The sequence below is a fragment of the Micropterus dolomieu genome, linkage group LG13 (assembly GCF_021292245.1).
Source record: "Micropterus dolomieu isolate WLL.071019.BEF.003 ecotype Adirondacks linkage group LG13, ASM2129224v1, whole genome shotgun sequence".
NCBI classification, from domain to species: Eukaryota; Metazoa; Chordata; class Actinopteri; order Centrarchiformes; family Centrarchidae; genus Micropterus; species Micropterus dolomieu.
The window spans coordinates 18,925,656-18,997,272 of NC_060162.1; the positions used below are offsets into that span (position 1 = coordinate 18,925,656).

Consider the following 71,617-nt stretch of genomic DNA (forward strand, 5'->3'; position numbering starts at 1 on the left):
CATTCGTGTCCCATTCAGTTGCCGGAATTAAAAAAAATAAATTACAATTTGAAACCATAAAATAGCGTTAATTCGTATTAGAAGTGCCTTTATTATTATATTAAAACTGATCTGATTCCTGTCCTACCCACTCCATTTATGAAGAGTGAAATTGACTCCCATCCTACGGGAATCCCATGACCCACAGGATTCCCAAAAAATGTTAGCCTCTAATCTGAGCTAGTTGTTTTACATCCCAACTATAGTATGAGACCAATCAACATCTATCGTGCAAAAGCACATTGTCAAGGATAAAAAAATAAAGTAAGGGGTGCAGTTGGCTCAGTTGGTAGAGTGTGCACCCCATGTACAAGGCTGAGTCCTTAATGCAGCAGTCCAGGTTTGAATCCAGCCTGCCGCCCTTTGCTGCGTGTCGCCCCCTTATTTCTCTCTCCCCATTTCCTCTCTCTATCCAATTTCCTATCAAATAAAGGCAAAAAATGCCCCAAATATGTATTTATATTTAAAAATCCACTTACATTTTAACTTGGCCTGGACCAAGGTGGCGATCTTCTTGGTCTCCTTGTCCAGCAACTCCAGCTCACCTTTGTTTCCCGAAAACATCATAACAAGTTCAATCCATAGAAAGAATCATTTCATTACACGGCGGGGTGCTTTTCATGCAGCAAGTTTTGGTGATCCCTTGCATCTAAAGAATGGTTGGGTTTTTATATGCAGTGTGTATTTGTCTGACTTCTAGATTAAACAAGTTTAATATTCTGATAATGGCAGCTTTGTCAATATTCCCTGTATCATTTCACCTCACAAGTTCCCAGACAAGTGTTGTGCCGAATTCTGCATGCCTGCCGGGAATTGCATGCACCTCGCGGGTGATAACGGTCATTTATGCTGAGAAAAGATGCAAATCTCGGCAGGTAGCCTACAAAATTTGTTCTGCCGAATTATCCATCAACCTTTTTAGGTCCTTTTCAGACACTTTTCTGTGCCCATTGATTCAGTAAATATATGTGGTGGTTATCACCACCACATATATTTACTGAATGTCAAGGAATGGTACTTCTATTAAGTTTATTAAACATTCATAAAATATATACTTTGAATCATTTATCACCATTGATGAACCCCACAAAGAATGTTATATCGTTTAAAAGCAGCAGGCCTATTTGGAGGTGCATGCAATTCTCGGCAGACAGGCCAAACTCTTAGCTGGAATTTTGCTTATCATCAGCCAATCAACATTTCTCAATAACATGGCATGTGGTGAGCAACCACATGTTTAAGATGGTTTTATTTTCAGCTCCAGTGGGGCTTGTTAATCATTGTTGGTCATTATCCTTGTGTAGGAGCACAAGTTCAAACATCCTCTCCTTGCATTGAATCCCTGCAAAACCAAAGTTGTTGTTGTTATTATTAGTGGATTATAAAAGTATATATTAAATTGCCTAAAAATGTGTTCACTGTGGTTCTGATTAACTTTTACAGCTTGTTTTTTTCCATGCATCACCCTACAGAATACCCCCTCCCCGCCACCACACATACACACACACAGGTGTGTTTGTCAAAGGCAGTGTCATCTTCTTGTTTATGTTGCTGTGTTTCTCTTCTCAGTGTTGTGTGGTAGGGGGTGTATCTCTGAGAGCATCAGCACAACAGTGAGGGCATCAGGTTTCTACTTTTCTATCATTGGAAAACTTGTTAGTCATCTCCAAACAGATAGCTTAAGGTAATAAGCTAATGATTACTGCATTCTATTATATTTTTATGTTGTCACCTGCCACCTGAACTATGTGCTTCCTTGGTGCAGTAAATGTCCCTAGAATGCTCAAAATCTCCTGGGAGAGGACCCCCAGACCTCTTTATCGAATATTTCATCAATAAATTTCTTTTTTCTAAAATATATTCTTGCCTTTTTGTTTTGGCCCCAATCTTGTGCAATGTTATGTTACATGGGCTAAGTGTTTCATCACACCCTTAATCTAAGCCCTTAAAGTATTATTTATAGTAGTTCTGTTGGAGCAGTTGATATTGAATATATTTGATGCATGTGAACTTGTAGTGATACTGATAAGACTGCTAACTATTGCCACAAAGTTTCTCACAGCAGCTAAAAGGCAGAACAACATAGGTGTTAGTGACAACAGTAACAGACAGACACATGGTCATAAACACACACAGTGGTAAAGAAAGCACACCATCAATGGATTCTAGTCACTGGTGGTAATGATGGGATAAACAAAATGGCGAAGATCTGGATGTGATGAGCTTAACCTGGGCCTGGATATGATGAACTGAGGTGAATGGGGTGGAGGAGGGCTGCAGCGATTTCGCATGACAGCTGATTGCAGCAAAAGAGAAAAAAAAGTGACTATGTGATTGGTTTTCAAAAGACCAAATATACATAGTTGATTAGAGAAATGGGAAGAGAGAGAGAGATGTGAATAGATATAGCTTAAAGATAATCTTCCTGGTCTGAACTTCATTAAGTAGACGTCAGCTGATGTTTAATCTTTAATAAACATCAACTCCTTCTTACTACTTTGTGGACTCTGCCTTCAACAACATTATTCGAGCTCTGCTGCAGGACACGTTCTCCCAGCTAAGCATGCCTGCGGGTTTATCACAGACTTACTGTCCAACAGGAAGCGACACATGAAGCTTGGAAAACGTGCTTCTGACTCCAGGACCGTTAGCACTGGTTACCCTCAAGGCTGTGTTCTTTCCCTCTGATCTCCTCCCTGAACACAAACAGCTGCACCTCCAGTAACCAGACCACCAAGCTCCTGAAGTGTGCAGATGACACCACCCTCACTGGGCTCATCGCTTGTGGGGATTAGTCTGCCCACAGCAATTCAGTTTACCATCAGCTTTTCAACAAAACCTTCCACATCTTTCATACATTTGTACTATTCAGATTTGTTCAAGACAGCACTTCCGTTTAGCGCAAGCCCTTCAGCAGACAGCATTCACACCGCAACTTCTTCAGGAATATCTTCTCTAATTTGTTACTGAAATAATCCAAATTATTTAAGGTTAAAAGGTTTGACTTAGTTAGACCAGTATTAACAATAGTTAATACTATTATCAATAATTTGCACATCAATCAAATTCACTTTTTTGACTGTGGCTGTGTCCACCCTGCTGTGATAAAGGGTCTGTGGAGACACAGAACGGTTAAAGTGTATTATTTATTTTATTTTTTTAATGTCTGTGATCTAATGATGTAAAGACTTTTGGCCTCAAAAATGTCTAACTGAACAGTTTATTTCTTAACTGCAGTTGGGATCCATTTGAAACTGTAACTATTTATAATTATATCTGAGGGCCTTCTTTTTAACCAGAGCTCACCATTAATAAGACATGGAACAACATATTGTGTATGCAAGCCAACTACAGTACAGTACAGCACTACAGCATGCATCTTGTTTATTTAAAGTGTGTCAGTCTATGTGCCTCATAAAAATATAAATGTATCCCTAACAAGCACTCTCCCATAATTTGTCAGAAGATGCAGACATCCATTAAGCTGCACCTGCGCAAAAAGCACTTGCCTGACATTTGCAGTTACAGTTCAGGCAACAGCAGAGTAAATATACAGTTGACTTTGATGTTTACCATATATATAAACAGTCAAAATAAGGGCTGACAGGGATCTTGCAGCTTGGTTTGGCATCGGTTCGTGCTAGGAAGTAAGGGAGAAGCGATAATTAATAGTTAAAGACTGGGGGGAGGAATACAGTTGTCAAAAAGTATTCAAAGACAATGGATCTTTACGAAAAACAGCACACAATCCCTTCAGGTTTGATATAGGTTGATTTAGTATAGCCTATTTATTTTTCAGGGATAATGTCCACTAGAGAAAAAATTAAAAATGAAGAAAAATACATGATCAGGAGTTACTGGTGTAATGTGAAGGTAGGCTATAGCAGGTGTTTACTACACTTAAAAAACACCTCAAACGCGCAATTTCAAACACAATGAATAGATGTTTCTGTTGTTGCACCTGCTCTGTGTACCTTTCCCAGGTGGCGGTTAGTTTCTTTGTTTGCTAGTTTGGACGATAACGCGCCTGCGTGCTCGCGCTTTCTTTTAAACAGGTGCGCTCAGCACACAAGAGGACACACTGCAGGTAGAGGTCGAACCTGATCGTCAATACCGAAAGTAGCAGAAAAACCGACGATGTCTTACTTTTCTTTGTTGCTGTGATAATGCGGAGCGCATGACATCTGTAGGCTAAGTATTTATTAGCAACAGTTCGGGGGACACTAAAAGACTTCGTCGCCTGAAAACATTCAGCTACGGTACGTATGGCTGCAAAGCGGATTTTTGTTTCATCGTTCAATAGCCTACTCCTCATAAATGTAGCAGGCGTTAACGTTCAAAGGACGCTTTACCTGGCGCTACAGGTGGACATTTCAAGTAGCCTAATGAATTCCCTGTTGTTTATTTTACAGCAGCATCGGGATAATGACAGCAGAGAGCACAATCAACATGGAGGATATTTTCAAAACGGTAAACTTCCCACAGGTTGTGGCTGGTTTTGTCTTGTCATGTCGCCTATGTCCAGTAGCCCAATGCAAGCGTGTGTGTGTGTGTGTGTGTGTGTGTGTGTGTGTGTGTGTGTAGGTGGAGGAGGTGAGGAGCCTCATTGAAAAAATCTCTCGTCAAGCGGAGGAGGTGGAGAGAAGACATGGCGCCATCCTTTCCACTCCAAACCAAGACAAGAGTAAGCACAGCGCGCCCTCATCGTAGTTAAACGTGGGCTATCTGTTTGGAGATGACTAACAAGTTTTCCAATGATAGAAAAGTAGAAACCTGATGCCCTCACTGTTCTGTGCTGATGCTCTGGGAGATCCATCCCCCTCTTCAGGGCACACAGCATTGAGAAGAGAAACACAGAAACATAAACAAGAAGACAACACTGCCTTTGACAAACACCTGAGTGTGTGTGTTTGTGTGGTGTGACGAGGAGGGGGGGACAGGTATTCTGTAGGGTGATTTCATGGAATAAAAACAAGCTATAGACGTTAATCAGAACCACATAATTTTAGGCAATTTAATATATACTTTTATAATGCACTTATTAATAATGACAACTTGGGTTTTGCAGGGATTCAATGTAAGGAGAGGATGTTTGAACTTGTGCTCCTACACAAGGATAAAGCCCCACTGGAGCTGAAAATAAAACCATCTCAACCATGTGGTTTCTCACCACATGCCATGTTATTGAGAAATGTTGATTGGCTGATAAGCTAAATTCCGCCTAAATGAGCCGGTGTTATGCCGAGTTTGGCCTGCCTGAGAATTGCATGCACCTCCAAATAGGCCTTCTGCTTTTAAATGCTATAACATTCTTTGTGGGGTTCATCAATGGTGATAAATTATTCGAAGTATATATTTTATGAACGTTTAATACACTTTAATAGAAGTACCATTCCTTGACATTCAGTAAATATATGTGATGGTGATAACCGCGTTTGATCAATGAGCACAGAAAAGTGTCTGAAAAGGACCTAAAAAGGTTGACGCATAATTCGGCAGAACAAATTTTGTAGGCTACCTGTCGAGATTTGCATCAACCTCTTTTCTCAGCATAAATGACCGTTATCACCCGCGAGGTGCATGCAATTCCCGGCAGGCATGCAGAATTCGGCACAACACTTGTCTGGGAACTTGTGAGGTGAAATGATACAGGGAATATTGACAAAGCTGCCATTATCAGAATATTAAACTTGTTTAATCTAGAAGTCAGACAAATACACACTGCATATAAAAACCCAACCATTCTTTAGATGCAAGGGATCACCAAAACTTGCTGCATGAAAAGCACCCCGCCGTGTAATGAAATGATTCTTTCTATGGATTGAACTTGTTATGATGTTTTCGGGAAACAAAGGTGAGCTGGAGTTGCTGGACAAGGAGACCAAGAAGATCGCCACCTTGGTCCAGGCCAAGTTAAAATGTAAGTGGATTTTTAAATATAAATACATATTTGGGGCATTTTTTTCCTTTATTTGATAGGAAATTGGATAGAGAGAGGAAATGGGGAGAGAGAAATAAGGGGGCGACACGCAGCAAAGGGCGGCAGGCTGGATTCAAACCTGGACTGCTGCATTAAGGACTCAGCCTTGTACATGGGGTGCACACTCTACCAACTGAGCCAACTGCACCCCTTACTTTATTTTTTTATCCTTGACAGTGTGCTTTTGCACGACAGATGTTGATTGGTCTCATACTATAGTTGGGATGTAAAACAACTAGCTCAGATTAGAGGCTAACATTTTTTGGGAATCCTGTGGGTCATGGGATTCCCGTAGGATGGGAGTCAATTTCACTCTTCATAAATGGAGTGGGTAGGACAGGAATCAGATCAGTTTTAATATAATAATAAAGGCACTTCTAATACGAATTAACGCTATTTTTATGGTTTTAATTATTTTTTTCTTTTAAGTTCCGGCAACTGAATGGGACAGGACAGGTGTATTTTTGTGGGAGTGGGATGGGAGAGGAGTGAAAATCCACTCTGGTGTTACCCTCTAGTGCAGATACAACAGTTTTTCATTGTGCAAAGTTATTATTTTTTTACATTTTTTATTCATTTAGCTGACGCTTTTATCCAAAGCGACTTACAATTGCAATACATCTTAGAGGTTGCACGCCTCTGGAGCAACTTAAGTGTCTTGCTCACAGTGGGAATTGAACCCAGGTTTCCCACACCAAAGGCAAGCATCTTATCTATGCGCCATCACCACCCATTAAACAAGTTTAATATCATTATATGGCTGTGTACCATTTCTGTTTGAGATGATGAGGAGGAACTGTGCAGCACTTCCTCAAACTGTGGGACTGCAAAGTGCATAACACAGGATTTGACTTGCAAATGGTTAGAAAAGGAAGGCTACTGCACTCCACTGTGGTGTTCTTCAGTAAACTCACTGTCTCAGAATAACAAAACCCAGATTGTAGGAAGATACAGAAGTCACTGAAAACAATAATTTCACCAACATCTGTTTTCTATGACTGCATGCACAGAGGTGTGAATAGTGTGTTGAGTTTTAATTGAAGTTGATATCAGTCTTGTGTGTGTTGTTTCAGCAATGCAAAAGGACCTGCCTGTGGATGAGAACCGTAAAAGTGCATCAGTAATCCAGCGTATTCAGAAGAACCAGGTCTGGTAGTATATTTATATCTGGAATGAACCAGGTGCATAAAGATAGTCAGCTCTGAGTTTTTACATCCTCGAGGGGAAAAAAACAAACGAGTTATTTCAAAGAGGCCTCAATCTTTACGCACCTGACAAAATCACTACTGACCGTGGTCTGGATACAAAATTGATGTTTAAATGATTTCCTTTTTAATTTCTGGTTCAATAATCTAATTTTAAATTCTGTTGACTACCTTTCACCAGCACTCTCACCTAACTCGGTGGTTTGCTGAAGTCATGAGGGGCTACCACAAGGCGCAAATCACTGTCCGAGAGAAATGCAAAGCACAAATTCAGAGACAGCTGGAGATTGGTGAGTTGCCAAAAACAAATGGAACCAAAACACATTAACTCTTGTTCCTTCCATCACTTTGCTCAGTGTTGCGTTAATGGACTTCATCCTATGAATAGATGCCCAAAAGTATCTTGGTTAGGAGAAAGTGGCATAGCAGTAGGGAGTTGTAGAGGTGTAATTACTCTATCTTGCGGTGAACATCCAAAAATACATGTTAATTCTTGCTCTATAACAGGGGTGACCCTGAATAGTCGAAGATCCAATGCTTCAATAGAAGGAGCCTGATTGGACTGCCAGTCTCACAGTCGAATCTTCGCAACGGCATTATGATGCAAGGATCATGCCATTTTGGCTGTATGAGGGTGCTCAACATCTGATTTTACATACATGTTAATATACAGCCTATTATGAAATAAATAGTAACATATTATGCTGTAAATAAAAATGTGAAAAGAAAAAAGCTTTTAATAAATCTTTTTAAAGTGTGTGAATAAATCCAAAATTGTAACCCTAACCCTTAAGGTGGATGCCGTGAGTGCTCATGTGTGGCGTAGCATGTATGGCAGAAGAGGACGAAAGACCGTACCAGCTGCGCCAGTGTTATGCTGAGTTATGCTTGTGGGACATTTGAATAATCTATCACCATTGATGAATCACACAAAGAAAATTCTATCACAGTACAGAATAGACCTGTGAAGAACCACAGAGTGCATGCAGTTCTTGGCGAGTCGGCGGGCATGCACAACTCTGCACAAGGCCGGTGAATGGCAGCCGAGCAGAGAGAAAAGGCTCAACAATAAGCCTCAGTTTAGCTGTAAATGTACAGTGTAAGTTACAGTGACTAATGAATACAGACTGCAGCTCTGCAGTTTCTTAAGATTAAAGCTGTAAACTGCATTTGACTGTTTGATGGAGGCATACAACCGCGTGGTGTGGTAATTCTTTGTTTTTGTTTTCTTATTAAATTGTCTATTTTGCGATGGGTAATCTGTCACAAATGCCTGTGGACATCCATTTGGTATGTTTCTGATATGACAGACCTACCTGTACGTCCTGCGAATTGCCTGAAAATGTCTGTTTTGTCTCTGTTTCAGTGGATAAAGTGACTACAGATGAAGAGTTGGAGGAGATGCTGCACCGTGACAATCTATCAATCTTCATATCTGATGTTGGTGGGATTTCCTTCAGTTAATTTAGTTAAACCTACTGTAGCTTTGTTTTTGTTGTTGATCACCGAGGCTTAGTTCAGACTGCAGATGAATAAGATTTTTCTCAAATAAGCTCTTTAAGGCGTGAAGCCATTTAAATGATCATTATAAAAACAACGAGCAATCTTTTCCTTTCAAAGGTCAACCCTTACGCTCGGATTTCAAGCCAGGCTCTGAGTGAGATTGAATCTCGTCATCAGGATATCATTTGCCTCGAGTCCAGCATCAGAGAGATGCACGAGATATTTGCTGACACTGCCATGCTGTTGGAGAGTCAGGTAAGATGGCCTCCTCGTTTGGAAATGTTATAGATATAAAGGGATATACTGATGTCAGTCAACGCAAAACCTAACTGGTGTTAATTATGTTTTTCATCTATCAGGGGGAGTTGATCAACAACATAGAAAAGAATGTGATGAGTGCTGCCGAGTATGTAGACACGTCGAAAGCAGAAACCAATAAAGCAGTCGCATACAAGAAAAATCCATACAAGATAGCGTCTCTCCCCAACTTCTTCAAGAGGAATAGCGCTTCTGAAAGTGCTACAGATCAAACCCCTCAGACTTAAAATATGACTGAGCTCCTGAACTCGTTTGAACACAGACTGCACCAAACATCCCGATCAACATCAAAGCCTGAGCTCGATGGAACACACTTTTCTTGATTTTATGGTACAGTGGCTGTCTGCCCCCTCAAATGCTTTTTCCCAGCTAAAGGATAATGAGGAAGCTTTTATTTTTGGCTTGAATAAGGAATTTAAACTGCTTTGATATTGACCCGTCAGATGAAAGTGACATGATGTTGTGGTCAAGCCTAAAAGGACTGTCAAAAGGTAAATTGCTGCAACCCCAGACATGGTTTCAGACATGGCATAATTGCTCCATTTCCATTACGATAAATACATTGGTAAAAACAGTTGTTGTAACACATCAACCACAGCCACATCTTTATATGCAGAACACATTCTGGTTTGATTTGTTTATTAGTTCACTCACTCAGCTGATATTCCCTTAGTGGCCAATAGATGGCATGACAGCGTTAGGTGCAACTCTGAACCAGGATCTTTTACCTTCCTTCCTCTCTGCTGTCCAGCTGAACTTCTGATACTGTCTTTTACTAATGAAATATAATGTGGTGTCATGTTGTCTAAACCTCAGAAAGTAATGTTTAAGGATAAACTAAGGCCATGCCAATCCTAAAATAAACTGATTTGGTGAATGCTACTGGACATAATGTGTTACTTGTGCTTCATTGTAACGTGATTGAAAGAGGGGAAATAATTGATCTGAGTGCACATACACAAATCAATTATGTGTACAGAAATATAGTCAGATATTTAAAAGCCCCCTAGCTGTGCCATAAAAATGTTATGCTCGTCACAAGTAAACTCATAAGGGTGTATAACAGTGTCAGTCCACCACTTTGGTCCAGACTGAAATGTCTTCAACAACTGATACATGAATTGAAACTGAAATGTTGTACATTCACGCTCTCCTCGGATGAATTCTAAAAACTGGTTAAGAGTTAATGTTGGCATGCTAACATGCTAAAGTAAAAGGGTGAACATTGTGAACATCAACATCCTAGCATTGTCATTGTGAGTTAGCATACTGACATTAACATCACTGTGCCTAAGTACAGCACACTAGCGTTTCACCTCACACAAACAATACAGTAGTGAAAGGTTTTTCACGATGTTTATGCAGATGGGTGACTAATTAAAGGAAAAACAACATGAAGAATCGTTAATTTGGTCACCACAAGCCAAAAGAATGGCTTCAGTTCGCCATGCCATAGATTTGTCAAGTCTCTGGAATGCTATTTGAGGGAAAAATATTTCCTCATTCATTGTTTTGATGGTGTTGGTGGTTGAGAGTGGCCACGTAACATCTGCCTATAATTCTCATACAAGATCCTTTGTGTCCTGTACATGGTGGCATTATATGCTCCTGAAACAGACCACTCCTAAAAGCATGTGTAGGCTATTAGTAATGATCCTTCACTCGCTTATTCAGGGTTTTCCTTTGATTTGTCACCTGTCAGTTGGTCCAACAGGACATGACTTGGCTGTGACCAAAACCCTTGTATTTGAAAGGTAATTGCACAAAACTATTGTCTTTGCACTTCTTAGTTTGATCTGACTGTAGGGGATGACAGGCAAAAGCTCTTTCCTGCATTATGGGAATGCTGCCAAGGTGAACTCACTGACTTGTCTCAGACTGTGTTTCTCTCTCTTTTCCCCCCTCCTCCTCCTCTCTACATCCTGGATTGGATTTCACAGCACCTTCGACACTTTGCTGAAACCACTGATTTCCAAGTGTGAAACTGAAGAAGAATAAGTGTTATAGATAGGGATGACAATGTAATTTGAAGAAAGTAAAAGGGGGAAAGAGACATGAGAAGATGAGGAGAAAAATTAAACAGACACAGGCCTACATAAAAACATGGTTTCTTTATTGGTTGGGCCAGGGTGGTGAGACCCTCAACATTTTTAAGGGCTGAGTGACGTGTGGCTGCCAAAAATGTCTGTCTGCTTGAACTGACAGGTCAGACCTCTGTCTGTCATTTAAAGAAAAAGCTGAAAATGTGCTGAAAATGGTGGCTCGCCTCCAAAAGAATCATTTCCCCATTTGGAATGGACAAATGGATAACAGGAGATGTTGAAGGACAATGGGGGTAACCAGTCTCTTTTTCTGCCTCCTCACGGAACTTCCAGAGCAGGCTTACTTCTTGGCTTTGCCCTGGGCAGCCACAGCCTCCATCGCCTTCTTTACGGTTTCCTCATCACCGAGGAAAGACATGGGCTTAACAGGCTTCAGGTTTGCGTCCAGCTCATACACAATTGGGATTCCTGTGGGCAGGTTCAGCTCCATGATGGCTGCATCAGACATATCTGGAAAGACAGGCAGATCAGCAGACAAAATAGAGTAAATGAAAGAGACCAAAAGGCTGTCTGGGGCCCAGCTATGAGGACAGGAAGGAAAGAGGTCTTACATATTAAAAGTAGGCAGGTTTTCGTTATATTTAGTTTGTATTTTAAGTTATTTTCACTACAGCAATGTGTAACTTATAAAGAAGAAACTTTATCTACTTCTTTCCCTCATACCTCACCCTGACACCTACAATTCCTATCTGACATTTACTAAAGCCATTGAGGCTTTCTGGCTATATAACTCCCTTATCCATGTCTGGCTACTTCTTGACAAAGTACAACCTTTCTACATAAAGGTCGTGACTGTAATGGGAACCAAGCTCATGACCCTCTCCCCTGTCTCTGAGCTCTGGAGTCCCTGCATGCTATTTTTATGCACTGTAATGAACAACTATGTCTGCCTGTGATCATTTAGGTCTTGGCCTTGAATGAAATCTATTTTCAAACCAAAATCTGTGGTTAATTTGCTATCTGCCATTTTGTGGTGTCGTGATTTCATAATGTCCACATTCACTTCTCCTTTTCACTGCAGAACTTCCTTCTTCATCTGCTGGTTTTTTTAAGCTTTGTCCACCTACAAGCTGTAATGCTCACCCTCCAAGTGCTTGACGATGCCACGGAGGCTGTTGCCGTGGGCAGCAATGATAACATTCTTTCCCGCCTTGATTTCTGGGGCGATGACGTCGTTCCAGAAGGGCAGGGCACGGGCGATGGTGTCTTTCAGTGACTCACACGTGGGCAGTTCACCGGGCTTCAGATTCTTGTAGCGCCGTGACTGGAGGTAGTAAGAACAGTAGAATGTAGTTTACTCCCACAACAATAAACAGTTACTGACTGATAAGAATGTTGAGCAAACATTGTATGCCAGTTTTATGATATTGGTTGAAGCAGATCTTTAAGGACACTTTAATTAGTGAGAAAAATCATATAAATGTATTGGTTTTTCTAAATTAGTCAACAACTCTTCTCCCTTAGTTTCCATTATCTCACCTCACTGATGATTTTGTTGTAAGGGTGGTCCTTGTCCATGGGTGGAGGTGGGATGTCAAAGGAACGACGCCAGATCTTCACCTGCTCCTCGCCGTGCTTTTCAGCCGTCTCGGCCTTGTTGAGACCGGTGAGGCCTCCGTAGTGGCGCTCATTCAGACGCCAGGTACGAATCACAGGCAGCCACATCTGGTCTGTGCCTTCCATGATGGTCCACAGAGTCTTGACAGCACGTTTCAGCACGGAGGTGTAGCACACATCAAACTTGAGGCCCGCATCCTTGATAGCCTGGGCTCCACGCTTGGCCTCCTCCAAACCCTTCTCACTGAGGTCAGCATCGAACCAGCCGCAGAAGCGGTTCTCTTGGTTCCAGGAGCTCTCACCGTGGCGGACAATAACCAAAAGATGGACGGCAGCCATGCTTACAGTGTGTCTGATATTACCTTAAACCAAAACACGGTGCCCTCAGCCCTTCTAAGTTCTAAGCACACACACTGGTTGACCAACAGTGAGCCCAAGTCAGCATACCACAGTCTTTTTATAGCAGCCTAAACAGTGACAGTGCATAGCAGACAGGCCTCCTTTGCTTTCCACCTGTGAGAGGCATTCATACTCTGATGGACATACAAGGCTAGCCAATAGAACCAGACATCTGCTGGGCTGGTAGGACATGCAGTGACTGGGAAGGCCATAGGTCAGATATTGAGCCAAAATAGCAACATGACTTTTACACTGAGGTCTGTGGAACAAAAGTGAAAGATCAGAGTTGGCTGCAGAGAGGCACCTCAATCTGAGATGAACACTGAGAGAGAAATGGCATGTCATTACACAGTATTGAGTTCTAATGTTACGTAAATATTTGGGCATTTGTTGCAAGTTTAACAATGACAATGAGGCTCATACAGATCCACTCAGTTTCAACACTGTGGTAGGGGACAAGCCATGGGCAACATGTTGCCAAAACACATCTGAATTAACAGCTGCATACAGTATGCACTCATGCTTTCTCCTACTGTACATGTAGCTGTCAATGACAGCAACACAAATGATGCAACTAACTGACTACCACAGCTGCAGATACTTCTGCTACTACTCTCACTACTATGTATAATAATTATTGATAATTAAGGTAAAAAGAATAAGCTAAATACATAAAAGGGGTATACAAAAGTACAGGGTGTTTTTATTAAATATTTTATAATTTTTTTAAATAAATCCTCCCCAAAGATCTTGAACTACATCCTGACTCATAAAGGCTGGGCATCATAAAGTCTCTATGTTAAATCTTAAACAGGCAGAGGACTTTATGAAGTGTTATTTTTATACATCACCTCTAGGAGTTGCTCTAGGATCAGTTACGCAAATGCTTTTTTTTGCATGCACCATGCAACATTTCACACTGCATCAAGTAAGGCTGATGAAGCCTGGCATTTTATTTTAGTAAGAATCTGTTAGATGTACATATAAATACCATGATTTTGGTCTTAGTAATTGTATTTGTTGTACAAGCATGACTGTACAGCAAAAGATCAATCGGCTGCCCTGCCATAGGAAATTGCTCTGTCTCAGGATCACCACAACATACTGTTATTATACTTACTGATTCAAGTTATTCTGAACCTTGGGTTGAGAAATGCCTAGTGTTCCACCCTATAGGAAACATAATATGCCATTGAGACAAATTATCGAAGACAAATATGCTGCAGTATCCTTCATGAAATGTAATGTTGGGAAGCAGAGATGCACTCAGATTTACAGGATAAAGATAAAAGTGCTGATGAAACTAAGCCGCAGAGCCAAAGCTGTCAGGCAAAGTCATTGTCTCCCGGCGCTCCCAATCAAATCATGATCCAAAAAAAGAGAGATACAATAGTCCCAAAATATAATCTTAATGGAATTCCAGGCGCAACGCCACCCAGCATCATGTGATCATGAAAAGAGGTTAGATTACTGCATTGTACAAAGCATGAACTATAAGAATGATACTGAATGGGAACAAACACTGGATGTCCCTTTTTGTGGCTGGGTGACTCTGGATCTATGGTGAAGTGACCATTTGTATGAAAACTAGTTTATGGCACACTTGATTTGTTCAGTCTCACCACTCTCATCAACCCCCGTAGGCAAGCATTTTCAATTGTATGCTTTATTTATACCTTTGGACCTGCATACCTTTGTAAGATTAGCAACAGAATACATTTGTATTGTTTGTTTTGTTGTCTGGCTAAATGTTATTATAATTGTAAAGCAAATTTTATTCCATGTCTGATAAATGAAATAGCAGCCAATGTTATTTATGATGGTCGCTCTGCATCCCTCAGCTTGTTTTTATGATTGTCTGCCCCCTAGTGGCCCTATTTAAGTGCCTTTAAAGTGTTCATAAAAACACTGGTGGAGTAATCTATTTGACTTCACCACTATGGCCACTAAGCATGTGCCAATCCCGGTGAATCAGTGGTCCTCTACATCACAAATTTTAGATAAACATTGTACCTGCCACCACTTCAATGTAAAATGGCATTTAGTGTTGTGTTGTTCTGTGGGTAGCATGGGATTTGATGCTAAGAGCATGAATTAATTAATTAACAAGCACCAACATAGAAATTAGCTCTGTAAGTGAGTTAATTAGCTTGGGAAGAGAAGTTAATGGTCTACTTTCTCTCTTTCATTTTCCCATGTCCTGTAAGCATCTTGTCTACCAGAAATGGCCCTGGTGCAGGTTGTCGGATTGCTGTTAAGGTGGGAAAGAGTGTACACAGGGGAGTTTGCGTGATCGCATCTGTAATGATGACTCAGCCTGCAGCAGAGTGCATGCAGCTCCCTCTGAAGTCCACCTCTCACTGCCTGCCTTACTTCTGTATGGGCACAGCGCTGTCTGTAGGTACTGGGGGGGGGGCTTTGCTGCATAGGCAAATTACTGGATTGTGCACATTGTGGATCATGCACATACACACACACACACACAAAGACACGCATGCACAACTTGCACACAAACACACACAGATATTGCTGCAAAGCACTGCAATACACTTCATTTATGCATGGAGCTCAAAAAGAAGGTGAATTTCCTAACATAAGCTTTCAGGGAGCCACTGCACAGACACACACAGCAGTCACACAAAAAAGAAAATGCATGTCAGCAGCTAGGTGTAATTGACCTGTCAGGGTATCTGTGCTGCAGATGAGGGACTGTTTGTCTTTATATAATTGAAAGAACAACCTGACAGAGGGCAAAAGGGACTTTCCTTGCACTGACAAAAACCTTTCTTTCAAAATTTAAGAATATCTTCTTTTTTTTTGTAACAATAGGTACAGTATGAGTAATGACGGTTGCTTTCTCCCATGTCAAATCATCAGGACAACATTATGTCTTATTTATTAAACACTGTAAATGTATTGTGGTACTGGCACAGACAATATGCTGTTCCCATTGTGTTTACAGTTTTAATTTAAGCACAAAACAATGTATCACACTAAATTACTGCCATATTCAAGACATGTACAGGCCAGCAACTTTTGTTTCTGCCTGTGTTGGTGAACTCAGATAATCCACGCTGTTCATTTTCCATAAGGTCCTTTTGAGTGAGAAAAAAATACAGAACAAAAGCTAAGACTTTATACTGAATACAATTAACATAAAGAGATTATATATACATACATACATTTTTTGTATGTATGTTTGTTTTTTTTTAATTGTTACTATTTAATCTTTATTCATATATTTTCGTTGTAGGTCTTTAGGTCTTTTGAGGTCATGGCTGTGGTTCTGCTCTCCACCAGAAGGAGAGATGCTGTGTCACAAGATTGTCCCCCTGCAGTGAGGACAGTATGGCAAGTACGTTTAAGGCATGTTTTTGCTCTACATAAAATATGGAACTCCTAACAAAGTGCATCACAGTTATTTGCAGTATTGCTGTGATCAAAGTCCAGGTTTCGGTTCTATGTTAAATGTGGCGTTGTGTTCTGTTTCTTGTTTTGTTTGCATATGTGTATTCTCTATCTTTCACCCTCAGTCATTTCCCTCCTACGTTCATTCCCATAGTTCCTGCCCATCTCATTTCTTGCTGTTGCAGTGTAAGCCTATCGAGTCTGCATTGTCAGAGTTTGGGGAAAGCGCTTGCGTCAGAGCTCACTGTCCTGCTATAAAAGCTCAGCCTGCTGCAGCAGCAAGCAGTCGAGGCTTAATCCTCAGCCCTGCACACACCTCCACACAGGCACATACACAAAGAGGAGAGGGAGAGCAGCCGGTCCTCCCACCACTCAGCCATGAGTAGCATTGGATATGACCCCTACTACTCCACGTCATACAAACGCTGGTATGTCGAGGCACCCCCTCGTGTTGTGACCAGAGGGAGGACCCACTCCGTCTACTCCTCCCATGCTTCCCCGCTGTCCTCCTCCCGTCTGCAGTACTCCTCTCCTGGCCGGGTGCTGCTCTCCTCCTCCTCGCAAGCCTCTTCCCTGGAGCTGGAGCTCAGCCAGGCAGCCCAGATCAGCTCTGACTTCCGCACCATACGCACCCAAGAGCGCAGCCAGCTGCAGGACCTCAACGACCGCTTTGCTGGCTTCATTGAGAGAGTGCGTGAGCTGGAGCAACAGAACCGCGCTTTGGAGGCAGAGCTGCTGCTGCTGAGGCAGAGGTACCATGAGCCGTCCCGCCTGAGGGCGCTGTACGAGCAAGAGGCCCGGTCCCTCAGAGCAGCTGTGGATCAAGCCAGGGCAGAACAGCAGGCTGTCCTTGGACAAAGAGAGCGGCTTGAACAAACCCTGAGCGCCCTGCAGGGTCGATATGAGGAGGAAGTGCTGGCTCGTGAAGAGGCCGAGGGCAGGCTGATGGAGGCCCGTCGTGAGTCCGACCAGGCCAACTTAGCTAAGGCTGAGCTGGAGAAGAGCATCGAAACTCTCCTGGAGGAGCTTGCCTTCCTCAAGAGGATTCATGAAGGTGAGGTGGCCGAGCTTCAGGCCCAGGTCCAGCTCGGCGTCCAGGTGGCGGTAGAGTCTGAGGCCGCAACTCCAGACCTCTCTGGGGCTCTCAGGGACATCCGGTCCCAGTATGAAAGGCTGGCAGCAAGAAACATGCAGGCAGCAGAGGATTGGTTCAGAGGGAAGGTGGGCTCCATGACTGAAACTGTGGCCCAGCACAGTGACGCCATGAGAAGCTCCAAGGACGAAGCAGGAGAGTACCGACGCCAGCTCCAGGCCCGCCTACTGGAGATCGATGCATGCAGAGGCCTCAATGAGTCCCTAGAGAAGCAGCTACATGAGATGGAGGAGAAGCAGAGTGCTGAGATAGCTGCCATGCAGGTCTGTAGTGATCGCAGCTGTATTCTATTATGTTGTGTTATCAGTTATTTAGATCTTTTGATTTTTGGATATTAATCTATTATTAATGAAGGTTTTCATTTCATGTTTATATGTCCTTGTGTCCTTGTGACTTATAAAAGACTTGACTTTGTCTTATTCTATTCTGTTTTATGTAGGACACCATTGCAGAGTTGGAGGGTGAGCTGAGGGGCACCAAGCATGAAATGGCACGCTACCTGAAAGACTACCAGGACCTTCTGAATGTCAAGATGGCTCTGGACATCGAGATTGCTGCGTACAGGTGAGAAACAATAATAATGAAATAATAATGAATGAAAATAATCCGCGACATCAAAGAGATAAATTTTATTGTTAGTGCTGATGCATCCTGTCACAATGTCATGTAAGGTGAAAATATTTCTTAACATTTAAGTTAAGCTATCGTATTTCTCATGTTCTTTTTATGTGGAAAGGTCTGCAAAACTGATGGCAAAACAAAATGCATGATTAATTTGCTGATGTCTTGGCGAGAAAGGTCAAAAAGGGCAGGCCACTTTTATTTTGGTAAACACATTCTGGGTAAATAAACATGCTTCATCTTCATCACTACATATTAGACACCGTAGTGTTGAGTGTTAACAAATGGCCACTTGACACTTAAGTACATCACCTGTCTTTTCATCAACCTGTACAGGAAGCTGCTGGAAGGGGAGGAGTCTCGCTTCAGTGTAGGAGTGGCTGGGGGAATGTCCTCTATGTACAGCCACAGTTTGTCAGCGTCCTGCTTCGCCCGGCCCGTCCTCTCCAGCTTCAGCTCTGGCACCTCCTACCCGATGACATCACGCCTGTTCAGCTCCAGCGTCAGCACCACCGAGGGGATCATCTCTGCCAGCCACGCCCCACAAGCAGAGGCCAGCCCACCTGGTGAAGAGGAGGAGGCGGAGGAGGAGGTAAAGGAGGAAGAGGAGGAGGAGAAGGAAGAAGAGGGAGGAGAGGAGACAGAGGAGACAAAGGAGGCAGAGGAGAAGGAGGAGGAAGAAGAGGGAGGAGAGGAGGAGGGAGATAAAGAGAAAGAAGATGAAGAGGTGGCTAAGGAGGAAGATGGAGAGGCTAAGGAGGGAGAAGAGGGTTAGTGCATTGTTGTTTTTTTATATTCTGTTTTGGCTCAATTATACATCTGGTTTTAAGGTCATGATGAGAAATAATACAAAGATTCTCATCTATTCATACAGGTGGTGATGAGCAGGAGCAAAAGGAAGAGGTGACAGAGGCCACTGAAGATGAGGGGGAGAAAGAGGACAAAGGAGAAGGAGAGGAGACCGAGAGTAAAGAAGAAGCACACGAGGAAGTAAAAACAGAAGGAGGTGATGAAAAAGATGAGGATGCAAAAGAAGCAGAAGAAGAGGAAAAGGAAGAAGCAAAAGAAAGCGAAGAGAAAGAAGACAAAGCTGATGCCAAGAAAGACGATAAGGCCGATGACAAAGCTGCTCCAAAGACAGACGACAAAGCCGACGACAAAGAGGACAAAGAGGACAAAGAGGACAAAGCCGACGACAAAGAGGACAAAGCTGTTCCAAAGACAGACGACAAAGCTGACGACAAAGAGGTAAAAGCTGACGACAAAGAGGTAAAAGCTGACGACAAAGAGGTAAAAGCTGACGACAAAGAGGACAAAGCTGCGCCGAAGGCAGACGACAAAGCTGAAGCCAAAAAGGAGAAAGAGGAGGGAAAAGCAGACAAACCTGAAGCTGCCGAAGAAAAGAGCACAAAGGCTAAAAAGTAAGCCAGTAGCCTCAGCAAACTTCAGTCAAGACTTCAGCTCGATAACCAGTAGAGGCATCTACGCTATCCTCTCAAATCTGCTTGTTAACATGGTGCTCAATAAAACCGTCCAATAGCCATTTACAGCAACAAATCAAGGTTAACTGCTTGCCAATATCCAGAGTAGTCCATGACAGTCCTGCTGCACACATCCTTATGAGTGTAATATGTGTAATTGCTGAATGCCAAAGTGAGTGTGTGAGATTTTGGTGTTTAAATAAACACCTCTTAAAGCCATGTGTGTCATTGGTTTTGAGCTTGGTAAAACTTAAACAAGTCCTGATGTAACGTAACACCTGACGAAGGACAGATTTACAGCATAAGTCCCTGTAAACAATGTTGTTCTATCACCTCGTCTGTGGTTGTTGAGAAATGTGAGGATGTGTAAATTCAGTAATTCCAAAGTTTCTCTGTCAATTAGTGCGATTATAAACAGTGACCCTATCACAACCATGCCTGACACAGTGCCCCCCCCCCCCCCAAAACCAACCCTCCCCAACCATTTTGATGGGACATTCTGAGACTTAGTAATGCTATAACATGAAAAAAGTTTATATTATTTTTTGTCACTCCTGCTATTATTCTTTGTCTTACTCTGTTTGGGGATTATTCATGCTTGAGCCCTGTTTCTTTAGACAAAATATTTGTTTACATTTTAGTAATTTGGTAACATTACAAAATGTGAATTAGCTGTTTCTGTTTGCAAAGTAAATAGAGTACGACATGGGAGGTATCATGTTTGCATGTTCAGAGTTTCCTCCATAAGCTGTGTGTCACAGTTGCTGCTGCTGCTGCTCCTGCTGACCTAGCTGGTAAAGCGGCCTTACTATACCTTCCCATTGTGTTTAGCACATGGGTTACATCGGTTCCTGTCACCTCACGCACGTCTCTCCCTCCGCGCTCCCCTCCAAAAAAAAGTAGGCTACTAAATACCACCATGGCAAAATAATCCACTACGAGTAAAAATGTGTTAATACAGGCGAATGAAATAAACAAGATTCAGGTTGGTAAAATAGCCTTGCTAGCATCAGAGCACTTTTGTTTGTTTATGTCACCACATGAATCATATTCATGCAGCTGAAGTCCACATTCATAACCCCACTGAGATGGCTCTATAGCCCCCGGTTTGAGAACTAGTGATCTAAACAATGCCTCAAATCCACCATGGGCGACTTCGATTGAACGACATGTGTACTTGAAACGTTGTGCAGGTATGTTTTCTCCCGTTTAGTGGGCGTGTCGGAGGTGTTACCCAATCAGGTGTGTAAACATTGCAGTGTAAAAAAGGCAGTAAAAATCAGTGCTCTTGCTTACACAAAGGGGGTGTTCAATGTACCAACGTTTACATTGAAATAAACGTTTTACCATGTATCGTCGGCGCTGAACTCATGTTTGGAGCTTTGCTGTCTTGTCAGTAGGCCTATCTCTATTAGCTAGTCTTTTCATGCACTGACAAAATCAACCCTGTTTTCAGTTTTGCAAATTGTCTCCTCCTTAAGAAGTAGAAGAATTGTCTCCGCCCATAAAGAAACACGATCCTTCAGTTTATCAGAAAAATTCAAAACCACCTAATTTGGATCTTGTAGTTTTTCCTGGACAGTAGCCTAAGCTTGTGAAAAATTATAATATAAAAAGTAACTATAACTAAAGCTGTGACACAAGTGTTGCTTTTAATGAAAATACTCAATTCAAGGACAAGTAGGGGAGGACAGGTGTGCCGAAAAGTGATGGTCCGCTGAAAATTGATTGCCGTCCACGGGAACGCGCGCAGCATGTTAAAGCTGTATGGCCCAGTCTCTAACCATCAGTTTATGTCCGTGGTAATAGCAAAGGTATGTCTGTGTGATACTTTACCGTTTCTTTTAACATAATAATAACAATTGTGGCCAAGTGTTTGCAGTTATAGCGTGATCAGGCATGACATTTACTTGATTATAGGAAAATATAAAAGCCTGTTGATGCCGATGGAATACGTATTTGTAATTGGAAAACGGACTGTAGCCTATAATAACATGACTTACTGCTAAGTTAGACTATATATAAAATAAAGACATGATCTCTTTTGCAATTATCCTTATGACATATTATGCATTTTACCTGCTGTGTACCAACCAATCCAGCCCTTTTTACCTGTTAAAATACCTGCAATAAATTTTCGGCAGATATACCTCATTTTAAAATATAACGTTACAGACGGAAGTCATACCAGGTGTTATCTTGTTAAAATGTGGAACAACTTCAGTATAATTTCACTTTGAAGGAAAGGTGCGCATTGTTTCATTTGTCCCTACTGTGCGGGACAGGGTTTACACACAGTAACTTAAACTGCAGAGCTGCAGTCTCTATTCATTCAACTTAAGCTGTAAATTTCCAGCTAAACTGAGGATTTTTGAAGACCCTTTTCTCTCTCTCTCTCCCTCTCGCTAGTCATTCACTGGTCTTGTGTGAGTTTTGCATGCATGCAATGCTGCCGACAACTATATACACGTCGCGGTTCCTCGCGGTTCAAACACACACACACACACACACTCGCTACGCTACGCTTCGCGTACACATGCGCACTGACGACCAGGGTTAGGGTTACAATTTTGGATTTATTTATGCACTTTTAAAAACATTTATTGAAAGCATGTTTATTTACAGCATTAAACGTTGAAATGTGTATTGTAATATACTGTATATTAACTTATTGGGAGAAAACTGGTAATTCTATGTAAACCCCCATATCGCCAAAATGGCATGATCCTTGTTTCACTGCGATGCTTCGACTGTGAGATTGACAGTCGAATCAGGCTCCGCCCATCGAAGCATCATCTTCGACTATTGGGGGTCAGCCCAAAGATATACATTTAAATAGTTTGTTATTCTTGTTTTTATTTAGAAAGCTTTAAACTGCCCTTCTTTATACGTAATTGCAAACTCATTATGTACTTTTTCTTAATAAAAATAGTATAAATATAACGTACCTAGCTAACTAGAATATCTAACAGCTAATGCACATTTGGATTAGATATTGGCTGCCCTTTTTATGTACATCTGCAGCCTGTTTTCCTGGTTTACTGTGAAGACCCTGTTATTTGGCTGTGAGTATCCTGGTGGTCCAGCCTGCAGCCTATAGTGGACTCTGCCCCCCTCCCACCGTATCTAAATGAAGTTGCATGGCTACGTGTCGGGACGATTGAAACACCTTGAAACACCTGTTCGTCAATCGTCCCGACAGTGACTCCTGATGTTTAAACTTCACTAGCTTCTAAACTGTAAAACTTTGACATTTAAAACTTCAGGATGTGTTAAAGTGCTAACTAATCTGTCATGTGATCATGACCATGGCACATGGAAAAATAAACACAACTCGTCATTCAAAAAAAATGATCGTTTGAATGATTTTACTTTCCGTGATTGAAAACAGCTTCTTTTGTCTAACTCCGTGAAAGTGGGACGTATCCACCTGATTTTTCCCAGTTCAGTTAAGTACTGTGGACTGTATGTGCTGAAGTAGTTTGGCATTGGCCTATCAGAATTGTATGGGCTCCGAGAAAATCGCTGTGTTTCATTCACCCAGCTAAGCACAGTACTTGAGTTTAAGATATCAAAAAAAATCTACCGTATTTCCAGATTTGGTTCGTAGTGTGTATAGTAAGACTCTAAGTAAGTTTTTGAAAAAAAATATTAAACAAACAAATGCTTACAAATGAAAGGTTGATTCATAAGCAATAAAATCCACCATCACTCAGTTTGATACACCAAGAGGTTTAGCTGCCACAACTTTACTGTAGCTTTGTAGCTTATGATGGCTCATATTAGCTAATGCCTTTACAAATCTTCTAGTGCTAATGTTAGCCACTTGTGACCTATCCCACTTGTATCAGTAAGGTCTGCTTATGGTTATGCCTTTAAAGAAACTGAATCACGAGAATCATGAATGTAGGGAAGTGATGTGATGGAAACCAAACTGTAAATTAATGGCTACAGTGAGTGCTGTTCAGTAAACATTACATAGTCTGGCTTTAAACTTAAAGGTGAGGTAAGCAACTTTGGAGGAACCTAAAACTATGACAAAAACCATGATATAGAGAGTACTAAGTTGTTGGTTAGCAAACTGTTGCTACAATTGCTGCTGCGAAGCTAACATGCAGAGAAGACAAGACAGCAGCACATTACATTTCTTCATTTAGCTGACGCTTTTATCCAAAGCGACTTAATTGCTATATATGTCAGAGGTTGCACGCCTCTGGAGCAACTAGGGGTTTAGTGTCTTGCTCAGAGACACATTGGTGGATGTGTCCCACCAAAGGTATCACCACCAGCTCCAGACAGTACTACACATGCCTCTCCTGCCCCTGTAGCTAACATCACAACAATAGCAGACCAGAAAGCTGTGGGCAAGTAATTTCACATTACCTGACGTACAGTTCATGACTAGAATAGTGTTGTGTGGCTCAGTCTGAGCCACTTTGTTTGGCTGTGTACAAACACTGATTTTTTTTTCCAGCACACACATAAATGACAGCTAGTAAGAAGATGAATCTGAAAAAAAGACGTGTATTAGATTAGAATTGCATACCCCACCTTTAATTAGTTACCTGATATTAAAGTAAGCATATTATGTAAGGCAATTACAGGATAACAGTAAATTTAACAGTAAAAACATTGTGTAACAGTTTAGGGAAATGTCATGATGTTAATAAAGTGAGTCAGTAACATCAGTTACACTACAAACTTTATCTAAAGTTTGCTAATATTAGTTAGCATTAGCCACTACAAACTAAGATAAATGACGATGATTAGTCCAATGTGAAGGTGTCTCCTTTGTTATTATTCTATTTACATGTTAAATTAAAACAAACTGGCACCCAATGAAACTAATTTTATCTTTTAATAGAAGATGACCCATAACCTTGTTTTTGCAATTACCTAGAGACTAGTAACAGTTTATACTCTGTTTCACAAGTACAACATCTATAATCTTCCCTGCTGTGATAAACACACCAACGCACATTATCATCTAGCATCACCTAGCAGCTGCTCTCTTATTTTACTCCCTTGAGTAGACTGGTGGGTTTAAAAATGTGATTACAGAAATCTTTAGACACTGCAGTGCTGGTTCTTTGCACCCAGCCTCTCAGTGATAACATCTGTCATCACTCTGTGGGTTTACGCTGCTGTTGACAAAAAATAAAACAAAGCCACTTATTTAAAACCTCTTGGCAAACTACTTCTAAATCTGAAGAAATCTTTCAGCAATACATGAACCGAGAAGCCGAGAAATAAATCTTACCCATCCTTTCTGAATGGGCCGTCAAACCTGATCACACTGGTTTCTCCAACATTAATTATCCAGTAAAAATGTCATGAAACTGATTAATGGCGTTCGATTAAAGTCCAAGAACTTTTTAAATTACATTAGATAAGTTACATCCTTTGTAACTTTATCTTTACTAAAAACATTATTGGCAAATTTGCCAAAATTTAACAGCTGCTTTTAATGATGAAATATGTTTTGTCTGAATATTAATCATCAGTCTGGCTGTGGCCACTTCAGTGTGAAATCCAAAATGAGATATGTCATCTGGGGGAAGTGCCAGAGACAACTGTTACATGTATTATGTATTTGATGATTCACATATTAGCTTTAAATATTCATTAATAGCCGTCTTCACAGATTGGTATTATATTTTTTTGTGGTTAAGATAATATTAATGTTAGTTCAATTAGTTGACCACATTAAATCACATGGTGATATAAGATGTAATCATTTTTTTAAACTCTAAACCATTCATTTCTAAACATTTATTGTAAAGCTCTATAGCTACATTGTAATACTTTCAGCTACATACAAACTACTAAATGTAACCAGTCGAATGTAATATTTGATACCTGCAATTGCAAAGCAATAATACATTACTTAAAAATGACAACACACACTTTTTTTTTTTTACTTCATTATGACATTTATTGAGCAAATGCTGCTGGGAAATAGTTCATGATGACTAAAGTCATGGGATTGCAAACAGTAGCACCTCATTTATTTCTGTATTTAAAGTCCATCCTATGCATACAAGAATGCATGTATCTGCGCATTTACAGTGTTTTCTTTTTCATTTGCACTCAGGTAAACATAACAGACACTGATAAAAAGCATGTTTAAGGCTAGGAGTTTCTTCAGGTTCGTTAAGCTTCAACTGCTTCAGTTACTGGATGTAAATGGTCATGTGTTTATCATATCACTGCCCATCTCTTTCTCCATTGTAAGTTGTGTATTTGTTGTTAGTTTTTTTTTTTTTTGGCTCAGTTGGTCTCTTCACATGTCATTTAAGGCTTCTTCAGTAGAGCACGTGTCAGTGTGGAGGACCCTCCCACCTGCCTGTCCCCCTCCATTTTACTTAAACTCAAAAAAACTCTCGACTTTAATAATTGTACTCTCACTCTCCCACACACATTACATTTATTCCTTTTACATATTTACTCTTTTTACAGTGTATTTCTACCATACATACAGATAAGAGAGGAACATACTCCCCTCTCCTGAGCTAGCATGCAGAGACCCACCCCGCCTCCCCTCCCTCCCGTGAGCTCACCCGTGAACTGCAGAAAGAAAGAAAAAAAGGATAAAATGTCTCAGTCGCTTGCTCCTGACTGCGTCTGCAGCGAAGCCCGATTAAAGCTGTCACTCAACATGCATTTTTGAAATCTGTAGCATTTAAGTTTTGCCTTCTCTCTATGATTTGTTTCGTATGTTTGAGAGTGGTTATCTTTATTACGTCGCTCTAGCTGTATGATTTTCTTTATGTTAGTTCTGGGTTGATTGCTTGTCTTCGTGTCCTCGCCTCTGCCCGCCCACCCCCCCTCACCCTTTCCTCCGCTGGATCGGCCATCTGGAGTCTGCTCAGTCACCCTCTGTCACCTGCTTGATGGACTGGGTGGAGTGCTTCTCCGTCTTCTTGGTGGAGACCAGCTTCTCCTGCACCACCTCCTCCATCTCCTCCACCTCCTTCATTGTCTCGGTCACAGTGACAGATTTGGTGACATGCTTGGACCCGTCCTCTCCGGTGGTGATGGTCTCCACGGTTTTGGTGATCACCACTTTCTGGCTGCCATCTTCCTTGACAGGGCTCTCATCCACTCCGTTTGCGATGACGTCGGCTTCTTTCCCCTCATCCTTCTTCTGTTTCTCTTCTGGGCTGCTCTTGTCTAAATCACCATTCATGGCCGCATCCTTCTTTTCGATCTTCTTGTCTTCGGTTGAGTCACTCGTCTTCTCTGATTTCTCTTCAGCAGCCTTAGGAGCCTCAGGTTTGGCAGTCTCTGTCTTTGGGGACTCAGCTTTTGGAGATTCAGGTTTTGGGGACTCTGACTTAGGTGACTCAGCTTTTGGGGAGCTTGGTTTTGGGGATCCAGCCTTCGGTGAGCCCTCTTTGGGGGACTCAGACTTTGGAGATGCAGGCTTGGGAGATTCAGATTTAGGAGACTCAGGTTTAGGTGATTCAGACTTGGGGGATCCAGGCTTTGGGGATTCCGACTTTGGAGAATCTGTTTTGGCAGCCTCTTCCTTCTTGGCCTCAGGCTTTGCAGCTTCTGCTTTCGGAGCTTCTGTCTTGGCTACAGCATCTTCTGATTTGTCGTCCGCTTTGTCGTCTTTCACCTTCTTCTCGTCTTTTTCACTATCTTCCTTTTTGCTTTTGTCTGCGTCCTCTTTTTCCTCTTTCTCATCTCCGCTTTTGGATGCTTTGTCAATGCTGGCATCTTCATCCTGATCGCCACCCTCCTCTTCAGCGGCAGCTTCCTCCTCTCCACCGCTGCCATCTTTGTCTCCGGCCTTCTCTTTGTCAGGAGAGGCTTTAGACTCTGGAGCTTTGGAGCACAATACTGTCTCCTCAACTTCCTCCTCCTCCTCCTCTCCTCCTTCTTCTCCTTCTCCTTCATCTCCTCCCTCTGCATCATCCCCCTTTTCTCCCTCATCCTCTCCCTCACCTTCTTCTTCCTTCTCTCCTTCTTCACCGCCTTCTCCCTCCCCCTCTTCTTCCTCATCACCACCCTTTCCATCCTCCTCTTCCTCTTCCTCCTTAGTGAGTGCGCTAGCGCTAACTTTGGCTTCCGTGGCGGCTACAACTTCCTCCTCCACGCCCTCTGCCTCTCCCTCTTCCCCATCATCCTGTGCTTCCTCTCCCGCTCCTCCCTCTTCCCCCTCCTCCTCTCCCTCCTCAGCTCCCCCTCCGAGTGTGGCAGACAGCTCCTGTGCTATCTCCGCCAGGGCCTCGTCAATGTCGGCCTTGTCATCCTCCACCCTGGTCTCCTCGATGATCTCCTCCACAAACTTGTGCTGCACCTTAAGTTTGGGAGTTTCTGATTTAGACTTAGAGATCTTGGTGGAGGTGACAGTGTGGCGATAAGGGAAAGTGCTAAAGTGGGTCTCCTCGCCCTCTAGGAGTTTCCTGGGGACAACAGATGGATAAATCATACTTTTAATAGTCACTTTTGTGCAGTGAAGAGTAGGATTTGGGGAAACTGACTGTAAATGCTATTTCTAAACAATGTTTTTTTCACATGTCAAATACATATCAGTATATACCTGTATGCAGCAATCTCAATGTCCAAGGCCATCTTGACATTGAGCAGGTCCTGGTACTCGCGCAGGTGACGAGCCATCTCCCATTTGGTGCTCTTGAGCTCATTATCCAGCTGGTGAATTGTCTCCTAAGGGAAAACAGAAAAGACACAACACAAGGTTGATGTGCTTACAAAAGCTTCATTCTCTTTTGCAGATTCATTTATGCAGTACTGGATCCTTGGATTGGAATCATGGCAACATTTTTACAAAGCCTTTTTCTAATTGATCTTAATGTAATTAAACTAAATGTTAATTTAGCCCTCTTGTATCCTCCCCCCCCCCTGCACATTTTAGCAACTCTGTAGACCTCTGTAGTGCACCCAAGTGTTGCTTTAATATATTCTGACGCAATACAGTATTCTAGAGATGTTGGGTGCTCCTTTGTCAAGGGCAGCCTCCACAGTTGTCAATACACCCCCGCCCCCACCACAAAATCTGGTGTGATGCAAGGACATAGCCAATGAAGGCATGGACCCATGCCTCTGACTCAGCAAGACAGAGAGGGATAGAGAGAGTCTGCTGCAGTGTTCCCCTTTAACCATTTCCTGACACTTGGAAATCTCTTAAGCTTGGAAAGAAAGTCAGCACTGAGTGCAATGATTCCTCACAGCAATCATTACGCAGGAGAAAATGTTTAAGCACGGGCCCTCAACTGTGATAGAGAAAAGAAAATAGGATATGTTTTACTGTCATTAAGGAAGTTTGCTGTGTTTAAGAACCTCAAATAAAATATACGTTGCTTAAATATAAAGAATATGATCAATTTAATTTAATCTATTCTTCATCATGAGAGCAACTCAAATCCGGATTATTAAGTTTTAAACGCATAACAAAAAGATTTGTTAAATCTCAAAACATCAAATAAGTCCCCTATCTAATTTTTAAAAGTCTATTCAAAACAGCCTTTCTTTACAGCTCTTTACGCACGGCTCTGTTGCTGCCTCGGGCTGATTCCCTACCTGCAGGCTGGCCAGGTCGCTGTTGTGGCGGTCCTCGATGTCATTCAGCTGCCTCTCCAGTGAGTCTCTTGTCCCGCGGACGGACTCCAACTCCACCGTCTTGGACTGCAGCTGGCGGCGATAGTCGGAGATCTCATCACGGGCGGACTTTATGGCGTCTTTGTTCTGCTCCGCAGCTTCGGTGAGCTTGGCGTAGCGGCACATGAACCAGTTTTCCACCTGCTGCAGGTTCTGGTTGGAGTGGCCCTCCAGCTCGCAGCGGATCTCCCGCAGCGCCTCGGTGATGTCTGCCTTCTGATGATCCTTCCTCTCCACGGTCACCTGAGACGCCTGGATCTGGGCGATGAGGTCGCTCACCTCTTCCTCGTGGTTGTTGCGGATGAAGGCGATCTCATCCTGGAGCGACTGAACTTTCTTCTCCAACTCAGACTTCACCAACTCCGAGTCGCCCGTGTCCTTCCTCAGGACGCGGATGATGGCCTCTGTCTCCTCCCGGATGCGAGCCTCTTCGTCAAAGCGGTCCCTGAGGCGCTGGATGTCCTCCTCGATATGGTCAGTGTCGAGCTGAATTTGCGCCTTGTCGTGGTGGATTTGCTCCAGCATCGAGCGCAGCTCCTGCAGCTCCTGGTCGTAGAGGTCGCCCAGCTGGGAGCGCGACACCTGCTTCTGCCGCAGTGCCTGGATCTCATCCTCGATCTGCTTGTTCTGCTGCTCCAGGTAGTGCACCTTGTCAATGTAAACGACAAACCGGTCGTTGAGCCCTTGAAGTTGCTCTTTCTCATTAGATCGCTTGTAGTCTCCGTTCAGGATGGAGGTTTGACTATAATCAACGCTGTCGGCGGAGCTGAGCACCGTTGAGCTGTAAGCCCGGGATGCCGGCACATTCACGCTCCTCTTGTAAGACGTGGTCATGGTGGAGCCGGGGCTTGCCCGGGACCAAGACTGGGAGCGAAAGCCGCTAGAGGGGGTGCCGCTGGAGCGGCTGTAGCCGTAGCTAGTCGTCCTAGTATCCATGCTTCTCCTGAAGGGGCTCCCTATCGTGTCCACCGAGTAACTCATCCGGTCAGACCACCGTAGGGGATGTGCGCAGGAATGAAGGGGAACGGTGCAGGAGGTGGAGGCGTGTGGCGGATGTGTATGTGTGTGTGTGTTATGTGTGTGTGTGTGTGCAGGTGAGGGGTGTATGGCTCTCACAGCGACTGAGACCTCATCTGTCTGCTCCTTATATATCTGAGGCTTTACCGCTAACAAGGCAAGTCCAAGCACTTCTGTTTCGTCCATTGATGGAAGGGAGGGGAGGGCGCATCCCCGCCAGGCCGTCTGCTAATGGTCCCAGATCCCTTTCAGTCTGGACCACGTGGGCTGGAGGCGCTGCGTGGGTGTCCAATTTAGATAGATAGATAGATAGATAGATAGATAGATAGATAGATAGATAGATAGACAATGTATGTTGGAAAAACAACTTAGACCTTAAAGTTTAAAACGGTCTGAAACCTCTTCAAAGCAGAGCCTAAATTCATCATATTCATTTGATGTGACTGATCTTGTGAAACAATCACTGCCAAGTTGGTCCTGTCATTTCACCTCCACGGACAGCGACCTGCAAACACATCAGTCATGTCATGAAATGACAGAAGTTTATTTTACAAGTGATCTGTTAATGCAAGAACCTGAGCGACCACGGTGATCGTTGCTGCCACAAAGTGTAAGGGATATGAAGATTTTGCCATGGGCTGTCTTGTCACTTGGGTGCTGTGTGTGTCCTGAGACCTTTCCACTAGGCCTACATGACTGTGTGTGGTGATTGTGGTGGCAGGACTTGGCATAATTTCATATGAGTATGTGTCAATATATATTCCTTATTTACCATTTGGAAGAGAAATGCCAAGAAGTATGTCATTTGTAGTATCCTTTAGTATCAGCTATTGTTCAGAGTTTGTTTTATTGTGATTCTGCATTTATAGTTTTCACAGTTTTTCTTATGGGGCCACTGAAGCAGGGTAATACTGAACAAGCCTTCAAGAACTAATAACAATAATAATAATAATGACTGGTAGTTTACAGATCCTATTGCCGTTTAATAGAAAGATAATAGATTTGTTCCATTCAGGTCTAGAAACTGATTTATTTTAGTCCTTTATTTATTTTCAATAGCATCACTAAAAAATAAAAGGTCCAACAGCCTGTCAAAATGCTGCAAAAAATAGCAAGAATTAACAGGTAATCTTTTCAAATGTCTATAGCATATACATCTCAAAATCAGAACAATAAAGAGAGTTTGCAGAGTATTGTAATACTGAGACCTTTTGTAATATATTGTCTTGTATGGATATTCCTGCATAGCTTTACTGTATAATGTTCACATTTGTACACCACACAGACGCACATGCATGTGCTTTGTCCTTCTCGGAGGACTATCTCTACGGCTATCTGTAGGATCCTCACTATAGTAGGTACAAAGCCTTGTGGGATTTGTGGCCTATCTGTACATTCACGAGACATTTCCCCCCCGAACATTGAAGCGTATGTGTGACCTGCCATTCTGGTGGCTTGGCCTCTATGACAGGCTATTGATCTCCTCTCAATCTTGATGCTTCACTCTAATCTCAGGTCACACCGATCGTCAATCGAAATGATTACCAATTGTCGGAGGTAATGCACCAAAAACAGCTGCATTAGTGATTTTCAGGCTCCTGTACTTTATGTATTTAATCTAAAATGATCATCTCACTGCTCTACAGGTGCAGCCATACTGTAAGTCCTGCAAGACATAAACTTGTACAAATATCCTATTTCTGGTGATTATTCATTCCAGTTAAGTGGCAATTCTTGAACTCTGCACAAACGTTCTCACAAATATAAATTTAGGTAATGAACATGTCAGAACTGATGTCAAGGTATCACGTTTAAACGTCTGCTTGTTATGGGTCTAGCGTGTGAGTCGAGAGCTTTTTCTGCTTTTCAACACTGAATTAGACGTTAGCTATTAATCACCTGTCTACATTTTGTCGTCCCCCTCATTGGCTTTCCACTGCAGGCTTTAGTCAAGCAGAGCTAATGCATCAAGCAAGGACAATTTTAGATTGCTCCAGAGACAGAGAGGCAGAGACAGAGAGAGAAATAGAGAGAGAAAGCTAGACAGAGTGAGGGAGAGAGAGACGACCACAATGACTTTCTCCTCCTGTGTGTGTGTGTGCCTATTTTAAGCACTAATACATACTGTAAATGATTATGTACACCAGCAGCCGCACCCACAATCTCTTCGCTTGCTGACGTTACAGTGTCCTTGACCACTGCTCCGTGAGTATCTCTGTGTGTGCCCTCCTGCAGGCTGCAGGATTTGAGATGCATATATTTCATTGCTGGGCTGTTCACACAGAACCTTGAGGTGTTTTTGAATGCCCTACGAGGGCGGCAGTGGTGTGATGTACACGGCAGAGTGAGGGTGTGTGGGCTGGGCAAAAACAGGGGAGTCATTCAGCATCAATTCTGGGCTCCAGCGCACTGCAGAAGGGTTGGAGTGTTTTCAAATGGCACTGCAGTAGAAACAGGCTCTTGCAAGCAGACCGGCCCATCCCAGTCTGTCCCAGCCTCCGAAACACAGAGTCCAGTCCAGAACGTATAGAGACCATTCATCTTTGAATGAGGTCAAAGAACGGGCATGTTTAGGTGATATAGTGCAGGGATATGTTGTTATATATGCTGATGCAGAGAATGCAAGGACAGCATGACCTTTTATTCAGATATACTGTTGAGTCGCACATATAAGTAGCAGCATTGCAATGTTTGCTAATAGTAAAGCATTAACATGACAAATGGAGAACATATTCCAAAAGCATCCTTTGATAATAAAAGTCAGCAGTATCAGAGCTGTAGCCAGGATGTCACAGATGCCGAGGTCATGTATGTCCCTGTAAAAGAAAAGTGTAAAACAAGAATTTGGTGCGATTTTTCATTAAAATTCTGACAAAGTAAATCCAAATAAATCCCATCATGTGTAATTTTTCATTTGTAGAATGTAACTTCCCCCAGGTTTCTAAAAGCTCCAAATTCCCAGAAGAAAATACTGAGGACTAAACCTCAGTGTTCGCCATCGTAACCATGTCCCTAAATAGTATTACCTCCTATTTATAGGTGGGGTATATGTATGGGCTGATTTTTGTGGCGAATATGTCCTCATGGTCCGCTAGCTGTTTGTTCTGTGTGCACTGAAATACAAACTCTGTTGTTTGTACACAGCCATGGCTTTGTAAATGGGAAGCAAACAAAGTGGCTGTAAAATTACTTTCCCACATTCGGCTTACTTTCTAGTTTATAAAGACATGCTGTTGTTGTGATGTTAGCTATTAGCAGCAGAGTTGTGAGTTTTGCTGTCTGGAGCTGGTGTGCTGGCTCTGGGACCGACTCGTCCTGCATGTTAACTTTGCGGCAGCAACTGTAGCGACAGTTTGTTAATCCACAACTGAGCTAATGTTAGTTACATTACTTGCTGTGTTGTTGTTTGCTCTTTATCATGGTACTGGCCACAGTATTTGATTTCACCACCTTCGCATACCCATAACCTTTCTAGTAAGACTTTTGCCAACCACGATAATGGTAAGTAGTGAAGCACAAGTAGATAAGACTCATAAAGTTAATAAACTGACTTAGTGACGTAAAGTGATAACAACAATGTTAGCTAACATTAGCCTACATAAATTAGTGGTGATAACAGACAAAGTGAGGTCATAGCAGCAAAACGTTTACGTTTACTCATGTTACTTGTGTAACTAGTGTAAGCACATTTTGTGATATGCATTTGGTAAAGGTTTGATGATATTTGATAAAGGTTTGCTGTCTGAACTTTTACTTGCAACTTAAGGAAAAAATCTGAATGCTTCTTCCACAGCCGCAGTGTCATACAATAAACATGGCTGCCAGTTGTGCTTCTGGCCCTAATATATTCATGAGGAGAAACAGAGAACATCATGAGTCAGTAGAGTGGAGGAATGTCACTGAGATAGAGAGGGAAGCTTAATTAAGATTTACGTTGATGATGCTCGGCAGCTCAGCCCACCGCTGCAGCAAGAGCTCACAGACGTACAACTTCTGTGTACATACAAGCGCTGTGCACATAAGCAGTTGAACGTTGAGTTGAGTAGCAGTATATTAATGTATCTAACTACCTGAAAAACACAAAAGTATGCAGACAGAAGTGCCCAAACATGGGGGACCACATAGTGTATTTCATGAATTTAACTGTATCTCTTCAGTGTAGTTAAAAGGTTCTCTATTTGCACAAATATACTGAAGGGGTCTTTCAAAAGTATTATCCCGTTTCGATGTATAATAGTAACTGTGTGTGTGTGTGTGTGTGTGTGTGTGTGTGTGTGTGTGTGTGTGTGTGTGTGTGTTTGTGTGTGTGTGTGTGTGTGTGTGCCTGTAGCTGCAGGCAGTGTAGCTTGAGGAAGACATAGAGGACAGTTTTGGGTGAATGCAGGTGGCCAGACAGAATGACTTGACACATGCACAGCCATAAATACTGAGCCGCTCAGGACACCTGCTGGAACAGTGTCTATTCATCTCTACCACTGTTGTCTGTTGGGTTGTCTCTTTATCACTGCTGCTCTTCTTTTCTTTTTTTGCAATCTCTGTTTTAAGCCTTGATTGCTTTTCTACTTTTCACGCAAGTTGACATTTTATTTAGTTTTGTTCTGCTACGTCCTTATCTGTTTTGCCATTGAGTCCTATTCTTTCCATCTTTTCCCAGCCTCCCTCTGACTTCCTTCCACCCTCCCTCTTTCTCCCTCCCGCCTCCTCTCTGTCCCTCCCTCCGTCACTGTCTGGCTCGCACCCTCCCAATCACTACAACGGTTGTCTTCTCTTGTTCGCCATGATAACATTATTGCTTTTCCGCCCTCTACAACAGTAGCATCCATCTGTTACATCTGGCATCACTTACTTTCAGTTAACCACGAGACATTGCAATGGAGATGTCCTTTACAGGATGCAGCGCATAAACATGTTGGGTACTAAGGTTGTAGTTATGTCCTGATGTACCATTACACCCGAGCCATTGTGTGCTGTTTATTATAATGTTTTACAGAATGATGACATAATGTTGATATCAAATGTGTTACTGTTAAAGGCTTTAGTATGTAATTTAAGTCTCTGGTTAAAAAGAAAGTTAGTGAAACTTACCATCCTTCATAGGCTTGACAGTGGAAGATCCAAATTATTGCATGTTCAGCTCCCATTTGAGTTTAGTTGTATATTGATTAACATTTCTCCTGGAGGTTTTCACAGCTCTGATGGTGCACATATCAGCCAAGAAAATCTATATGCGGGTGGTCTTCTGGGTTGAAAGAAAAATGTTTAGTAAAATACATGACACTGAACCTGCAGAAAGTCCCTATGATTTTATCGTATATGTGTAAATGCTGCATGTGTATATGCAATCTAAGCATAATATACTGTGGACATTATCGGAATTCACTCCTTTCACAGTTTAAACCTCACTGACCTAATCTAAATAGTGCATTGATACATATGTGATACTGTTAGACAGACTGGAATTAACCTTAAAGCTATTTAAGGGGGGAGAGAGTGTGCAAATGTTAAATGTAATTGTTCTCAGTAGTAGAAAGTACCAAAGTACATTCATGTACTGAAGTGCTGCCTGATTACGTACAATTTAGAGAGAATAGTTTTACTTTTTACTCCACTGCATTTATCAGACAGCTATTGTTATCAGTTACTTGGAAGATTAAGTAAATGAATATACATATGAGCTCCACATTTTTGCTAATTCTCATATATATACAATTAGGTTCATATCAATTAATGATTTAATTGCACTACTAGTGTGCCTTGTCTTAGGGATTTCTTTGCCTGAAAGTGCAAAAAAAATATCACAGTTTTTTTAAAATAGCAGAGCATTTGTCAGAATCAACATGCTCGTGACAATCCTACATTTGTAATGGAGCTCAAGACTTCACACCGCAGTATTCTGCAAAGGTCAAAGCTGTGTTGGCCCTTGAGATGGATGGGTTAGAGGTGAAGAGGATCAGATGGTGAGGTAAGCAGGGTGTGACAGGCTGTAGATAGCTGTATGGGGTGATGTTAGTGGGAGGTCTGGAGGCAGTGATGATGTCATGTGCGGGGCAAAAAAGAGCAACTCGAGTGGGGCGCGGGGGGGTCTATAAAGAAAGAGAGAGAAAGGGATGGGTTACACTAGGATCTGCAGTTTATCTGCAATGCATCAGTAGCTCTCTCTCTCTCTCTCTCTCTCTCTCTCCCCCTCTCTTTCTCTCAGTGTGTGTAGATCGGGGTGGGGGCGGATCTTTTCTTGTAGGTGATCCTCAGCGGACGGCTAAGTAGCCACAGAAATAAAACTGTTCCACATTCTCCTCGCACAGGGAAAATGGCTGTCAAAACCCCAAGAAAATGTCAAACACACATCCATTATGACACACACACTAAATTAAAGAACCTATTGGACTCGTATGAAGCCTGGCAGGTTTGAAAGTAAAAAGGTAGATCTTTCAAAGTTAGTAATATTTACACTCAAGTTTAGTTAATGTGCACAAAAGAATAATGGGAATAGTTGGAAAAACAAAACTTAGAGTAAGGATGCACAAAAACACACAGCATTTGCTCACTCTGTAAAGTTTCAGTCGGTACTTCCTCAGCCGGGGAGACAAACTTTCAATAAAATCTCAATCTGTCATCTTGAAGTTATGCAACAAAATATATGGCAAACAAAGTTGGGAGCGTGATATAAATCTTTTGGCTCCCTGAGTAAATGCAAAATCAATTTAAAACACACACACCCTTCATAGTCCAGTGGACGTGTTTCCTTGTGTTCCAGCAATGAAAGGAAATATTCATTTTGTGTTGATTAACCTGTGAATTATATTGTTGTTTGCACTTTATGCAGCGTTAAGTGCTATAGACGCATGATGTAGAGTCCAGCCTGGTAATCAGACTGCTTTTTCATGCCATTTATTACGCTAATATTTGCTATGACCTCCAGTCACATCACCATCCGTTACCCTGAGAGCTTTGCACTATCACACAGCAGCTAACAGTACAGTTAACATGGCCTTGACCTTCATCTGTGAGTACCATAACTGTCTCTCTATCAATCAATCTTTATTTGTCTCCGTAGGGAAATTAGTTTGCAGCATAATCAAGTAGGCATTGCATATGGCACAGAGATACCCAATAGACATACTGATAAACATACTAATACACACACTAATACACATAATTCCCATACCCGCACCTTGCTACTAATTAAATTAGGCAGACCAGACCAGCTGAGCATCCTGCCCATTTGGCTATATATGTGCCTTACCTGTTTAAAAACTTAATTGCTTGAGGCGTATGGCAGCCTAAGTAACTACCTTTGTTCTTCTTTCTCATTGTATTAGGATTTCATTGTATTTAAGGTTAAGGCAAGTATCCCTACTATGGTCATATAAGGTTATCTATTACCCTGTGTAGTTATCACATTCATTTATTTTAAAAAATCAGCTGACCTATGGGGTTGGAAGAAGAATAGCAGTGCAGCAATCCTATAACCATGGTGTCTGCATGTATTGTGGCTGTGTAAGTTGTCAATACTACATGTCCCTGCACCAATGTCATCGAGACCAAATCGTTTACACATAGGCTATTGTACTTTGCAAATAAAGTGACCTGATGTCTGTGGGGGAAGATCCAGCACTGTTCTGCTGCGGTGGGTGCTGTTCTTCAGGGTCATTCAGAACAAAATGAAGGATCGTCAGCAGCTTTTCTCATGTGAAGGAGCAAGGGAACAATCAGTGGAAGCCAAGAAGACTTAACTGAATTACCCCACTGAGGGTGACCAGTGAGAAAACCCAGTTGAAATATTTAATATATCAGTGTTTTTTCATGTACACAAAATCAGACCCTCTTACATGTACAGGTAACATTATTTGTGTTATTTTTGACAACACAAACATCGCCACCTGACCGTTTAGCATTTTCATCAGAGAGAACAAACCATTTGCAATTGACCCTTTGCTAAGCCACGCCCCGAATACAAAGCTGACTAATCACAGTGCAGTATAGGACTCGCTCTAACTGAGGTCCGACACTTTCATGGCTGTGCTCCAGTCACTGTAATGCAAAAGGAGTCGTTTTCGAGCTTTTTTTCACTGTATTTTTCCACGATCTGGTCAAACGCAGTTCCTGGACCACTTGTAATAATTACAGTCGCTACCCAGAGAGGTTGAAAGGAGAAGTACGATTTATTCTCTTTCCAAAACCTAAAATAAATCCTGAAAAATTTCAGCTGTGGGTTGTTCCTAATTTAATGTTAGTTATAGCTAACGCTAGCTAACTTCCTACTGAATGTAACGTAATAAAGCCCTACTCATCTGCTTTTTAATGATTGTAATAATAAATAGAGTCCTACCCAGCTTTACAGGAACAGTGTTGATCCTTAATATCGTTGTCTTTTGTCTCAATCGTCAGGGCATGCAGTGGTTCACTTGTACTGTGTGATTGGTAGGCTTTAGCTTCTTTCTTTCATTTTTTTCACGTCCGTTTGAGTCAAATTGAGTCAGTTTGACAGCCTGAATACAACCTTCAAATGTATAATGCAACTGCAAAAGTGTCTGTTTCTTTGTGAGATCGCTTTTTCCAACAAATGTGACAATATTTCTCTGGGGAGGGCAGTAATAGACCGTGTCCAAGTTTGTTGGACAAGCAACAGTAACTAAGGGGGGTGGGGCTTAAGGGTCAATTAGGTTGGTGCTCTATAGGTGCCAACTGCCATATGATCCTGGAAGAGGCTACATACAGTACATGCCATCTTACCTGATGAGACAATAGTTTACACTTCTGTGTGTGAGGATGCTGAATGTAGCTCTGTGGTTTTGTTTATATGATGCTTTTCTCTTTCAATTTATTACAATAATTATCTGTCCATCTATACACATTTGTGCAGTTATCAGTAAAATAGGAAAAGCCCTTTGGTTCATTTCCAGAGTTCTATCTATCTATTTCCAATATCCTGGACCATCGTCAGTTGTCTGACATCACGTTTTTTAATCTGCAGAGTCTGTCATCACCCTCCTCCTCTGCAACCCTCCTCCCTCCTCTGCTGTCTCCGACTACACAGAAGCAGATTCAGTGTCTTTCTTTTATGTCCCCATCCTCCTCCATCATGTTTTCAGACATTTTAATGCTATGCCCTCTGTGGATCGTCTATTCAGGACTCGTGCGTCAGGAAAATGCCTCACTGCGTATTTTCTGGTGCACCAGACAAAGTGTGAAGAAACCAGACTTAAGAATTAGAATGACTTCACTGACATTTGCAACAATATGTCTGACTGACAGTTGTGCAGCCACATATCCAAATGATCACATGACTTGGAAGACAATACACACAAGCCAATTCTCTCAGGAAGTCCCAGTCTTTAATGATATACATATCATAAAAAATCCACTGCAGCCAACACTTGTCAGATGCTGAACCGTATCTTTGTAAGCACTTGGTTTATGCCATGCGTACGCTTACTGTAGTAAATGAATTGTATTGTTTTGTAGAATACTGTCAGCACAAGTTTAATAAAACCTTTGAGTGTAAACTGAATTTATTGGGTAGATATGTGGAGGAGATGAAACTATTCAGGTTATCTTACTTGGATGACTCACCTGAATTCAACTGATGAGTCATCCATTGTTCTACAATATCAGTGTGTGTTTCTACATAGCCTGTGTGCATGCGTGGGTGTGTGTGTGTGAGTGTTTGTGGGGAAATATATCTGTTTACAAAGTCACATTGTGGGGACTTGCATGTCCCCATCACGTAAATCATAAAATTTTAGGATGAGAACTTGGTTTAAAGCGAAAATTATGTATTTTCCAACCTGAGATACAGAAAGCTGGGGATAGGAGCAAAAGCCAGATATATTCACATATAACTCTGTGAATTTGGACTTTATATCGACCAAAACAGGCATGGTGATTGTTTAAATAGTGAAAAGACAAACCAAGATGGTTTTCGTGAGTTTTAATTTGTTGCTGTCAAGTTTGAATGAAGTACAATGATCTGATAGGTAAAATGACAATATTTGTCAATGGAGTCTGGTGGCTTTGGGTGTTTTGTTGTGGTGGCAGCTGAGTGTCTTGGTTTTTTCTCCTTTTTTGTCTGTAATTCTGTTTTTTCCCTGGTTTTCTCTATTCTCTGCCTGCCTCCCTGTGTCTCCTCCCGTGTGTGTGCTCTCTCTCTCTCTCTCCCTCTGCTCCTGAGCCCAGCCAACGACCCGCACCTGCATCTCGTCAACCTCCTCCTCTGCCTGCCACACCTGCCAGCAATCAACTCCACCTCTGCCAGTACTTCAACCCCGGCTCTCCACACTACCTCTGCTTGATCGTCGTTGCTCCTAACCCGGTTCACTCACCTTCATCCTCTGCCAAGTCGGCTGGGCTCGCTCACCTGCCCTCTCTCTTCGGACTTCCCCCACGGCGTCCTCCCAGTTCTCCCATGCCTCCTCTCCTCCTCGGCCCCAGTGTCCCCCCGGCTCTCTGGTCTCAGTCTCAGTTCCCCGTGCCTGTGTTTCCCCGGCATCCACCTCTCCCTCAACTCCAGTCCCTCAACCCCTTTTTTACCCAATAAAGCCAGTCTATATTGAGCGCTGCATTTGGGTCCTCTGTCCATACCGTAACATGTTTCTGGTTAAACAAAATAATAACCTTTATAAACCTTTTATCTCTGGAGGGTCCTTTCCATAATGTATAACTAGTCAGTGGTAAAAACAAACATTTTTAGTGGACCTACATTGGGGGGCACAATGACAGGAGGAATTACATTGCAGCGCTATTTCGCGGTGGCTAACTGCAGTGCTCTCTCTTAACACAGGACCACTTTTTTTTTTTTAATTGTCCCTGTTAGTCAATTATTCACAAAAACGCAAGAAAATATGCAAGTGATGACTACAAGTCAATGTAATATCCACTGAAGTGATGGAAACATGACTAGAGAGGTTTTCAAATGCAGGTCTAAGGTTTCAAAACAATATGAAAAAAATGGCAGCAATCATTTCTGAGCTTTTCGGAATGTTTGTTATTCGGTGAAAATGTAAAATGGAACCCTTGGACATGTTTATTCAAAATTAAACTCCACATCATAAATCACTCCTTTTGATATTATTTCCAAGAACACTGAGGATTTTTATGAATGACAGAAGATGCTGTTGCTGGGCTGAATAAGTCTCAAGGATGTCAACTCCAACAGATTTTATGGACCAAAACAGCTGTATGTCATCAGCATTGAAGAGAAACCTACTGTATATTGTCAAGCCAAGTGTAGTGTCAATAATTCCCATGGAGTGTTGCTGATTATGCTGTGAGAATGTCAAAAGGTGTCAAAAGGTCAAATATTCACCAGCATCTACTCCAAGAAAAAGATGATTTGTGAATAGAGGTAGTGCTCTGAACAGAATCTAAACTAGATTCAAACGGTGTGGCTCAAGGGATGGCAATGCCAGCTGGTCAGTCCATTACTTTGGTCCAGACTGAAATATTTCAACAACTCTTAGAAGGAATGCCATGACATGTTGTTGGTCCCCTGAGGATGAAACCTAATGAGTTTGGTTCTATCCTGCCTTTTTATGTGTCTCAACCAGCAGGGCAAATGTATTCATCTACTAGATGGATTGGCACAAACTTTGGTACAAACATTCATTATTCCCAGGCCATTAAACTGACCATCTGACATTTCCTCTAGCTCTGCCATGAGGTTGACATTTGTGGTTTTGAGTGAATATCTTGACAACTATCAGATTGTCTTGTTCACCTTGGGATGACTTTAGTTTTCCCTTAACTTTCCATCTAGTTATACCATCAGGTCAAGTTTTCAGTTTGTCACACACTACAGAGTTGCAAACATGGGAAACATTATACCTGCTAAACATCATCATTTAGCTCTTGTTTCATTTGCTCTGGCACATACGTCAGGTCGTCCCTCCATTCAGACAGATTTCCACTCGTCCTGGATCCGGTCGGGCCAATCAACACCATTTATCATCTAATATGGGCCGAGTTTGAAACGATGACTGATTGAAGAGCGTCACCGCTTCTGTTTTGAACACACCGGGCTCATGACACTCAGATCAAACTGTCAAACTAGGCAGTGCTAATCAAATATGAATCAAGATTCTGTATTTCCATTTTAGTGTACTGTTTGCGGTGATTGCGAAAGTTTGTGATTAGGTCGCCATTTTTTTTGTGGTGCTTGTAAACAGAACAAGCACCACCCCAACTTGCATGACTCGCTCAGCCCTACGTCACACATTTCATTGCTCTGATTGGTTGTAGGTCCATCCAAATGCATCCAGAGGCATTGATCTTGATGTGTGAATTAGCCTGGCTCTGGAAGCCTTCATTTCAGAATTCATCTTCTTAATAAAAGTTCTTGCCCTTCGTTTTTGTTTTCATGAACTCTTTTGTGCCTGCATCCTCATGAAATAGTAGAAAACTGTTTCCTTTGAGTTGTGACAAGGGTAGCTCCATAATTAGCATCAAGACTAAGAAAGACTGCATAAAAATGCAGTTTATGTGCTGCTTTAGGACATTTATGTGTCTTTTCACCAAAAACGGAACTGTTGTATGTTCGTTTGGTTTACACTTGATTTATATGCAAGGGCATATTTAAAAGCTGGAATGACAGCATCAAGAAAGAATTTGTCTTTTAGTCTGTGGTACTCACTGTAACACGGTTTGTGTGAAAGTGTGCTGGGTTGTTTGTACATATGTACCTCGAGAAGAGTGCGAGGTAAAATACACCATGCCATATGAGTACTCGTGTGTGTGTGTGTGTGTGTGTGTGTGTGTGTGTGTGTGTGTGAGAAAGAGAGAACAAGGGAGTGTGTGTGTATGCGTACTATAGGTCTGCCTGCAGTTATTTTAAGCCATTCCAGTATTTCTCTTAGACTTGTCAAGGGGCTGCAGGAGAGGCAGACTGAAGTACAGAGAGGAAAGTGGAGTCATGCTGCAGAGGTTGAGCTGCAGAATCATGATACAGCTGATTGAGGGAGGGGAGGGGAAAGAAAGGAAAAGAGAGACAGAGAGAGGGAAGGAAAGAGTGAGTGAGACCAGAGGAATTGAGGTTTAGAAAGGTGTGTGTTGGGGGGTGTGTGTGTGTGTGTGTGTGTGTGTGTGCGTTGTGGGGATGCTGACTATCCATTTGAAACCCATTACGTAACCGTATCTGTTGCTGCAGCATGAGCAGAACATTGTTGCAGTAAAGGGGATGTGTCCATTTTCTGAACTGCCACCACCATGGTTAACTTCTGGTTAATTGTAGGCAACTAAAACTATGGCAAAGTAAATCAGCAACCATTGAATGCGGGTGGAGGGATAGGGGGTAACAAAAATGGTCTTGTGAGGCTTTTTCAACATTTCTAGGTAAGCTGTAAATGTTTCAACAGCATATATTACTATATACTATACTACTAAACTATATAGTAATATTCTATTAATACTGTATGAATATATTACAGCAGGTTCTTTATACCTGCATCCTTTTTCTTGCTGATATATAATCACCTCATGAAGTTAATATGGCGAACAATAGCATTAGAATGTTAGCAAACAGTGACTTACTTACACACTAAGCAGATACAGCAACACTTTCTCACTCCCGACTCGTCACATAAAGACACTTGGTCAAAACCCCTTGGCATCGCTTTTTAAAGCCCTGGGTACCACTTTAGCATTGTTTGGACGTTGTTTTTGTAACTTATGTAAATTAAGTAACGTTACTTACATAGCTTACATAATTTGCGTAGCTTATGTAACCTATGTCACTTAACTAACAACAATAAATGTTGACTTTTTGTTTCACACGTGAAACAAACACCAGTCTCCTGGGTAAAAAATGAGGTTTCAGGCCTACCATCCACACCAACCACTTCCTTATTTGGACTTTTCTGTTCTTTATATCCCACACCTGCTTTTAGCGTTCATATGTGACTCTACAGGGGTTCCTGCAGTGCGTTGAACTATGATGCCAAGAGGCTTCCCAGTGTTATAAAAACTGACTCCAAGAGGTCTTGAATGTGCATCCATTTGTCACAACTTGAGAGTGAGAAAGGGTTGGATACAGAGCAACATTAACATTCATTTGGAGTCATTATTTGTGGACCTGATGAAGTCCAATGCCCTCTCTCCTTTTGGCTCTTTTTTGGTCTCCACCTACCAATAATATCTGGCTCTTTAGTTGCTAAATGTTCACCTGCTGTCGTTAATTTCTTTTGTCTGTCTGCCATTTGGGGCTGGGCATGTAGAGAGCAGTGGGTTTTTAGAGCTTTATGTTGAAAACAGTTGCCTGCTGTGTCTATCTGAAAGTGATGCTGATGAGAGCTGTAGGAGTGAACCAAAACAGTAAAGTTATGGACTGTAAAACCAAAACAATAAGCCCAAAGAGGGTAAAATGCTCCATACAGCCGATGGAAAATGTAGAATTGTGTAGTGCTTTGTGCTAGAAGTGACACCTTTCATATTACACCATGTCATTTAAGTTTTTAATCCTTTCATGCATGATGTCCGCATTTGTGGACAGTTATTTAAACTCCATTTTGGGTTAATATATCATGGTTATGTTTTGCAAACTATTTGAGGACAGTGTTGGTTGATTGATAGCAACATTGTAACAGTGGTTACTCTCTTGTATTCCAAATATTCATTGCTTGATGAACCTATCAATCTATGGCCGGTTGTGATGTCCATGTGCTTAATGCATCTGACATATCTGTGAAAAACTTTTCTTCAAGGAGGTCAATCGAGGTAAAAAAAAAAAAAATAGTAGTATGTACAGTAAAGTATTATTAACACAGTGGCAGTCTGGACATCTGGAATACTGGAACAATTCCCGGTGGGCCGCCTTCCTTAGGCTTTACTTTTTTACTAATTACAAAATAGTTGTCAGAAGGTTGAGCAACACGGGCCAACCCCTCCTTCTCCCCAGACCTATTGGTCTATTCCATATGAAGTCTGTGCAGCTCTTAGCCCCGCCTCTTCGGTCTCACTCACACACACCACAGTGACACTGACAGCTGGAAAATGAGCTACAACAGAAAATGGAAAAGCACAGTTTGAAAACGTTAAGGGTTGGGCTGAAAAGTTCCAAGACAAAGTAAAAAATAAACCGACTCGTTCCATAGTAGTAGTACCTGGGCCAGGATGCCAAGGCCGGGAAAAGGAAGATGCCACAGTCCTGTTCACGGGTGAAAGATTAGACAGAGAGGACAGCAAAGCCAGAGATAGTGCAGCTGGTATGGCAACGTTATGCGTCTAAATGTGTTAATACAATGTGTTATCAGAATCTATCAGTGAAATACAAATGCTGTCAGCTACTGTTTTGTAAATGTACCAGAAAGAAAGAACTGAGGTAAAGAGTAGGCTACAGTAAGTACAGTAAGTAGTTTGTGTTCAAACAGGCTGGTGGAAAAACTAAAATCATGGGTTAAAAAATAACCCATGCAGAAAAACTTTTTGCTGTAATGTGGGGATTTTGTGGGAAATAAATCACTTCAGTGTCAGTGATTTACTGTTGTGTAATTTTATTTTGCTAAAATAAGCATTTTCATGTCATTCTGATTGTTTATGTCTTGTCATTCTACATGTATAAATGTTTTAGACATTTACAAATGTTAATTAGCAAATTTTATTTAATGTCTGTTTTAATGTATTGTGATTATTGTTCATTCCCTTGATATGAAATAGTGGCGCTGCTGCTGTGTTTTTGTAGTTTTTCAAAACTTTTGCCTTTATTAGTTAATTTATATATTTTATTTATATCCAGGCTGATGATCAGTGCTGCTCTCTTAGGTTACATTCTATGTTTGGAGAGGTGTTCAACCAGTTTTTTATTATGTGTACTCCCTTGACTTAGAAGCCAACCAGCTGACCCTGAGCAGCGGTTAGACAGTTTGCTGTCTCAGAGAGGATTGTGGATATTTTAGTCTTTTTATCTTGAGGATTCATTTGGTATGAGAGAGTTCTATCATGACAATTTCATTGTGTGTTCCGCAGCCTTTTTAAAGTAGTACTGCCTTTGTGATGAATGGCTGTGATGCTGCAAGGTGGTTGTATGAAAGGTTAGATCTGTTTGTACGTGCATGCATTAGCAGGGAGGCCGTGGTGGAGTATATGGTGGACCGTTCTGGTGGGCTGGTCTGGATCAAAGTCAAGGGCCATATTTTACTCCCAGTCCGTCCCTGGATTACCATGTTTATGTTTTATAAACTAAAATTTAGAGTAAAATGTAGATTTTATGCACCAAAACAGAATTTTCAAAAAAAAAAAAAAAAAGAATAAGAATAAATTAAGTAATGTAAATGGATTTGTATTTTAGCCCACTTTTGAGTAATAAAAATAATCGTAAATCCATGAGAGACTTTTGTAGCAGACCTAAATTTTAGTTATGCAATTTAATAAATTTATGAGAATTGATACCCAATTATGAATTTGAATATTCATAAAATCAAAATTTATTCCTCGTTTCAGGGCACCACCGGAGTTGTTATAATCTCTAGTCTCCGGACCTCTAGGTAGTTTAATAATTATACAATTATTACTAGTGATCAGTTCGCTCAATTATCTTAAATCAGTCAGTCTCATATCTAAAGGGTCAATTCTCTTGGCAGGAACTAGAAATAGGCAACACACACAGCTCTTGATTATATTACAGTGAATTTATTCTCTAACTAAGGTGATAAAAAGATGGTTGGATACAGGGAACATAAACATTTGCTGAACAATGAGCCTGGAGGTTCGATTGTGGGAAGCATTTGACTCATACGGCATAGAAGAGCTACTGAAAGTAAACTAATGCTATAATTTAGGAGTTAAAATGGACATCTGATCACAGAACGTGTGTTAAGTCTTACTGCTTGTTGACAGCCTGCTTTTGGCCTGTTGCACGGGTCCCACGCTAGCTGCCTGATCCTGGCTTTTTGCTAGGGATTGGGGTTTTCCGTGTCTGATTGAAAACGTCTCCTCCGTCTGGCAATTCGGCTGTTTTCAGGTTTCCTTCGTTGTAGCTGGCGAGACCACGTGGCTTGGTCCGACCTCGGTGAAGTTGGCTCGACGAAAAAGGCTTAAAATGGAACTTGGTCGTTCCTGAATTAGTCCAGTGTAACTTAACGGACTGATAACTTTAACAAACAAAAGAAATAAAGAAAATAAAACAAACTGAGGGGCAGATTGATGTCTCGGCACTTCACGTGTGTAGCTTCAAGCGAAACAAAAGGGGCTGTTTCGCTGGCCGACTGAGGGCGTTGCCTGGCGCGGCACGCCGACGCGTGCCGAAGCGTCCAGAGAGCCGAGCAGAGAGGAAGAGAGCCAACAGCGAAGAGAAGAGCGCGAAGCAGGTCGCGTGTCGCTCTTTTGTTGCCTGGGGCGTGGTTCCCCAGGGGGCGTCTCAGGTTTCCCAAGGGACTGCCTTTCTAAACTTAATGTCTAAAAAGAAATCTATTTGCACGTCTTATAATCAAATATTTTCCACAATCGAACCTCAATGGTTGAACGGTTGTACTGTTCTAAGCATTTGGTAACAGGAAACAATTGTCACATTATTGGTTAGGATATTTATACATTTAACGGCATTTCCGACGAGGGCATGTAATACTAATAATAATTAAACTTAATTAAATGCTTTGAGTCTTTGGAGACTGCAGTCCTTAGCCATTCAAAGTTCGGCTGTCCTGGGTTGTGTCACACCTAGGTGAGACAAGGAGTCTCCCTTTGATGTGGTAATAAAACAAAGAATAAGGTCAGTTGCCACGGAAACATGTGTGGGGGGCCAGTTTTGATAGGCTGTTCAGGGAGATGCCAATGGCTGGTTCGTGTCCCTTTGTCAGTTTAACAGTCAGGCCCCGCGTTATCAGCTTCGGAATCAAAATGGTGCCAGTTTTATGGTCGGGATAGCACTTAGAGAAAGCAACTTTGACCCCTCCCCTTCTTCTCTGGGGAGGAGAAAGGAATTTAGAGTAGCTCCAGATTTATTCAATATAAAATGCACAAATCCACACCGTTCACTACACTTTTAACCTGCCAGAGTTTGGTTAAAGTTTTATGCAAATCCTGGGGATCCCAGGAATTTCTGTTCTGTACACACAAGAACTAAGAACCACATATGGTGTGTGTGCGTGTACTTGTTTCATGTAGACTGACATGTAGTCGGATTCTATTTTTCATATTGTAGTCTTACATTGACTGTTTGCTTTGTGTATTAGGGTCCTTGTAAAGGTTTGACAGACCCTCTAAGTCAGCATTTCCCAAACCTCCTTCTGGAGTTCTCCTGGAGCCAATTTAAATGATCATCTTATTATCAGGCAGCTCCAGGATTCCATAAGAAGTTGATCTTTTGAATCAGCTCAGTTAGAGCAGGGGGAGATCTAAAACGTGCAAGAGAAGGGGTACTCCAGGATAGGTTTGGGAAACGCTGCTCTAAGCTGTCAGTGCCATCAAGAGAATTTCAATGACATTTTTCAGACTTTGGGATTAAATTTGTGTAAACTGTGATTCTGGGAATGGCTGGAAATGAGGGCTCATTTATTTACAGACAGTAATAGGTTCAGTAACACAGCACCAGTGTGGGACGCCTGTAGCCAATCCTGCTAAGTACCACTTAGTATTTGGAGACAGTATGTAATCCCACAAGTCAGTGCCTTCAGAAAGATGTGTGTGTGCTTGTGTGTCAGCTCTGCCGTTGCCTATAACACACACTGCCCTAAGTAAGTCCATGTGGAAAAAGTATTTCACCAGTATTTCCCATACATCAGTGAACAGACACCATAGCTTATTTACCATAATACAACCAGTGCAATAACGTCACACTTATCTCTGTTTCTGAATACAAGTACAAATAATTATGTGTGACTGCGTGCGTCTGTGTCTGAATGCTTTGAGTTTGAGGACATTTTAGCCACTTCTTACCTCTTCAAAAGGCTGTTTGAGGTGTAAGACTTGGCTTTGGGATTAGGGTTAATGGTTAAGGTAGGGGATTTGGAATGAATTATGATGCTGGGCGTCCTCACAAGTACAGATGTACGTGTGTTTATTTCATATTGAGTGTTTTTTTAATTCCAGTAAATAACAGATTATCATGCTGACTGTGCTCAAAACGGACGCCAGAGATGAAGTCAAAGTTTCTCTTTCTTTGTCTCCATTACTCTCATTCTTTCTGTATTTTCTTTTAATGCTCTCATATTGCAAATCGATTAAGTCTCAACCCAGTGTGTATACTACTAATAGTGGCTCAGAATATTAGAAATTGACTTTTTGGGGCATTATACATACAGTGTTTTGCAAAGAAAAAAAACCCATAGCTCTGCTGAGTAACTTCCTGAGGTCTGCTCTTGAAGCTATACGTATGTGACACTACATTATACATGAAATTATTTTTGCTTGTTAATGCAGGATTTCCTACAGCTACTCAGTGTGCTCACCCTCAGTCTAAGAAAGACTATCATGATATTCAGAGTGGACACGCATTAAGGGAAAGAAGGGATGGTGGATAGATGGAGGGAGGGTGCTTCCCTAATGGGGATGACTCATGGTTGTTGGAGCCTTACATCAGCTTTGTGCCTCAGCTTTAGCTTGGAGTTAGTGCGTTAGTGCTTCCTTTTTTTTTCAAAACAACTCCTGCAGTTGCCCCCCCCCAACACATCTTTCCCCTCTCCTTCTATTGTGTGATTCCATGGTGCGATTTGTATATTTAAATTCTGATTATCATAATGAATACTGCTCTGTGTTGCTTGTTGGTAGCAAAATTTCCGTTCAGCGACAACAAAGTCTAAATATGGTTAGAAACACTGTAGTCCTTTATAAGCCAAGCTTCTTAACTATGATTGTAATTTGTTAAACAGGGCTGATCAGTATCGCTTGATTTGGGAAAAATAATGGGAAGAAGTTTTTTTGTGCTAATCTTACCTCACAGGCAGATTGTTGTCACTTGTTTTTTCACAAAGACTTTTAGATTCTTTACTTTCATGTCTTGTTAATGAATTGTTAGGTTGCAGAAAGTTTCAATATACAGTGCGGCTATTAAAGGTCCAGTGTGTAATATTTAGGAGGACCTATTGACAGAAATGTAATGTAATATACATAACTATGTTTTCAGTGGTGTATAAAGACCTTACATAATGTAAGAATGTAAGATGTAAGACTTAGAATAAGTCATTTCTATCTACATACAACGTGGGTCCCCTAACATGGACGTCACTATGTTCCACCGCCATGTTTCTACAGTAGCCCAAACAGAGAACCTGCTCAGAGCATGTTTAGTCACTTCGATGAATACGTACGAAGAAGAGGGAAGAAGATGAAGTTGTTGGAGTTCTATCCGTCGGTTTACTAGATATTAAGAAGAGAGGGGAAATTTGGACAAATGGGGGACCAACAGAGTGTGTCAGCCACCATAGCTTCTCCTGCGCGTTTGGAAAGCCAGGGGTGACTTAGCCATTGGTTGCAATTTGCCAACCCTCACCACTAGATGCCACTAAAACACACTGAACGGTTAAGTATTTGGACTTTTCCTCAGATCTGTCACGGTATGGCCGTGCTTCTGGGTAAGTCTGTGTTATTATTTTTTGAGGGGGGGGGTTCTAACAGATAACAGTTTATCGACCGACCTCAACTTTAAGCACCAGTGTTTTCTCGAAGATCAATACTAATCTCACGTGTTTCTCCTTTTGCCTAAGCACTCCTGCGTCGTGTGTTTCCCCGCTTCCTCAGCCACGCTGCCATCACCACCACTCTGCCACACTATTCAATCCTTTGCATGCCAACTCCAGATCCCTTTCAACCCACTAACCAAAATACCAGTTTGTAATAAAGTCCTTTTTATTGCACTTACAATGAGTGTGTCCGCTCTTGGGTTGGTCCACAACTAAACATAACAACACCAAGAGGCTCTAAGTATATTAAAACCGTGACCAAATAATTTGTAGTAATGTACAATAGATCAATGAGTATCGTTTGGCATGTACTGTCAACATTAGGGATGATTCCTTAAAAGAGAACCCATGCAGAAATGTCTGCACTCACACACTGTCACATATATATACATATGGACGTAACATGAGAAAGTATGACAATGTTGTTTTTTCTCTATAATCCAATTTGTAGTATAAAAAGGTAAGTTACCTTTTCATACTACAAATTGTGCTGTCAAGCTGAACAGAGTAAGAGTAGTATCACGGATGAGTAAGCCGTCTCTTTGGTTTGGGTCATGACAAAAAGTCACGCAACCCTGACTGGTGAATGGAAATGACTGAGCTTAATATTTCATGAGGTTGAAACAGGCTGTAGAAAACTGCTGCACACCGGCAAAATGTGTGCAAAATACACTTTTACATGCCATCCTGTGGCAAAAAAAGTTTGAATAGAATCTAAAAAAAAAATTTATTCTGCAATATGCTATGAAATGTTCATTATGCATATGAAATATGCATTTTATTTATTTACTTCCCACCATCCACCTATCTTTTTGATTTGTCACTTACAGCAGTGCTTTAAAGTTAAAATGGATAGCAGATTGTTTGCAAAGAGTGGGTTGAGGATTGGCTGATTACAGTTCTACTAATTCAAGCAAAAACTCCTAAGAATCCTAAATCCTAAGAATGTACAACATCTCACATACACACAAGAAGAACTCACTGTTGGCCCTCTATACTCTTAGAGGAAAAAAGTGGGATGCAGTTCCAGAGACACAAAAGATTTAGACAACCTTAACAGAGACACATCACATACTCTATGAGGAAGAGAGAAGCGCAGTTAAAACAGCAAAGACTGATGAAATATCACAGCAAACCCCCCCCCCCCGGTTGCCTGACTCACTCTGATGTCTCAGAAGTGCCAAACTGCTTCTTCTTCAGCCATGAGAGACATGCCAGCTTCATCAGCATATCTCATTTCCCCTGAAGAGGGAGAGGCGGATGACGGGGCTGAGTGTGTGTGGTGGGGTGTTTTGCATTTTGGGTGTGGCAAGTGTTCCCCCATGCATGGCGTTTCTTCTCTACAGAGTCCCAAAACTCTTTCTTCTTCTCTGCAGCTTTGTTATTTTTGTCCCTCCCAAATGTTTTTTTTCAGAATTAATTTTTCAAAGTTAGTGAAGAATAAAAATTTATTTGAGGACTTGAGGTGAACTCACTGCATATAATATATATATAAAAAAATAATTAAAAAAATACAACTGTATCTATGAGTCATGACTGACTTGAGCCTTCACAGAATGAATGCAAGTCAGTACAATGTATGCATTTGTGTATGTGTATGTACATGTTCATACCTGCTTATAGCCTACTGTAGATGCATGTGCATCTAAAGCATCTAAAGTACAGTATACAAGTTGATAATGACGATTCTAACCTGAGGCCACGGTGAGCCTGGAAGAACGCATCAATATTTCAGAAGCACATTCGGTGGAGAAGCGGGTCTGACGCAGTCAGACATACCAGTGCTGGAAACCCTAAAATGTGAACGACTCAATCAATAGTCAGCAGTTAAGTTGTCTGACAAATATAACTGCCCTTAACCAAAGTGAGAGTTATTTTCAAAATATAACTGAAGCAGTTTTCTTTTCGCTGTATCCAATGTCATATATCAGATTTCCGTTGTTTGGTATCACTGCCGTGTAATGTCTATATTGTTTCAGTCCTGTATTACTCTGAAGGTACTAAAAACACTGCAGATATGACAACAATGATTTGTTGCTGTTTCATCATCAAGAACCACAAAACCTACTGCAATGCACACAGTGAGAGAGTCGTATATATTTTTAGTGTCAATTTATTGTATGCATTTCACTAAACTGCTTAACATTAGTTGTGGGGGACTCAAGCCCTTCCCACATTGGTGCTTAAACATATTCATTAAAAATGTATTAATGTCTGTACCAGTTTTCAAATCTAAACTAAGTGCTCAGTGGATAAACACTATTTAGTGCAATTAATTAGCTGAGAGAAAATTATTTAAATAATATACAGTTAAAGTTACGGAAATAATTGCAGCCAGCTGAAGAATACATAAACATTCAAAGTTAATCAAACCGATCGACCACTCAATCATGGGATACAGACAAGAGACCAGAGTACAAAGGTGAATGCGTTCATATAAACAGATGGTTAAGTGGTTAACAAAACAGGTAATAATAAGAAATATCTGACTCTTAAACACAAAACATGCCGAAACAAAACAAGTTCATGCAAGTTAAAAAATACTATCTGTGTCATGTTTTGTTCAAAACTTTTTTCTATTTACTTTCGCCTTTCTGTCTTCATGTCTTCCTTTGACACTGTCTCTTTTTTACACTCTTGCCTTTTTATCCCCGTCTAACTTGCAAGCCCCCTGTTTCTGCCTCGTTTCCTTTACGCAAACACAGCTCTCCTGATGGCAAAAGCAGCACCATTATCAATTACTCCCAGTCTCCTGCACCAAATAACCTCCCTGCAGACACAGCACATTTCCCTGGCCTAGAGAGAAAGAAAGAGGGAGGGAGGAAGAAAGAAAAGAGGAGAAACGGATGAAGAAAGATTGAGAGAAAGGTAGAGAGACTGAAAGGGAGAATCAAAAATAGAGACGGAAGGAGCAGGGCAGCAGAGGAAAGGCGAGAAAGACAGAGGCAGGGAAAAAACATAGTGAGCAGGTAAAACAAAAATGCTTAGGGCATTGAACATTATACTGCCTTTCTTCAGGTGGATTGGGTGATAAGGGAGCCACTTGCACATTATGGCTTTATATATTATAATATGACAGCTGGACTTATTTCCTGCTGTGTGTGTGTGTGCTTGGGATGTGTCCTTATTTGACCTAACACTCACACGTGCAGCAAATGAAATAGGGCATCGTCAAAAATTTGGGCCTGTGATTGGTAATTTATTGAATACTGCAATAGAGCAAATGTAGGTGAGTCTTGCAACAGGTGGAAAACAATGACACAGCAGTTTATACCAAAGTATAAAAGGATGTTTTAGAAGCTTGCATCAGCACTATAATGAAATTGAAGTAGAAACAAAACTAAATATTCCACAGATGAAACTGACAGCGTGCAGAGACACCACATGTGAACAGAATGACCACACAAAGTAAAGAGAGGAAGGAAGGAAAGCAGCAACAGCTGTTATAACAAAACAGGAGAGATGGATCAGTGGTTTCTTCAATGCAGATTTATTTGTACAAACATTATACAAATAAAAAGTAAAATCAAAACTTACAAGTAAAACTATATACATATTACAAGTTCATTTTGACACTTCAAACTAAAAGTACTTATACTAAATTGCTCTCAAAGTGTTATGTATATTATTACTGATAAATATAATCTCTTGGGTAGTTTTATCGATAATAACGCATAGTTTTTTATAATCTGATTATATGTTTTCCATGAAAAATCTGAATCTGTAGAGTGACTGCGAACTTTAGCTGTCAAATCAAGTGGAGTAAAAAAGTACAAGTACATCAAAATAAGTAGCATCAAATAAAAGTACCTCAAATCCGGACTTAAATCCAGTGTTTAAATGCACTTAATTACTTTCCACAATTGAACAAATTACCCTAAATGTACCAGTATCTGCCCTAACCCAGAATTTACAGAAGACATTCAAGAAAAATGTCAACACTTTGAAAGAAATTTTGTCTACAGAAAAGATAGCTACATGTTTCTTCTAGTGACATTTTGTGATTACTTGTACCTAATTCTCCTCAAAACACATTTTATAGACTTCTCCTGTGCCTCTCATCCTGTTTCTCTCTCCTCTGCCTTTCTCTGCCTCCATATGTGGGCTGAGCCAACGCCCAGTTGCTGCAGTGCAGCTCCCTTTTGAAAAAACCCCTCCCTCTCCTGATCTGAACACCCTTGCCTCTCTCTGTCTCTCTACCACTTTGCCCCTGTCTCTCTGCAGTGAGGCAGGGAGGGGGCAAGTGAAGGGAGTCTTTTTTTGTGCCACTCACCAGCTCAAAACTGCACTAGCCTATAAACAGAAAAAGATTATCAATAAATACGTTGTAATTTCAAAAACTTGGTTTGAGGAATGTCCTGGCTCACTCTCTACTGTAAACACAACGTGAAAAAACAACTAGCCATTTTAGCTACCTTTAAAAGAAACACTGCAGCAAAAGAAAATCGAACTTTATATTACTTCTGCCTCCCTGTTCGCAAACTTAATGACCCACAAACAGGCTCAGATCATCTAAATGTGTTTAATTTGTTGAAAGTACAGAGTGGTTTGGGATCTTTTTCTGAGACTTTAATATCTTTTATGACACAAGTGCTTTGCATTTATCAAGCGCTGTTATCCCAGAAGAAGCGTTAAAAAGTTGCTAAAACAGGGTTATGTAAGTCCGTGCAGGGCCTTTGGGAGTAATTGAAAAGTGAAAAAACGCATAGGCTTAGATTGCATCTTCTGAGAAGGATGAGGCCATCACAAAGAGCGAGGAATAGTTTGGGAGATGTCACTGGGATTAATTATTGAAAAGGAAGAGAGATTTCTTCAAAAAAACATACTATCAAGCAATGTGTTGATGATCCCTGTGTTGTCATGTATATTACAAAAGCACATGGGTGAGGGTGACGCAGTACACCAATGTGCCAAGGGTTTAAATCTGTTCATCTGATCAACAGGTGGTGGCAGTAATGCACCAAGAAATGTAGGAACACCAGTAGACTAATTTTCGTTCATTTAAATGGTTTTATTACTGATGTGTGGTTAAATGGGGACATCCAAAACTCAAAACATTCTTAAGTAATTGGAATTAAGTCAAATCTTTTCAAATGAAAAGAAATAAAAAAAGGACTCAATAAGACATTTAAATCAGAACCCAGCTCTGTCCATGACCAAAATCTTAACTTTATCTACCATAACTTTACTTGCTGCTCTAATCAATACATTTATATTAGGAATTTGGTCAAATTACTGTGTGTGTTGACTCACACCATGCAACAGTTTGTAGTTGTCAACAAAAAAAGCTTTGATAAACCAACTGTAGACTAACCTGCTCAGCTCCAAACCACAGGCTGACAATGTTAGCGACGAGCTGGTGAACAAAATGGAGCATTTTAGCCAATAAAGAGCCACATATTTCCCTCAGGTGTTGGTGGAGACAAGAACGGAACTAAAAGCAGAGTGAAATTGGACTTGCATTCGCCTGAAACACAAATCTAAATGAATGCTGCTTTGTGTTCCCCCAACTTTATAAAATGAGAATATGTCAGTTTTGTCTTTACAGCTTGGTGTGCTGGCCAAATAAAACTAATCTATTAATGCACATTTAAACTTGTACACATAAACATGTTCAAAATGGTCATGGCATAAATACAAAGTCAGTAGTCATGTCACATAAAGTAGTTTCATGTCATGTGTTATGATGTGAGCGTCGTGCTTTTACTAAGCTTATCACATAAACTGCAATGAATATACATTGCTGCAAAAGCAATAGGGGCCCCATAGCTTTTGTAGCTTAGTGTGTATAGTAACCCTGTCCTATCTTATCATATCTATCACGTCCCCTCACTGTATATCCCATCACATTCCATCATACCCCGACCCTTCCCATCACATTATGTCATGTCCCATTATGTCATGTCAAGTCGCATCATGCTGCAGCGTGACATAAACTGATGATTACAGCCGCAATAAAGAAAGGCACTTGCTTTGTCATACTTTGGGCTGAAGAGCGGCAGACATCTACATCTCAGCTTTACCTCCTAATCTATGGAACAAGGTATTTGCCGTTGCAGTTTGCAAAACCACTGCAAAGCAAACACATTTACTGTAATGTAACTCTTGTTAAAAAAAATAAATAATAAAGGCATAGTCGATGAGCATTGATCAGGGAGCAACGCGAGTCTTGTCCTCAAGTGCTTTTGAGCTGCTCTCTCAGTGTCTGCCAGGTAATGCAAGCCTCAGAGGTCATTGAGTTTCCCGGCAGGGTGGGGGGGCAGCGAGGGGCTGCAGCTCCACAGTGAAAAGAGACAAAATAATCTGGTGCTGGATTAAGTGGTGATTTTTAAGAGTTAATCAACACCTTTTAATGTGCCTCAAATCTTTTCTCACAAACTAACAACAGAAACTTGGATGCTTCATACACATGGAGAAATCCAGTAACTGTGTTTAAAAGCAGATAAATATGCAAGCTGAAATATCATCAGCTGCTCACTGAAAGGGCTTTGACAATGAAAAAGGAGCCATGTAGATGCAATGCAGAATTGCCCGGTGTGCTAGTTTCCTCATCAGCAATTCAGATGGAAAGAGAGAAAGTTTGCATTATTCTTCTCCTTGACAGGAAGCTGGTCTGCAGTATTGTGGCATCTTGGCTTCCACAGGGGTGACTCTGAGATAATTTTTGGGTGTCTGCCAAGTTCTTTTCACCCCCAGGCACTTTGATTCTCTCAGAGTGGGTCTAGTGTGCCCAGCTCTAATGATCAATGGTTCCTAATGGAGGAGCGGTCATGCCCAGGATAAGATTTAAAAAGGACACAGAGATTCGTGCTTTTTTCTGAACCCATTTTCTTTGTGGCAGCATCAATCAATTGTTCCAATCACATTTTATGATTCATTCAAATGTGCAGGAGTCACCCCAAGAATATGTTGCAAAGGTTTTCAAACTCTTTAAAAAGTTGAAATGTCACTCTCAATTCTGTGTGCTAAATATGAAGTTATAGCCAGGAGACATTTAGCTTAGCATAGCACAAATATGAGAAAATGGGGGAAACCTTCCATCCAAACATAAAAAAAAATCTGCCTCCAAGCTCTCCCAAAGCTTAATAATTAACATGTTATAACCAAGCGACAACCTCCAGGTGTGAAAAGTAAGCTGATGCGGAAGTGCCTTAAACCCTTTTCTTTTTCAATAGCCAGCAGAGGGCGACTCCACTCTTTGCAAAAAGAAATCAGAATGCATTATGAATAATGGTACTATGACCCTACTTCTCACTTGATTTCTTACCTCAACACTTTCCCAATGAGTTTATGATCTCAATCGCTTGTCTGGTGTCAAAAAACCAAGATGGCGACGACCAAAATGCCAAACGTGAGGCTTCAAAACCGCAGTACACAAACCAATGGGTGACACCACGGTGACTATGTCCATGTCTTTTATACAGTCTATGGTTTAACTCACTTGTTTAATCTGTACAAAACCACAGTGGTTTGTGGTTTTACAGAGGGTTATATGGCAGACTATTACAGTGTCTCAAACACTGCTGTTGTACTGGAAATGACTATCGCAAGACTTGACCGCTTAAATTTTATTTGAAATGGATAAAATTTAACATACTTCTACGTTGCTTGTTCCTCCCCTTTGGCTATGTAGCTAAGTTGGCAACCGTTGGGGGTGAGAAGTGTCTAGCATTCCACACTGTATTTTCTGACTGTTATGAGTGCACCATCCCGGGTACTCATAGTGTACTGCATTTTGCCTTACTTCTCAGTGTGAACGCACATACGCACTCAAAATAGTGAGTGTAAGTATGGAAGAGCACAAATTGAGACACATCTTACATCTTGGCCAGCCACAGTGACTTCCAGGAGTCTGGTGAGGACTAAACTAGCAAGTCACTGCGCCTAGAAAAAAAGAGGACAAATACACAAATTGTCATTTTTTCCCACTTCAAGTCTCCAGGCATCCAGGCTAAGCTTTGCTAAACGTCTCCTGGCTATAGCCTCATATTTAATGAACAGACATAAGAGTGGTATTGATCTACTCATATAACTATGCAAGAAAGAAAAAAAAGCTTTTTGCTCAAAATGGGAAACCATTCTTAAAACAAAAAAAAAAAAACACTTTTCATTTTTGTTAAATCTTTCAGTGCTTCTATATAAGCACTTGAAAATGCAGTAGTATCAGTTGTTTCAAGAAGACTGCTGACAGCACTGCATGTTAACACAATGGGTTTACATCACCCCTCCATTTCAACATAATTTGAACATCATATCACAAAATCTAATAAAATGTGTATTCTTTTTTTTAATTTGTCTATTCTTTCATTTAGCCACGATTAACAGTGGTAGTTAATAGATATCAAAATGAAAAACACATTTTCCCGGTGTCCTATGGTGCAGTCCCTAAACTGCTGAGCAAACCCAATGGCTTGTTTGTTTAGCTGCATTGGTGTCCTCACATAGCCATATGTTAATCCATACCCTGCTGAGCATTGCTTAATGGAGCCAGTGGTACAGTTCTTTAAGGTGTTATACTGTGCTGAGGCTGAGGCTGCCTAATTGGATGTTATATTACACAAAGGTCACAACTTAACTAACACAACATAAACACCCACACAGCCCAGAAAAAAAGAACAAGAGACAGAAAAGGCAAGACAGAAACAGTTATTTCTTCTTATCATCTCATAGTTTGCTTACATGTTGGTACTGACAGCAATTTTGTAGCAGATATTTCAGAATGTGTGCTCCTTTATCTACTAAATGCTTTCTCCCCAACATCCTGTGTGGCAGATGACTATGTTGAAACTTTGCTGACACCTACAGTTTAAAGTGTGTAAGTGTTTGTGGAGCTGTATGTCAGTACTGGTACTACAGCAGTGATCGTTGCTGTAGTCACAGCATTAGTAGTTATGATAGTAGCAGAAGCAGCAAAAAAAAAGTAGAGAAACATCCTTATATGAAACATTACCAGCAAAAATGTTATGTTGATATTTGTTCTATGAATCTCCATATATTGCACTTTCATCTACAGCATGTAAGGGATAATCTGTCATCTTAATATAACACACATTTACATACACACAGAACTAGATGAACTGTGGTAAAAGAGCTTTCCACTACCACTCTTACGTCAAAAGGCCTTTGGCTTTTGAGTTTATCACTTACAAAAGAACACATTTAAATGATCTGATGTGCTGGAAGATGTAGATGATGGTCTATTCCAAGAACAGCATGTACAACATCACGTCAAGGTGAAGAGAAAGACATGTCCTTTGTTGCAGCACTCACAATCCCTGTTCTTATTTCATAGGTGGACTTTAGATTGGACACAACAGCACTGGCAGAGTCCCAGGATCCTTTTTTGCTGAGGGAAGTGCAAGTCATCGTCAAGGGCAAAGACAGAGTCTGCTTTGGAGCTAGGCCAGATGTCATGTGACACGACTAGAAAGACACTAGGAAAACAGTAGGACATTTCAGGAATATTAAACAAACATACCAATAACACACATTAATACGTGTGCAACAACAGCAATAATAAATCGTATATACAACGAACATAATCTAACCACATAAATATAAACTAGATTCAAATTAAGAAAAAAGACACTGAATAAAGTGAAATCCCCACTTTATCTAGACACATATTTGACATTTTCTGTTTAGATACAATCAATCAGAAAACTTTTGTTAATCCAGAGAATTTAAATTTAGAAGTAATTACAAATATCACAATCATAATTAGAGTAGCCCTAAAACAAGAAATCTGCCACAAACACTTTCATATATGCCTGCACACAGGCATGTGAGCTGATACATAATCGTTGCATTGTGACATCAAATGTACTTGCATGCGTACCAACATGCAGCCGTCTCTTACTCTGACACATTTTTAAAGACTGATATTAATCAAGCAAAACAGGGAGGGAATGTCCTCCCAACAATTACATTAATGAAACCACAAACCACAAAATGTTCAAAAAGTAATGCTTCTATCAAGGGGGATACAGAAAAATGCACATTAGTAGCAACAACAACTAGCTACCACCTGATGGGGCTATAACACAGTGGAAATGAGACGGTCAAAGATGTTACACTGCAGTTTGGGTGTTTAAATAGCAGGGATGTACTTGTAAATCTCAGCACTGTAGAATCATGAATCACCATCCAGGGGGAAACAGTTTAATCAGGAATGTAGAGCGTTACATGCTGGCAATACATTTTGCATTTCGATGCTACACCATATGTCGAATGATGAACTATGACTTCACTGTACCAACTAAAAATAGAGAGATTACACGTCATTCACGCTGCACTACTGCTCGGTTTATTTTAGAGTTCATTTTTACAGTCCTTTCTGTTAGGTGTTAAATTGTTTAGTCATAGTCATGCAACATCATTGGGAATCCTCTCCAGCAAGCTCCATTTTCCCAAAGTACTCAAAATTGGCAGTGCTGTTATCTTTTTTGCTTATAAAATATGTAACGCCCTGCCCAAAGACATTAGAGTGGTTGACACAGCTGAGATTTTTTAAAAGTACAAAGATAATGCTTTTGACAAAATCTTCCAGTTCCCAGCAGTCAGTGCATTGCCCTTAATTTCATTATTGTTTAGTGGTTGTTATGGAGTACAGTACTGATGTGGTTATATTGTTAAGATGAACCTAATTACATCTAGATGAATTCCAAGATGAGTCTGAAGTCCTGTTCAACACTAAGCTAAACAATAATAAATCCCGAAGGCCTACAGCTATTTCTAAATACAAAACTCATGATGGCATTTCTTAAGGAGGAATAAAAATACTGTAAATCTATTTTTTCATGGCTTAAAAGTGAGGAGAATTATATTTGTTTCAGCAATTAAGTCTCTTAAAGTAGTTACATTTTAATCTGAAATTCTAAGTTCATTCACATGGCTTAGCTTCTGTCCCAGAACTTCATCAAACCTTCTAAAAACAGGTTTAACTAGTTTATGTGGCTTTGTTCAATTTTCTCTGCCTACACTTTGTGTGATTATGAAGTCATTGAGTTCATATCACTACACAACCCCTTCGCATTGCAGACAATGAACATTTTTGCTGCTTCACCATTTTCCATATTTAGCACGCCACAGTTTGGTGGAATCAGATCTGACACAGCACCAGTATCGTCACTGTTTTCAGCAACAGATAGATCCCAGCGCCATCTGCTCCAACTTCTCATTTATTGTCTGTTTTTTTAATTGTATGTGAGGTAGCCACTGAAATATTCTTCACTGCTGTCAGCAGATTTATAGGGCCCTGCTGTTATTAATGAGGAAATTGAACACATGCAAATTAAAACCTTCATTTCCAAAATATTTATTTATTTTAGATGTATTGATATAAATTATCTTTGTGCCACATAATTTTGTGCAGCACATCCAGTATGTGTGACTGTAGTGGGCTGATATTGTCATGGTTGAGCCTCTAGAGTACAGCCTGAAACCACATCTTCACAGGTTTGGCGCCAGTGGGTATCTATTGAATACCAGACAATTTTGGCATGAAATTAACCTAAAATAAAGCATAATAACAGGTCTATGTGTATGCTCAAAGATTATGGTAAGAAAGTTATGAAATAACATATTTGCATTGCCCATCCATTATTTTATGGTAATGTCATAAAATGTGAGCTTAAAACGTTTTAGTCAACAAGCTACTTGTAGCAAAAAGTATCACTAATGTACACTTTATTACTAAGGTTACATACCAAAACAATGAAGTACTGACTTTCACACTGTTAGCTAACCTTAGCCTAAAAACATAAGCGTATGTCTACTTAGAACTTAGCTAGCCCATGTTTGTGCCTCTCACGTTAGCTTCAAAACAATGGAGCTGACAAACGTCAATGCTAGCTAGGTAGCTAGCAGTTAGCTTAGGTTGCTAACTGGCAAGCTAGCTTTACCCTTGCAAGCTGAATGGTAACTTCGTTTGTCAGTTCCTTAGTTGCACATACAGTACATTAGGAGTCTGCATTGCAGCGCAAGCTAAGGTTAGCTAACGTTAGGTGCACATGCTAACTGCCAGCAATCTAGCATTTCTGAGCTGCATTATAGCCAATATGTAGCCCTTTTAAGCCCCTGATAATGTCCCACTCATGTACAGCCATAACATAATGTAGTCCAAAGATAGTGGTAGCTAAACACTGTGAAGAAAACATAAACTAAAAATTGATTTTGATGATGTTAACATGCAAGAACAATAACTTAACAGGTGATTTGCATGCAACCTTAAAGTACAGAGTGACCGAAATTGTGGGTTATAGACACTATCTTTAACAATAACATGCCTATTAATAAGAGCATCCAATAATTATTTTTTTTTTAATACTGGAAAATAAGGAGCATACCAATTTTTCTGAAAATTATTCTCAACCCTGGGTACTTGTCATATTTTCATAATTAGACAGTGTGTTGATACACTATCCTCTCCTTGCAAAAGGTGAGTTATTGTGGCAACACAAAGTCATCCATACACTGGACTGATCCTTTCATTCTTTCATTCATTCTTTCATTTAATTCTGATAAATAAATTGTGCCTGCAAAAGATCATTTGACACATTACTGAATAAAGCTCCATCAGACCATCAATCTTGGGAACAGAAACTCTGCCTATTTAGTCTCTATGATGTGCACGAAATCTTGACATGCATCGCTGTAATATTAATTTCTATGTGGAATTTGGAATTAATGGTCTGGTTATAGTGACAGCTATTTTACAAGACCATTCTGGTCATCAGGTAAATCTATAGTGCAGTAGAGGCTGTGGGATTAATTTGTTTATTCCCTCTACCTTAATAGAGTCATTTGCATCAGGTACGAGAAAACACAAAGCTGGCACTCAAATTAAAGCATAGTGAAACATTTAACCCATAAACTAAAATTAAGGATAACAGTAATTGGCAAAGTAAAAATGTCCTCAGAAATACTGTCACTGTCGAGAGAATATCCAATTTTGAATATCCACATATGATATAGCCACTGTATTGATTTTCATGTTATGCCTTTTGGTTTGCCTTGCAATAATGGAATTGGTCTGCTGTTAGTCAATAAGTTAATCAGATGATGTCTATGAATATAAAATGTATGTATTCCTAGTCTTGTCACATGGTCTCTTTGTTGAAGGATGTGCTGCATGTTACATTGCAACATCATTCTGCAGAAAGATGATGTTGCAGGGGTGGGAGGGGGGAATAAATGAGGTAGCGGGAGAGAGTGAGTTTGATGTCGATGCAGCTTCTCTCTGAAGCTAAAAAGTGGGCTACAGAGAGCAAAATACATCATGTGGCAGTATGTGTACAATGACATCTAAGGTACACTATTTGTATACTAATTGCCTGATTGGTATAATTAATGTTTCAGTATGTGAGGATATTGACATTTCTGCTGTCAGTGAAAAATAAAACCATTTTAAGTTATAACATTTAAACTGAAACTATCAGGACAACATGTAGTCTTCATTAAAGTAAGTAACGGACATGGAAATTTACATTCACAATGGTCTCTTGTGTTTGACAAATGATGTAAGAGATTAATTGAAATTATTATTAAAAGTTGTAGGTGTTACAGAGATTGGTGTCATGGACATCAAAAGATAGACCGAACACCATCTTGCTACTGAATTGCAGCATCAAACAGTCATACATGCCCACCTGATATGATGGAAAGAGGGACAGTGGTGGAATGAAAGGGGAGGGGAGAAGGAGTACATGCAGTTTTTATGAAGCATTCATGTTGTTGATGTTTTTCTGCCTGTCTGCTTCTGACACTAAAATGTGAGGGAAGCTGGCTGGTGTAGATTTTAATGTTTGGCACCATGTTTCCTTGCCGCCTTAACGTCAACCTTTGGTTGTCAAAAAGTGACCAAGCTGAATCTTGCCACATTAGAACAAACACTCCAATACTGTGTATTAGGTAAAAGGTGATGTCCATTCCTATTTTACAAGCTTCCATCTCTCTCTCTACTGTTTTCTCTCCATTTGTTCCTAGGAGGGAGGTGCCATGGAAAAGCCATGGACAGAGAGAAGAGAGACGTGAGAAGAAAATAATTTGAGGCATTCCACGGCTTTGGCAACATCATCTTTTGTACCACACTTATGCAAGACGCAACAACAGCTGCTGTGGAAAAAAAGACGTCTTGCAGAGGAGAAACCTGGAGAAAGAGACAGAGCAGCAGGAAGAAGGGGGACATTTGACAGATAAAAAGAGGGAGCTCTGCAGCAGGATCCCCACCGTGCTGAATACAGGACTGCGTGACTGGTCTGTGCAAGCAGAGGGAGGAGAGAGGAGAGAAGGGAAGAAGGTAGGAGAGAAAGAAGGGGGATGGGAGGCAATTCAGCGCAGTACAAGCAGACTGGATGAGTAGCAGCCGCGGCACAGGCAGCAGCATCAGCACCACTAGCTGTAGCATCTTTCTTTGTGGCTGCTGGAGCCTGTCTTGTGGCTGCTGTAGCATCAATATCATCCACATACGCGCAAATATCTGGACACAGATATTTGTCCCACTGCTTGCCTTATACACACACATGTCGTGGTGGCCACCAGAAAAGAGGTAGTAAGTGCCAGGGCTCAGGGGACAGAGGGACACAGGAAGAGGAAACAGGGACGACTGGTGGTAGCACAAACGAGAGGAGGGCTGGAGCAACGTTGACTGTAGGAGCAGCAGCAGCAGTAGCAGCGGCACCATGGCACAAGCCGCCAAGCAGCTCCGCAAGACCAAGGACCTTGCGGAGGCTGCCGCCCAGGAGCAGAGGGAGAAGGAGGAGGAAAAGATAAAAAAGAGGAATCGATCCAGGGACCGCAGGCGCAAGGTATGGCTTGCTGTCTCATGAGACAGGGGAGGTGACGGTGTTTCTTACATCCATCTTTCCCTCCTCTACCTGCCGTTCTCTCTCTCTCTCTCTCTCTAGCAGTCTCTCTTTCACTGCATGTATTGTGTAAGATTAGTGAGGATGCAATTACACACGTATAATTACACAGTTGGTCTTGCGGCCTCAGCTGGTGCTTGCGTGCGTGTGTGCGTGTGTATCAACCTGTCACGCACATATGCTCTGGTACAGGTTGTCTTTGCTCGGTCAGATATTTATGGGTAAGAAAAAGGAGGCTGATGATGATTTTTATGCCTGTAGAGGTGTAACCAATCTAGGCTGTTGGTTGAATAACAGGCAGTGGCATTTGTTTCTTTCACATGAGAAGCTTTTTGTGGGATTTAAGTCTTACATGGGTGCAGCTCATTCATATTAATGCAGTGCAAGTTGAGTGTACTGCCCATACATATCTTATTATGCGTACAATCCCATCACCATTAACATGCTCTGCATGTTCTCTTCTTTCCCACGAAGCTGTGTTGGTCTTAGATTTGTGGTCTTCCCCCATATTACGTATGTTTTCCATTGGGGGAGATGTAAAATGGAGGGGGAAGATGGAGGTACACTCTAATAATAGATTTAATTTGAACCCATCTGAATATCTTTTTGGGGGCATGTTTGTGCTACATATATTGGTCAATAGAGAAATCTATACCACTAATTATATATTAGATTATTTTCTGCTAGTAGTATGTGTAGGAAATTAATATGTAAATGTGTTGTCACTAACTAGGCCCACATGATATCAGCTTGTAGGCATGAGAGCTCTCACTCACCCTTCCATCACGCTTCTCCCCTGTACTCTCTCACTCTGGCTGTGCCTGTAGGTGCAGATTTTATTGGGGTTGTGCTGCCTTGCACTCACACTTGCCAGCCCTGAAATGATTTATGAAGACACATATTCTACTGTGAAATGTACTTGGATGGATTAACAAAACTTTTACAAATTTTATCCTTGAGTGTAATTTATAGCATTATGCCCTGAACAGAGGGCTCAGTGTTCAACGCATTGGCAGCTCTCGGTTGTTTCTTTGTTCCTCCTGCAATATTTCTGTGTGCACACATTGATGTGGAGTTGGTGGCAACAAAGGATGGACAGGTCTTTTTATATTCACTCGGTGAGGGGTGTGTGTGTGTGTGTGTGTGTGTGTGTGTGTGTGTGTGTGAGAGAGAGAGAAACAAAATTAGGGTTTTTCAGAAATACAGAAACACAAAGGAAAATAGAATGGAATAAATGGTATCTGCGGAAGAAATGGAGTGCGCTGGGGTGCTCATAGAGTCGAACCTTTTCTTTCTTAGTTATTTAATATCTTAAAACATAAAACAGATTGTTTGTCATGACCACAAAGCATTAGGGTTTGCGAAATGTTGCCGAGGCCATATAGGTATAGCTTTAAGCAGTATGTTCAACTTGTTCAACTAATTTTTTGTCTAAGGACCTGGAAAACCATAGTGCTGAAAATGTGCCGCTGTAGTGAGTTTTTTTTCCCCATAGTAACATGGTACTGCTTGTGTTGGCTGTATATTTCTAGCCAAATAGGCCCCCTGTAATAACCTTGATGTACCGTCCTTAAATATTCTTGAATTTTTAATATTCTGGGTGAAATGATATGATTTAAGAGGGTCCAGTCAAGTAAATTACATGTGTCAATTTACTTTTAATGTACACATGTAATATGTTTTACACTTTCTGTGAAAATAATGCAATTAATCTTTTTTTCCTTACATTACAGACACCTTATTTTAAAAACCTGACGTTGTCACATGTGTATCCTCCTCGCGCTAAATTCATGAAGTCCGATCCAATTTGATGTTGTATGTGGTTCTTGTATCACGTAACATGAAGACTTCACAGACTGTCTTCAGGTAGGTCTCCCACTGTAACACTTGTCTTTGTAAAGAGAGAAAATGACCTAACCTGCCTGTCAGCTCGCACTGGACCATTTCAGTGGCTTTACCCAAAGTCGTTATAGACAAGTCATGCCACTCGGCCGCCATCTTGGCAATGCCTCCAGGCAGCTGTTTCGGACTAACAAGACCAGGGTCCTATCTGAATGAATGGGGAGAGAGCCAGAACTGCACTTTCACTGGTCACGGGACATAAAAACTACATGACTAGAATCAGCAGTAAAATCTGATAAAAATCGCTGAAAAAGTTTGATGAATTTGCCCCAAAATAAGGTTTAAAAAATGTTTTTCCCGACCAGTTGTACTTCTACTAAGCATGCGTCACCTCTTCCGCGCATGCGCAGTAGAAGTAAAACAGACCCTTATGGCAGTGGAACCACACGATTGGCTGAAATATGATTCCCGCTTTGGCTGTTTTTTTGGCTCACGATTGGCTTTCTAGCGGGAGGGGCGGGATAACCACCATGTTTGCCGTTATGGGCTTTACCCATAGAGTTGTATTGAGGATGTGATGGATTGGCATGTCTCCTCTAAAATGTCTCTGATTTACCATAATGGCTTGAATACGTGTGCATTCGAAATTTAGGTGCGGCTAGCTTAATCGCCTTCTCAGAAATGAGTGACACAAACACTCAAAGCGGGTCAGACCATTTGTTGCCTTTTCTAAGAAGTCAGCCACAGATTGAGTGGATGTGCTAGGAGACAATTCAGCAGAACAGTGTCTGCAAACGGCAATTTTTACGTCTTTCTCAGACACCTTAAAATGCTTCCACACTGGCGACATGTCAACGTAATTGTTCGGTAAAATTTGTTCAGTCTTTTGACGTATTAGGCCGAACACCGAAAGTGCTTTTTCTTTTGCTATTTTCGGCCGATTAATTTCGGTGGCCGAACATTTGGTGTATCCCTATAACTAAGAGCTTGATGTTGGTAATTTAAAGGTTTGAGGCAGTAAAATCAACGTTGTTAAGGTTGTGGAAATTGTTACTACAGGTGTGGTGTGAACACTGAACACACTGAGGTGAGAACTGACAGATATAAAAAAAAAGCAGAAATCAATACCTGTCTCAACCAAGACACTCAGGCATGGTGGTGGTGGGTCACACCAGGGTACCATAGTATTGCAATGTTTTGCATGACAATATTATATCAATACATGGACTATACGTATCAATCTCGTATCTTCTTCAAAACAATTAATAATATTGCAACCACAAAAATGTTGTTTTTGGTACTAAAATAAGAAAATTATTGTACTTTGGGAACATGATTTACAGTTGTTAACAAGGTAATAAATCTCAAATATGTTATCACAATACTCAGCATATCACATAATTTTTAAAATCGCAATAATATCATGTTGTAACATGAGTATCATATCGTGAGGTCCATGGTGATTCCCACCCCTACAGGTAACCATACAAGATTGAAGTTAAGGCAGTTCAGAAAATCTCCACTCATACCTAATGATAACATAAATTACTTAGTTAACACTAAATTACACTAAAGTGACTGTTTACTTATGAATATTGTGAACGTTGACATTACCTTATAACGAAGTATGGGGGTAGTAAAAATTTACCATAAAATTTTGAGATATGGTCTTCACAAATAACCAAACCCAATCTAATATGTAAATTATGGATTATAGCTATAGACATCTTCACATTAAACCCTTTGTAAATCTCTGTTTGTAGTGGGTCATTGTGGGCAGTGTGCAGGACTGCTTGATGGCAGGTTTGGATTCACAAGATTTTTGCAATAATGTTAGCCAAATATTAGACAGTATATAGTAGACAGAAACAGACACATTTAGTTATTTTGTCTATAACAGTTTCTCAGTTGACAACTTATATATGTTTATATTGCTATTGTTAGCTACACAAGTTAGTTATTTAGTTAAAGCTGAAGTAATCAAATATGAAAAAGGAGTCTAGGGCCAGTGGTGCTACATTACGTAGATCAGGTAGGCATGTTATGTTTCTCTAATCCCCTCTGTATCTTCTGCTTTGTTTTGCTTCTCTGTTTTGTGACATTAAATCATCTTGTCTTGTGCTTACAGATTAGTACATAGGCTCTTCCTCTTTCATATCCTTTGAGACCTGCTAATAATACAATTATATAAGTTGTATTAATAAGAGTGCTGGGGAACGATTAAAATTTTTTATCGCCATTAATCGCATATTTATGTGCAAAATTTAATAATGAATTCTAAAGTAGTGTATTGTGTTCTTTTAATTTAAATGTATTGCTATATACACAAAAGTGCAATAACATGTGGTTCGCAAACACTTTAAACAAGTAAGGTCCTTTTTACCAGCAGTATTCCCTTTACACAGTAGCAATAAAATATTTCTTGTAAATCTCAACTTAAACATTAATGTAATAAAAACAATTAAAAAACCAAAGCTATTTGCCACTGCCAGGGCATTACCTTTTATAGCTTGTTAAAACAAGTTAGAGTCCCGAGCCACGATCACAACATCATTCATTTTCAATTTCCAAGGGCCGTTATATAAAACCAAAGCTATTTGCCACTGCCAGGGCATTACCTTTTACCTAGCTTGTCCAGAGTCCAGAGCCACCATCATAACAGGCACCTTCTGAACAACAGGTTATAAATAAATCTGTTTTCTTGTTTTTTTTTCTGAACAGGTATCAGCAGAAACATTTTTCTTTTATCAGGGAGCAGCATAATACACTAGCAAGTGTCCCTGTGGAGCAGGGGTTCTTAACCTTTCTGGCAGTCCAACCCCTTTTTGAAGTTGAAAATATTTCGCAAAAAAAAATTCAATTCGTGTCCGATGTCATTCGTGTTATTTTCCCATTGTCCAATCAAATGAATGAAGAGACGAGCCCACAGTTGTGCTGACGGAAGTTTACAGTTGCTTGGATTGTCTGGAGACTGCAACAAACTGGCCCTGACTCATCCTAAAATACGCCTTAAACCATCATTAAGCAGGGATGTGATTTTTCCGGAATAATCCGGAATTCCGGATTTTCCGACCTGAAAATGTGATGCACATGAATCATGCAGATCTGTAATAAAAAAAAGAAGGTGGGGGAGGTACAGGAACTGGCCTAGTGAAATGCAAAGGATCTAGGTTGACGTGTGTAAAGTTTTCTTCCTTTCTAAGTATCAAGGATGTTCGTTTACGCTCAGCTGCCAATTCCACAGGCGCTCTCGCGCATCAGTGGTACGTAACGTGTTGGGCAGTAATAGGCCTACTGCAAAATTACTTTTCCCAGTAAAGACTAATGTAACGGATTACCATTTCCAAAACAGTTGTATTATTACAGTTACTAATCCAAGTAAGGCTGCACTACTGAACGCACCATCCCTGACGTGAATGCGCGACCGCGCTGCAGCTCAGCGGCCCCGGACCTTATGTTGTTAAAGTCAGCTGTTAGCCAAGAAGCTAAAAGACAACTGGAGAACAGGAAGATAGGTATTTTCGACAGCTGTAAGTAACGTCATTGCCATTACTGTGTCACAGTCTAAGATGCAAAGAACATGTCGTCCGTTGTAAACTTTGTGCGACCAGCAAAAGGTTTTCAACCGCAAACAGTTCTACAGTTCTACTTAGGCTAATTGAAGCATCAGCTAAAGCAACACAGCAACGTGAAACTCGTGAAACAGATCTTTGTTGTCTACTGATCACTCATGTAGCCACTTAGTACGCTTTGCTGTGTGAATGGTTGCTTTTTAAGACGTCCTTATATTAAGGGTTTTGGCACGTTATTAATAAATTTCTTGTGATTGGTTGTGACAAGGTTTAGGCTATATAAGGCCTTTTCACACGGGTTGCTCCGCGCTCCTCATCAACAGGCA

General features: G+C 41.0%; 4 protein-coding genes across 5 annotated transcripts; 2 read left to right on the forward strand and 2 right to left on the reverse strand.

The window, feature by feature from the left end:
* The first annotated feature begins 4,077 nt into the window (after positions 1-4,077).
* Positions 4,078-9,932, forward strand: LOC123981833 (syntaxin-2-like). Of its 2 annotated transcripts, none has more exons than XM_046067033.1 (9): positions 4,078-4,298; positions 4,452-4,509; positions 4,624-4,723; positions 5,894-5,959; positions 7,093-7,166; positions 7,406-7,514; positions 8,591-8,664; positions 8,845-8,982; positions 9,087-9,932. In XM_046067033.1, the coding sequence occupies exons 2-9, from the start codon at positions 4,465-4,467 to the stop codon at positions 9,270-9,272; spliced, it is 792 nt and encodes a 263-aa protein (XP_045922989.1). In that variant the 5' UTR covers positions 4,078-4,298; positions 4,452-4,464; the 3' UTR covers positions 9,273-9,932. The 2 variants fall into 2 exon arrangements, with proteins under 2 accessions (XP_045922989.1, XP_045922988.1); XM_046067032.1 differs by having other exon boundaries at positions 4,079-4,298; positions 4,455-4,509.
* A 1,205-nt stretch (positions 9,933-11,137) lies between these two features.
* pgam2 (phosphoglycerate mutase 2 (muscle)) lies at positions 11,138-13,299 on the reverse strand. Its single transcript, XM_046067080.1, has 3 exons — positions 12,627-13,299; positions 12,231-12,411; positions 11,138-11,597 (listed from the first exon to the last, which is right to left on the reverse strand). Exons 1-3 carry the CDS (start codon positions 13,041-13,043, stop codon positions 11,428-11,430), a joined length of 768 nt encoding a protein of 255 aa, XP_045923036.1. The 5' UTR covers positions 13,044-13,299; the 3' UTR covers positions 11,138-11,427.
* A 3,457-nt stretch (positions 13,300-16,756) lies between these two features.
* nefla (neurofilament light chain a) lies at positions 16,757-19,985 on the forward strand. The gene is made up of 4 exons (XM_046066237.1): positions 16,757-17,927; positions 18,104-18,228; positions 18,622-19,055; positions 19,160-19,985. Exons 1-4 carry the CDS (start codon positions 16,890-16,892, stop codon positions 19,708-19,710), a joined length of 2,148 nt encoding a protein of 715 aa, XP_045922193.1. The 5' UTR covers positions 16,757-16,889; the 3' UTR covers positions 19,711-19,985.
* A 6,637-nt stretch (positions 19,986-26,622) lies between these two features.
* On the reverse strand, positions 26,623-30,847 carry nefma (neurofilament medium chain a). Its single transcript, XM_046066231.1, has 3 exons — positions 29,316-30,847; positions 28,318-28,442; positions 26,623-28,180 (listed from the first exon to the last, which is right to left on the reverse strand). Exons 1-3 carry the CDS (start codon positions 30,594-30,596, stop codon positions 26,635-26,637), a joined length of 2,952 nt encoding a protein of 983 aa, XP_045922187.1. The 5' UTR covers positions 30,597-30,847; the 3' UTR covers positions 26,623-26,634.
* Positions 30,848-71,617: the final 40,770 nt, after the last annotated feature.

Coding starts and splice junctions, on each gene's coding strand:
- nefla (XM_046066237.1), top strand. CDS start 16,890: ATGAGTAGCATTGGATATGACCCCTACTACTCCACGTCATACAAACGC. Junction 17,928..18,103: donor CTGAGATAGCTGCCATGCAG/GTCTGTAGTGAT, acceptor TGTTTTATGTAG/GACACCATTGCAGAGTTGGA. Junction 19,056..19,159: donor GGCTAAGGAGGGAGAAGAGG/GTTAGTGCATTG, acceptor CTATTCATACAG/GTGGTGATGAGCAGGAGCAA.
- pgam2 (XM_046067080.1), bottom strand. CDS start 13,043: ATGGCTGCCGTCCATCTTTTGGTTATTGTCCGCCACGGTGAGAGCTCC. Junction 12,412..12,626: donor ACAACAAAATCATCAGTGAG/GTGAGATAATGG, acceptor TACTACCTCCAG/TCACGGCGCTACAAGAATCT. Junction 11,598..12,230: donor CATCGTCAAGCACTTGGAGG/GTGAGCATTACA, acceptor CTGTCTTTCCAG/ATATGTCTGATGCAGCCATC.
- LOC123981833 (XM_046067033.1), top strand. CDS start 4,465: ATGACAGCAGAGAGCACAATCAACATGGAGGATATTTTCAAAACG. Junction 4,510..4,623: donor TGGAGGATATTTTCAAAACG/GTAAACTTCCCA, acceptor GTGTGTGTGTAG/GTGGAGGAGGTGAGGAGCCT. Junction 7,167..7,405: donor AGCGTATTCAGAAGAACCAG/GTCTGGTAGTAT, acceptor ACCTTTCACCAG/CACTCTCACCTAACTCGGTG.
- nefma (XM_046066231.1), bottom strand. CDS start 30,596: ATGGACGAAACAGAAGTGCTTGGACTTGCCTTGTTAGCGGTAAAGCCT. Junction 28,443..29,315: donor GCGACCTGGCCAGCCTGCAG/GTAGGGAATCAG, acceptor GTTTTCCCTTAG/GAGACAATTCACCAGCTGGA. Junction 28,181..28,317: donor ATTGAGATTGCTGCATACAG/GTATATACTGAT, acceptor TGTTGTCCCCAG/GAAACTCCTAGAGGGCGAGG.